Genomic DNA, 72089 nt, shown 5'->3' with positions numbered 1-72089 from the left:
TAGAGCATGCTGTGCGATCATGCTTTTAACATTTTTTCTTTCATAGGATGGGATGATGTACAATAAACTGTAATCATAACAAAAAATTATCATTCTATCAATGATACAGTACCTGTAGCCCCATCCCTAAGGCAAACAAGAACCAAGTGACCACTGCTGTTGACATACCAACTTGATGTTAGCCCTTCTCTTTCCAGGGGTAAGGTTTTCTGTTCTATTTGGTGGCTTACTTTACTTTGACACACATGAAAAACAAAGCTCAATTTATTTTCAATATTCTAACATGTACTAGTTTATGTTCTTCACCTCTTATATACAAAAAAGCTAACTTTCTCTTGAAAACAAGCAAATATTCATATTTCTTTTTTGTGCCAGTCAGAGTCATTACACATGGATATCAGGAAGTTTTCTAACATTTAAAAGAGCATCAAAGAACTTTCTCTTTAAGTCTTTAGACCACTTATTTATTGGGCAGTTGTTTCTTTGAGGATTTGTTCTTGGGGGGTTTAATTTTTTGGGGGTCTGGTCGTGGGGCCTGAACTCTGGGCCTGGGTGCTGTCCCTCAGCTCTTCAGCTCAAGGCTAGCACTCTAAAACTTGAGCACAGTGCCACTTCCGGCTTTTTTAATTTTGCTTATATGGTGCAGAGGAATCGAACCCAGGGCCTCAGGCATGCGAGGCAAGCGCTCTAGCACTGAGCCATCTTCCCAGAACGGGGGTTTAATTTTTTGAGTTCCAAGTATATTTTAGATATGAGACCCTTGTCCATTGTACGGCTAATGAAGATCTTCTCCCAATCCGTGGGCTTTCTATTGATCTTACTAGCTATGATCTTTGCCATGAAGAAGCTCTGCAACTTCATGTAATCCCATTTGTCCAACCTTTCTTTGAATTGTTGTGTTTCCAGGTCTCTATTCAGAAAATTTTGGCCTGAGCCAAGGAGACCTAGGGTTTCTCCTATTCCATACTGTAATGTTTTCATAGTGTCTGCTTTGACTTCGAGGTCTTTGATCCATTTGGAGTTGATTCTGGTACAGGGTGATATATAAGGATCTAGATTTAGTTTTCTACAATTAGTTAACCAATTTTGCCAGCACCATTTACTGAAGAAGCTGTCTTTCTTCCACTCTATTGTTTTAGCTCCCTTATGGAAGATTAGATGGCGATAGGTCTGTACAATCATTTCTGGGTTTTCAATTCTATTCCACTGGTCCTGAGGTCTATTCTTATGCCAATACCAAGCTGTTTTGATTACTATGAAGAAGAAAGAAGGATGACCAATAGACACATGAAGAAATGCTCAATATCCCTAGCCATAAAAGAAATGCAAATCAAAACAACATTCTGATACCACCTCACTCCAGTTAGAATGGCAAAAATCAAGAACTCTAACAACAACAGATGCTGGAGGGGATGTGGACAGTAGGGAACCTTACTTCATTGTTGGTGGGAATGTAAACTTGTTCAACCACTTTGGAAAGAAGTATGAAGGTTCCTCAAAAGACTCCACATAAAGCTCCCCTATGACCCAGCAATCTCCATCAGAAAGAATGACATTGCCCCATTTGTTAGGAAATGGAAAAATTGGAAAAAATTATATTAAGTGAAGTAAGCCAGGCCCAAAGAAACATAGGTCCCATGGTTTCCCTTATTTGCAATATCTAGTTTATGTATGAGTCAAGTGGAACAGGTTAGATAATGCGATGTTAGGAAAATGAACCCTTAGATACGTATTTTAATGTTTTTTCTTTCATGCATTTGTTTCTAATGCATTTATAAGATTATCTCTTTGTTGCTTTGTATGTCCCTACCCTACAGTATAACCCCTGCTTTCATTATATTTGATGTCAGTATAACATGTGGAGGAGAAGGGGAAAAACAAGTCGTTTAAGGATACAGGTAGACCTGTTGCAACAATGAGAAGTACAAGTTGTCATGTCGAAAACGATCTTTACAACGTTAGTGGGCCAGGAGGGGGGATGATTTGGTGGGGGGGATGGGGAAGGACGTTGGGAAGGGATGTGAAGGATAAACAAAGGAGGAGGCTGCAATGCTTGATAAGAAATATATGCATTATCCTGCCCATGTAAATGTAACCCCTATGTACAGTATGTTCACAAAAATAAAATAAAATTAGAAAACAAAAAAAATAAATAATATAAAATAAAAGAGCATCAAAAAATAGCTTTTCGGTGTCAATATAATCGTATTGTCCTTTTCCTTCATTTAAAAATCTTCATTAAGATATTCTTGTGTAAAATTTTTTAGCTGTGTCCTGATGTTTCACACTTCAAATCCTAGCTACTCAGGAAGCTGAGAATTTGGATGGTCAATGCTACCAGAAAAAGGAAAGTGTATTACAATCTTATTTCCAATGAATCACCAGAACACAGGAAGCATCAAAGTAATAGAATGTGGGACTTGAACAAAAATACCTTAGAGATATGGAAGAACCCTCAGGTTAAGCTCTTGTACAAAATCCTAACTGGTAAGTATCAGAAGACGCCAGTTTCAAAAAGGGAAATTTTAAAAGATATTATTGCTAATTGCTATTATACATCAGTAAATATTTCACAAAAAATTCACACATTTGAACTGTGGTTATGCATTGTTTTTGTCTATTTGTTGTCAAGAACAGTTCCACAAAGTATGAGTAATACATTCTACTCCTGGAAAGTTAAAAGGACTAACTGCCACTTCGTGTCTTAATTTGGCACCTATGTAAGAGTACGTCATTCTTTCTTGCTCTTCCTCACCAGTGGCTTTGTAAAAATCCCAGGGAGGTTAGCATTATATCAGAACTTGACTTCATTTTCCCCTCACATTAATTTGTTAAATATTTCATAGTAGTTTTACATCAAAAGTTGTTATATCACATTAAACCATGTAATATTCTTTTTTCTTTATTTTTATTCAGCAGATAATCTTGAACTGTGATCTTGGACACTGTTCCTGTGCTCTTCAACTGAAGGCAAGTGCTCTATCATTTGTGTTACAGTGCCACTTGTGTTTTTCTTCTGGTTTATTAGAGATAAGATTCTCCTGGACTTTCCTGCTAGGGCTTGCTTTGAACCTCATTTCTCAGATCTCAGTCTCCTGAGTAGTTAGGATTGCAGGACTGCGCTACAGGTGCCTGGCTCCATGTCATATTTTAAGGGACATTGTTTACATATTTTTTATATGTTACACAGTGTAAAGTATTTCCTAAGATACCTTTATCAACACATTTATATTTGCAAACAATTACTACATTTGTGGCTGGATGAATTTCATTAAGGAGAAAAGTATACTAAGCACCAGTCAGCCAGTTTCAGGGGCTGAAGTATAACAATCCAATGATCATTTTTCTAGGATTATTTTTAGGGAAAAGAAAATTTTTACTTCTCCAGAACAAACCGACTATGGAAATGAGGGTTTTGTAAAAGCACTTCTATGTAGGTATAAACAGTATGATCATAGTTCAGATGAGTTAGAGATTTAAAAACTCCAGCAGCACCTTTCTATTAAGGCCTAGCAGAATTCAGGTGAATTTTATGCTGAAAATCATAGCACTGAAATGAAATTTTCCCTTCCGTGTTTGGGCCAGAAGGGATCATTTCACTTGACATACGCTCCATTGCTGATGAAGGACTTGAGATCTTGAACGGGAACATTATTATGTCAGTAGAACAATATTTAAGGTGTCACACAGAGGAGACATGGGAATTACCACAGCAAATGAAATGTTTACTTGATGGAAGGGCTTCCTGGTGGCCTTTGTTCAGTCTACTTACGTTTAGGTACATAGCAGACACCTGAATGTGCCCACATCAGTTATCATTCTCCCATGTTAACCATTTACGAATTTTCCTTTTACTCTCAGTTCTAAACATTACTCATATTCAGAGCTTTTCTGAATATCAGTTGTTGTCTTCCTACAAATTCATTCTTTTGTCATATTCTGTAGGTTTGGTTGAAATGTCAGGACACTGCACACTGAATTGCAATATAGTTTTTAATCACAAAACTGTAGAACTGATCTCTAAATTTCTGGCCAATATTCCATTAACTCCCCAAATTTAAACCAATTTCTTTGCTAGGAAACTTAGCATTGTTTCCTAACAGTTATTAATAGCATGCAGATAAGTATCAAAGTATATTTTCAAAATTAACATTATCTATGCACAGAAACATTTTTATGTCTACACGATTTTCAGGAACTTCCTGAGAATTTTTCCTCATAATTCAACCTGTGATCCACAATGTGATCCACAATTTTGTGATCCAAAAAATTCACTCAACAAAATATACATTTTAAAATAAAATTTTATTAAAAATTGTTTATTAAATTATTTTGAATAGTTCTGTGAATTTGGCTGTTTATCCTCCATATGCTATGTACCAATTAATAGCACAGGATTGATTCCAGACATTACTAACATTTAAGTTCAAAATGTATATTTAATAAATATTGAGAAATCTTCATTTTTAAAAGAGGACTTCAAAGATTTAATAGTTATTCAGATGTTTTATATCCTGAGATAACATTTCTAATTTTTTCCATCAACATAGTTTTTAGACAAGGACCTAGAGGAGACATTGCAATCCCTGTGAATTGAGGAAAACAGGAAAGCATTTGAACATCTTTTGCAATGATCAGTTCTACCAAGCTTGTTGTGTCTGTGGAGAGAGAAATTCAGAAAGCAAGACATTTCCTAAAAGTCATGTGGAAAATAAAAGAAGTAGCTCACTAGAAAGAGTCATGAAAAATAATCAATCAGCATTGTTAAGAAGGACTCATAATCACTAATTTATGAAAAAAAACTTCACCATCATTAACCAAATAGTCATTGACTATTCTGAAAAAGCGAACACATTTCAAGAATAAACACCGTTTGAGAAACAACTGCCAAAAAATCTTGTTTAAACTAATTTGGAAAATGAGTGACATTTTACATTACCTGTACTATGCTTTGAATTGAGTTATTTATTCATGTAATTAATTTTCTGCCTGGATGGGTATAGTGATTGACTGGATGTCTTCTCATGTATGTACCCTGCGAAAGCATACACACTGTTCAAATGACATTCCATAGGATCTACATTTTATGCAGTTAATAGTAATTATACTCACATATTCCTCTTTAATTGTACATCAGGTGCACAGCTAACCTAAAAAGAACAACATTCTATGTGTGGCTATAAAATCACTAGCTCTGTTTCTTTTCAGATGAAGGTTGATTTACTCATGAAAATTTATTCAAACTTCTAAAAGTTGGTCAATTTGAGATAACACTGCATCTCCTGAATCTGAAACACTCTCCGTTTTCTCTTTGAATTTCCTAGAGAGAAAATCACCAAAGGCAGTTTGCTAGGGAAATATGATTTCCTAATTATAAATTTAGGCAAAACAGCTTAATATCACCTAAAGATGATTCAAATATTTTAAGCTCATTTTGAAAATAATTGTCATCTTAAATTATAATTACTTTAGGAGTGAAGTATAACCATAGTCTAGATATTTATGTTAAGAGAATGTGTGAAAATATAGTGGCCAAATGAATACTTTCCATTTTCCCCCCAAAGTATTGATTTGCTTTTTTGTTACAAACTGTGTTAATGTGTGTCAACACTTGCTATGTTCTTGTCAGTTTCTTCCTGTAATTTTCTCTTCTGCATGTTTCTGAAGTATTTGGTTTAATCTGGTGCAATCTTGTTTCAACTTATGCCTCTCAGTTGCAACAGCAAAATTTTTCTGACATTATTTAGGGAAATAGAGATATTCCCATGGTTGTAATAGGATTAACTCAAGCATAAATATCTAAATTATAGCACGTTGAAATAATATTTAAAATATGTTTCCTGCCTAAAATTCTCTCTTATCACTCAATTTTGAAATCCACTAAGTTCTCTAACATTCACAAGTTTTAAAAATATTGATGTTCCCTTTCAGTACAGGTCTGAAGATACAGATATGTGAAAACTAATTTTAAACAGGATTCAGTTTTTAGAAACTCCTCACATTGTGCTGTTGATTGCAATATTCACATTTGACATTCATATATTTATGACTGTTATTACTTTCCAAACTTTGCACAATTTTTAAGGGAAACAAAGTGATTCTCTGTTTAAACATAGGGTGGAATTATGCATGGCAAGCCTTTCATAAATATATTGAAAAATTTTAAATCATATCACTTCATAATTTTGTAAGTTGATATAATTCTGGAATCAATTCATCTTAGTTGTCTCATCACAGAATATCCAGTGCTTCACATTGTGATGTGCAAGAGGATTTTTGATTTTTTTTTCCAGTCATGGGGCCTGAACTCTGGGTCTGAGCACTGTCCTTCAAATCTTCAGCTCAAGACTAATTCTCTAGAACTTCAGCAACAAGACCACTTCTGATTTTTTTTGCTTATTTGGTACTGAGCAATCATACTCACGGCCTCATACATGCAGGCAAACACTCTACCACTGAGCCAACTTCTCAGCCCCAGAGTAGTGCTATTATCAGAATTTTGGATCTATAGCAACCTCTGTGAATATACGTGACAGTTATCCTGATAACAGAACGTATATTAAGGTCTTTTATACAGAAAATATATAAATATTGAGTTGTTACCAGTAAATAGTATTCTACAATTCAGGAATTACATTTTAGCACCAAATATATCTTTACAAAATTTTATATTTACAGAAATTTCAAATGGATTTGTATGCCTCAAACAAAGGAATGCCCACTGACTTTTGAACTAGAACTTTCAAGAAAACTTTTAGACAAGAATAGACTACTGCCGTAGTTTTTACAGAATCATTCTATTACAGGTGATCACTGAGTAAAATGGTTAACGTAGTGTGAGTTTTTAGACTGCAGTAGTTACTCATAATGCAGAAGGAGCTTCAAAGAGAGAAGACATGCTGAATATTTTAAGAATGTGACTTGTCAGAAACTCTATTGAACCCAGCAACATGTAATATATGTATTAAGTGTTGATATGGTGAGATTCATTAATTTTAGGAAAATTATAGTTATGACTGTTGGAAATTTACACCTCCACTCCCACAAACCACCAAAAATGTGGTATACAAATCTAAGCTGCTGAGAAGTTCATTTAGCCAAGTACAAATCCCACTTTTAACACTAATTCTAAGTTAGTTCATTTTCTTGTTAATGAATTACTACTTATAATTAAATTGACAAACTATACCTTCTTTTGTCGGGACATTGCCCTATAATACTAGGGTGGTGTTTCTATGGTTGTTATTATTTAGGTGTCTTTAAAATTTTTTTTTCTTTAGGACGGTTTCATTTCCAAACCACAACGTATGCTTCTAATTTCATGATACTTGTCTTCTTATTTCAACTCAGAATATATTTGACAAGAATTTTTCGGCAGTTAATTCTTTCTGAATATCAATAATATGAGGTAAACCTTATGATTTATTTCATTTCAATTGCTTTTGAATTTTCTGCCTCAATCAATCGAATTCCACCCTTGAGAACAGAAAAAAAGGTGATCATTCTTTAATAGAGTTTATTCAAGTTAGCACTGAGGGGATAATGCAGTCTAATATCAACTGTTATATTCTCTTAAATCCTGGTCATATTTTCCGTATCTTTAAGGAAAGGTTATTTTCCTTTGAGAACTCAAAAAGAACTCAAATCTCACAATGCAGAAATTGTCATATGTGATAAAGAATTACATGAATTTCAGTAATGTGTCTATTTCTTGTGGAGCATTTTTACCTCATTCTCTGTATTTCTTTTTTCTTCCAACTAACATTTTCCTCCCCCATCTCCAATACTCTTTCTCCATACCAATGTGTTCAAGTTCATTTCCAACAGAATGTCCTGGAGTATCATTATTTGAATGGGTCATATTCTGTTCTTGTTTCAGGATTTTTAAAATAAATTTCTTTTTTTTATTTTGAAAATACTGTATAGAGGGGTTACAATTACATGGGCAAGATAATGAGTATATTTCTTATCAAGCATTGTAGCCTGCTCCTTTGTTTCCCCTACCTATCCCTTCCCATCCTCCCCCTGCCCCCTCACCCAATCCTTCCTGCTCCCCCTCCCTCCACCCACGGGTACGAATGTTATAAAGTTCGGTTTCGACACAATGACTTGTACATCTCATTGTTACAATGGGTCCACCTGTATCACTATTTAAACATTTGTTTTTCCCCTTCCCCTCCACAAATTATACCGACATCAAATACAGTGAAAGCAGGGGTTATACTCTGGGGGAGGGACATACAAAACAACAAAGAAATAATCTTATAAATATGTTAGAAACAATCACATGAAAGAAAAAAAAACATTTGAGTTCATACCTTAGGGTTCATTTCTCTATCATCACCTAATCTGACTTTTTCTGCTCAGACATATACTAGATATTGAAAATAAGGGATACCATGGGACCTATGTTTCTTTGGGGCTGGCTTACTTCACTTAATATAATTTTATTTTTTCCTTCTCGCAAATTAGACCATTTTATATAGAAAATAGTTACAAAAATCAAAAACAAAGAAAAACATCTTCTGTCTATATCTTTTGTTACATTTCCCATAACATTTTATTTAGAAATGCATTAATTTTATCTATCTATGAATCTATCTATCTATCTATCTATCTGTATCACTTTTGAGCTTTTCTGCTCATCTTATAAAATGACCATATACATATGACAATTATTGCAAGTGACCTATTTGTGTTGATCATTTGGAAGGGACAATCCTAGTAAGTCTGAACACAAGGGACTCTAATGGGATTTTATAACTTCCTATAGCAATCACATCAAGAAGAGATAAAACAGGTCTTGAGAAATATTCAGTAGATATTGCTCAGGTATAGTGAGATAAAATTTCCTGCCCAGTTACAACTAACGTAAAATTTGGTTGACGCTTGCAAAATCAGACATTTCAACTTACTTTCATTAATTTGGCTGTACATTTTTCTATCCTTTTGGGATGATTAATATTAGAGACCTGGACTTGGTGTTCAAAAACTAAAGAGACACAAACAATATTTGACTAATGGATTGTAGTTTCATGTAAAGTGTGGACTATATAATTACTGGGCAGGAATTCAAATCCAGTGATCTATATTAAAAGTTGAATGTGTCATTTCAAATACACTTCGTTTTGCTTAATTTCAGAAGATAGTCATCAGGGCCAATACTTTGAGATTTCCAGTACTCTAGTAATAAATTCATAAAGAACGAATGGAATTTCATTATTGAATATTAACATAACATGCCAACAAACAAAATGCGTGAAATATGAAGAAGGAAGTTAGTCAAGGAAAACTTTCTTTCTATGTCTTTCATAAAACAAATGGAAAAATAAATATTAGATATCATTTGCTTGAGATCAATGCAATCTTGGTTTTTCAAAATATTTCTTCATGAGAATTTTAGAAAAAATGCTATTGATCATTTTTTCTTACTTGCCACTGAAAATAATTACAGCCTTCAAATATACAATTAGGGTAAACAATAAAAACTATATATACATATTTTGTCGGTCATGGGGCCTGAGCACGGTCCCTCAGCTCTTCAAATCAAGGGTAGCGCCCTACTACTTGAGCCACAGCGTGACTTGCAGCTTTTTCTGCTTATGTGGTGCTGAGGAATCGAACCTAGGACCTCATGCATGCAAGGTAAGCCCTCTACCACTGAGCCACCTTCCCAGCCCCAATAGAAACTATATTACCTGCACATTTTGAAAGTAATGATGTGCCAGAAGCACATGCTACTCAAGGTCATACCAATTTTAACAATTTTGCACATGAGTTGAAGCACTAATTACTACTTGTTTCCGACGTAAAGTATTTCATTTTTCATACAAACTGCTGTTATGCTTATATTTTTCTGAAATTATAATTTGTTTTCAAATAATACTGACCATGAATAAATAATACTGTAGAACTATTCCTGTTGTTAATTACAATGATTCTTCAAGGCATATTTTATGAAGTTCTACCTTATGATAGAAACAGGAACAGTATAGTTAGGGTATACATTATATATGTGAATACAGAGGATGATCACCACAAATGCTGGTTTTGAAAACAGGTGGTTTCTGGTAATGCGCATATATAATCATTAGTATTTTTCCTATTGAATAATATAAAATATTGGGTGCAATATTTGTAGAAAAATTTAACATGAGTACAATTCTTGAGCTTGATTCTGAACCAATACTTACTTGAAATCCTGGAAAAGAGAGTCTATGGGTTACCCTAAACAACTTCTATTACTACTGGACAGTGTAGAGACTGTAGAAAGACCAATGAGAAACGTATCACAATGCATATTAAATGGAAAAATATGAGAATATATACATAGTTTGAATATGTTTGCCCTTCCATACAGTGGCCAGCATAAATCAAGAAACATATCAATTTTTATAAATTTCCGCACATTTCCATAAGTGTTCATATCAGGAAAATTGAAGCCTCTTTGTGGTGAGCAAATATTTATCAATATTCACATTTTCTGATTCTGTGTTTGGCTATTGTCCACGTACAAAACAACCGGACAAAGTAATTAAAGCCAGTATAGTCATTGAAACTTGTATGAACTCTTCAATTGCAGAGGTACCATAATTTCCCTGTCATCAAATAATTCATAGATGTTTAACTCAGAAGACTTATTTGTAACAAACCATTTTGGAATAGTTTTTCAGATTGGTCTGTGACATTCCAACTCCAATATTACCATGAAGGAAAAGGTTCATTGAATCATTTTCTTTGTTACTTATCCTGTGTGCACCTGTTGCTGGATGATTGTTAGAACAAATTTCAAATATTCATGAATCCTTGAATGACATTCACTAGAATACAACTTCAGTGATTTTTGTGTTATTCATGAGACACTGTCCTATCAAATATTTTCCCAACATATACAATGTGCATGGATTATTAGTAATTGTAGCTATCAGTAAGCTACTTTAATGATGAAGCCTACTCCATCTATAAAATGTGCTTAGTTATTTCAAATGTAGTGTCTAAATTTATCTCTGTTACATCCATTGAAAATGGTGTTAACAAAAGTATCTTGTATGCAGTAGCTTACAATGCAGTAACTTACACAACAGAGATAGTGAAAATAGGACTGGCTAGAAGGAATTAGAATGAAGATCAAATTGAAGACTGGCCAATAACTGGAAGAAATTCATATACTGATCAAATAACTGAATTTTCATACAGTTGAAATGAATTCTATTTCATTGAAGAATATAAGAAGTTGGATGTTGTCCTAGACTTTGACTTGATTGTCAGAAACACATGTTGGGTTGTAAGTACCGAGAGCCTGATTATTACATGAACTTGATTTGTCCTATCACAAGAATGATGAACACATCCACAATAGACACAAAACCTCATTTTTACTCCTGAGAAGCCTTCTGAAGGGAATCGTGTCAATCTATTTCAGAGAAGGCTCCTGCGCTGCTTCATCAGATATCAAGCACTCTTATACCATCCCTTATCAGTTCCTAAGTGTCCATGTTTTTGTTTTTAGTCAGGAAGAGTCTGATTCTCCATTTAATGACAAATCATGGCTTTAGTTTTCTTCCTTTGTGGTTTTGTTAGAATTGTCTCAAACCAGGTCCTATTGTTCGAAACATAGCAATATTGAAATTCTTCAGTTCCTCAGGTTCACAAAAGAGCAATTCCAAACAGGGAGATTTGACAATCCACATTATCCATTCCTTATTATTTTAATAACAATTACTTATATTTGCAGTACTTTGTTCAAATACACTAGATATTTAACGAAGGAACTTGCCACCAAGTAATACATACTACCAATATTCTAAGTCTTTCTAGTCCCCAAGTTCCCTGAATATGACTCCAAAATATTGGGTAGGAGATTTTTAAATGAAATTGCTTGGTATTTGTGAAAATTGTGGCTAGCGAACCTACCTAATATTAGAAGAGTGGAAAATACAATGGACCATCTTCTATGTGTCTTTACACATATTGATTTCACTTTTTAGAAATTTGAATTTAATTATTTTTCATAATACATAATTTAATTTCATGTTTTCTGGATAAATCTGTCAACCAAGGCTTTAAGTGAAAATTCTACAAACCAATTTTATTCCAGGAATTTTGCATCCTATTATGTGTAACAAAAATGCTTAAGCCTATATGTACATACATAAACCCACATATTCACTTTATTTCTTTATAGAGTAAATGCTTTTGCTTTGTGTTGTAAACTAACGTTAACATCTCTATCTATCTATCTATCTATCTATCTATCTATCTATCTATCTATCTATCTATCTATCTATCTATCTATCTTTCTATCTATCTATCTATCTATCTACCTATCTATCTATCTATCTATCTATGTACCTATTTACATATATATACACATAACTATATATATATGAGAAAACCATTCTGGGATCTTGTTTTTTTCTTGCTCTGTTTATGTTACATTTGCAAGTAATTGCTTTGAGAAATCTTAGCCCACTTTAGTAGGACTTTACATGAATATGTATCTAAGGTATGAACTAAAAAGACATACAGAAATATGAAACACATGAAGTAAGGAAGAGGAATATCTTTAACATAAATTAAATACAATCTGAAAATGGCTTTTGAAACTACTTTTTAAATAAACATCTTGCTAATTGTCATTCCTGTATATAAAAATAAACACTGTCATTCTGAGACAAACTCTACCCCTACAACAATATGGTCAACGTTGTGTAAGAATGGAGTCAGAGAATGAACACGAAAGTTTTATGTATAAATTGCATTCAAACTTAACCCGAGTCACTTTGCTTTAGTAAATTGGCAAGAGTAAGACTTATTTTTTTTGTTTTAAATTTAATTTCATTTTATTTGTGAACATAATGTACAGAGGAGTTACAATTACATGGGCAGGATAATGCATACATTTCTTACCAAGCACTGCAGCCTCCTCCTGTGTTTACCCTTCATATCCCTTCCCAGCCTTCCCCCTACCCCCGAATCCCAATCCTTTTCCTTCCCCTTCCTTCCTCCCCCCCGGCACCGACGTTGTAAAGCTCGTTTTGGACATGACAACTTGTGCTTCTCATTGTTGCAACAGGTCCACCTGTATCCTTAAACAACTGGTTTTTCCCCATCTCCTCCACAAGTTATACTGACATCAAATATAGTGAAAGCAGGGGTTATACTGTGGGGGAGGGACATACAAAGCAACAAAGAGATAATCTTATAAATGCGTTAGAAACACATGCATGAAAGAAAAAAAACCTTAAAATACACATCTAAGGGATCATTTTCCTGACATCACATTATCTGACCTTTCCCACTTGACTCATACATATACTAGATATTACAAATAAGGGAAACCATGGGACTTATGTTTCTTAGGGCCTGGCTTACTGCACTTAATATGATTTTTCCAAGTTTTTCCATTTCCTAACAAATGGGGCAATGTCATTCTTTCTGATGGAGGCATAGAATTCCATTGTGTATATATACCACATTTTATTGATCCATTAATCTACTGAGGGGCATCTGGGTTTGTTCCGTATCTTAGCTATGGTAAATAATGCTGCAATAAACATAGTTGTGCTGGTAGCTTTAGTGTGGTCTTGTTTGTAAACATTTGGGTAAATGCCCAAAAGTGGGATTGCCGGGTCATAGGGGAGTTCTATGTGAAGTCTTTTGAGGAACCTCCATACTGCTTTCCAAAGTGGTTGAACAAGTTTACATTCCCACCAACAATGAAGTAAGGTTCCTTTCTGTCCACATCCCCTCCAGCATCTGTTGTTGTTAGAGTTCTTGATTTTTGCTGTTCTAACTGGAGTGAGGTGATATCTCAATGTTGTTTTTATTTGCATTTCTTTTATTGCTAAGGATGTTGAGCATTTCTTCATGTGTCTATTGGCCATCATTCATTCTTCTTTAGAGAAGTTTCTCTTTAAGTCTTTCACCCACTTATTAATTGGGCAGTTGTTTCTTTGAGGATTTGTTGTTGGGGGATTTAATTTTTTGAGTTCCAAGTATATTTTAGATAGGAGACCCTTGTCTGTTGTATGGTTAGTAAAGATCTTCTCCCAATCGGTGGGCTTTCTATTTATCTTGCCAGCTATGGCATTTGCCCTGCAGAAGCTCTGCAACTTTATGCAATCCCATTTGTCCAACCTTTCTTTGATTTGTTGTGTTTCCAGGTATCTATTCAGAAAATTTCGGCCTGAGCCAAGGAGACCTAGGGTTTCTCCTATTCCATCCTGTAATGTTTTCAGAGTGTCTGCTTTGAGTTCAAGTTCTTTGATCCATTTGGAGTTGATTCTGGTGCAGGGTGATATATAAGGATCTAGCTTAAGTTTTCTACATGTAGTTAACCAATTTTGCCAGCACCATTTAAGAGTAAGACTTTTTTTTGTGATGTATCATTATCATTGTTCAGCAGGCACCATTTAAAAAAATGAGAATTTTTCTAATGTTCAAATGATGCACCCTGCTTGTTTACTAAATATAGCATTTTCAAATTTTTCCAAGCTATCCGTAGGAAAACAAAGAAACGAAGATGGGAAGAAAATACTAAAACTAAAGTTTGATTTATTGTGGCTTATGAACAATAGAAAATATATTGCTGTCTAGACAGAACTACCAAATTGGTCTTGAATATGAGATCTGGGCATTTAACTTGTGGACTGCTCTTTGAATTGCAGTCCTCGGACTTTAATACATGGCTTGGGACCTGTACTCAGGTCGTGGGAGTAGACCTTGCTTCCTGGGTCTTGAACCAATGGCCTGGCCCTTGAACTGAGGATCGGCCTTGACAGTAGTGCCTGGGCCTTGAATTTAACTCCTGGAAGTTGAAATTAGAGCAGCAGACTTAATCTTGGCTTGGGCCTTAAAATCAGGGTCTAGGAATTGAACTGAAGCACTGGACCTTGAAAACAGTGCCTGGGACTTGAACTGGTGTTATGGGACTAGAATTCATTTTTGGGCTGGAAATTTTGTCCACAGCCTTGAACTTACAATTTGAACTTGAACACATGGCCTGGAATTTGAACTGGGTCCCGGGACCTTAAACTCTGAGCCTACAATTTTAATTTAGGACCATATTTTTACTCATGGTCTGGTATTTGAACTCTTGGCCTGCGATTTGAATTCCTGGCTTCATCTTAAACCATTGGTTTGGCATTTGAACTCCTGGCCTGGACCATAAACTCTTAGCTGGGTATTTAACTCAAAGTTTATGACTTGAACTCATACACTGCACTTTTGGCCTGGACATTGAATTTGAAACCTGGAATTAAACTCAGAGACTGGGCCTTGAACTCTCAGTGTGGCATTTGAAGTGAGAACATGGACCTTGACACTGACACCTGTGACTTGAACTCAAGGCTTGCACTTTGACCTCAAAACCCAGACCTCAAACTGGATGCTTGGGCCTTGAACTGTTTACATGGCACTTGAACCCATAGCTGGGCCTGAAACGGGGCTTGGGATCTAAACTCAAAACCTGGGCCTTGAACTCAAAGCCTGGGTCATGAACTCACCACCTGGGCCTAGAACTCAAAGCCTGGGGCATGAGCTCATGGGCTGGTAATTTAACTTGAAATCTGGGTCAGACGATTGAAATCAGGGCCTGTGCCTTGAACTTTTGGCCTTCAACGAAGTACAGAACCCGGAATTTTACTCTGGAGCCCTCGGGTCTGTAGGCTTAGGCTGGCCAGTTCAAGCATATGTGTCATCTCTACTAGGGGCACTTGGCACTGTGAATGCATATCCTGGGATCTTTCTGTTTGTCAGTGCTGGCGATCCTGCTACTGCACATGTGGCATTGTTACTGTTCATGTATATCCTAGTACTGTTGATGTGTATCCTGGAATCCTTGTGTCTATTCATACCAGCGAACCTGCTGAGGCACAAGGTACTCTGGGTTCACATGCCTGCTTTATAATAATGGGCTTTTTTGCTATGACACAATATCATCTGTCAAAATCTAAAGTAAAGAAATAGGATAAACCAATAAACTTTCTGATCTCCAAACACATAAATTTTCCTCACTCTAATGTACGTTTTGCATTCCTCTTTGAACTAGTGACTCTGTGATTCGTGACTAAGTATGATTTCACTGGCTCCAGTAAAAAATGTCATCACCCAAACTACTTCAAATCAGAATTACCTATGTTCTTCTCATTCTTGTTCTGTGTTTATATCTATTTTTCTTTTTATTTCTTTTTTTCTCATTCTCTTATAATCAATTTCAATCAGGGAAAAATAGATTATAGTGATATTTCAGACAAATATTTTTGTTCCCATTTTCATGGTTTCAGGATTCACTCATCTCATCAATTTTGAAAATTTGAATGGGAGTATGTTCAACTGGTAATTAATCAGTGTATTCACATTTGTGTGGGTATCATGTCTTCATATTAAATAAATGAATTTAGAGTGAATGTTAAACTACCTATATATATATAGTTTAACATATATATATATATATATATAACATATATATATATATATGTATTTAGTTTCACATTCCTGTATGAAATATGAAAACATTTAATATTTTGAAGATAGGAAAATAAAAAAAAAAGTTATTGTATCTCTGTGTGAGAGTATTTATGAGATTGCTTAAAGAATTGTAATTGCTAGAATGTATTTGTCCTTACATAGTCCCAGAATAGATTGTATTTTGAATTATGAAATGTTAAAATAAGAATTCTTTCTTACTGACATCGCAAGGAGCAAATACAGGAAAAAATGAATAGTAATTGTGCTTGTCAGGCATTCTTCATAAGCATTTATTCCATTTGGAATCCTGTGATTTGTGTTGCTTGCCATTATTGGCCCTCATCTTTAATAAGTGAGACACTGGATTCTAGATACATTGATTTTTTTCAAGTATTTCCTTTGTGGTAAGTACTGAAAGAAACAAGCTTATTCAACTTACTATCAAATTGTTTATACATAAGCTGTCAACATGGCAGGGCCTCATGTACTCTGTACGTGAAAATGTAGTAAGCATTTTAGAGAAATTGTATTTGATTGTTAGCTGTATGTCAAAACTATTACAATCTTTGAAGGATGACTTCACAAAAGTTTATAGAGCGAAGAAAGTGCTATGTGAGGAGACTAACACTATTGGAAAATCTCATCCATAAAAAGCATGACAAGTTTCAAATTCATGAAGATTATAGAGTTCTAAATCACAATTTTTTCAAAATGTACAGATCAATTCAGTATTTAAGCAATAGAATGTGCTTATTCTTGTGGTTATTGTGATTAGCGTCGTTCATGCAGAGGAGAATGTACAGGACATAGGAAATTATTTTTGTGGTCAAAAACCACACGAGCCAGGGCAGGTGATAATGCTGTTAATTCTAACATCGCAAGCGTTTTATACATGAGGCTTTCATTACAAATCAATAAAGTCAAGAATTTTTCTCAGCTTCATTTAGGGAATGAAGCCTCTCAAAATGGAATACTCCAGAGAATTATCGTTGAGGAAAATCATGGTTACTCGTAGACCTCCAGTATGCATGAAAGTGGGGAGCAAAGAAGGCAAAAATGCCATCAACACAGTGTGGATAAAGAGGAAAGAAGCCTGATACAGGACATTTAGAAATTTCTAGGAGGCTGACATCTGAGGATCAAGGTTCATGGCAGCCCATCAAGAGCCTCTATGAGGCTCTCATCACTAATTCATCACCTCAGAATTGGAAGTGGAATTGTTGCTCAATTGGTAGAGCATTAGCCTTGATGTGAAGAGCCCTGGGCTTGCACCCAAGCCCACAGTTCAAACCCAATGAAAACCTCCAACAAAAACCAGAGACAGAAATGGAATGCAATGTTTAACCATAATGCCCTGTACTCATGGGTATTTTCAAGAATCTTTGAATTATTTTAAATAGAATAAGGGTCATTTGGATTTTATTCACTCTCTATTTGGACCATCTTGAATTTTTCTCTTTGAAACTCAGTAATGTTTGATGGGCAGTGATATTTCTCTAATTTCCTCGGTTGTTAGAACATTGAATGTATTTCCATGGTAATATTAATCTGGTTCCCTTACACTAATATATCTTACTTATGAAAGCATAATTATTTTGGCTTTTAAAAGCAGATAGGAGAATCAATGATAATGTAGGATAGCAGGTTACTTGCTGATGTCTCTTAAGGTTTTAACCAATCCTTTCTTTGTCATTATCCACTTGTGAGATTTCTGTTCATGATTAGAAATTTTTGTTACCTATCCCTTTGTAGATGCAAATCTTTGTGTTTCTCTGTGTGGGTGTGGGTGTATGTGTACAAAATGAAATGGTGTCACAATTTTTCCCTACTCTGTTTCAACACCCATAAGGTGAAGCAGGGCACATTACTATGATTTTTGGAATTTAAAACTCAGGAAACTTGCCTGCCTTCAATGCTTGATTTTATTCAATCATGTTAAACTTTAATCACAGGTTGTCCCATATTTTTTATATTTCTTCTTGGTAATGAGGATTGAAACCATGATTGGACATTGTTTCAAGCCTTTACCTTGGGCTCAGTCCCACGAAAGTGTACCAAATGTTGGTGTGCCTCTGGCATAGAATTCTCCAAGTCATACATATTTGAGAAAATATTCTTAACAATGAAATGGTAATGCAAGTTAATGACAATCATTTCCATGTTCATATCAAAGTCCAATATTTCAATGTTAATACTGACAGGTGACATTCACATATTCTTTTGTCTGGAGAAGATGTTTACCTGATAATACTTCACAATGTGACTGCCACTTCACAATGGTACTTGTTTTCTGCACATATAAGAATGTAAAATGTGTTTATTTATTTGAGTGATGTCACATTGCTTGTAATTGTACCTGAAAGTATTTGCATTCTATTCCTTTATATTTTACATGCCTAACTTTATGCATGTACCTTTGGTAGTGTATATGTAAGGAAATAGTCTCTCTTTGTGTTTTGTTTTTATGCATTCCTTCTCAAATATTGAAATGCAGATCAAACTATCATGTTGATTTATGTTCATTGCAATAAAGTTATTGTATCCACTGTAGCTTTGCTTTCCTGAACAACCATTGAAGGATTCCTTCTAATTTTCCTGGATGCATAAGGTATTCATAAATATTTCATAAGAGACATATTTCAGAACCTGTGCCAATAAATAACTGAACCTGATTGAAAAATTTAGAGTAAGGTTTGAAGAAATGGCCCATAATAATTGAAGAAATAGATTGACTAGTGTCATATTTTCAAAGATTCAATGACATTTGAATGTGTTAGAAAAGAGTGTCTAAGTGTAATTTTGAGAAGTTGTGTATACACTGAAATCGTTTGAATGGAAATGAAAGTGAAAAGAAGCATGAATCTTTTTGAAAATAACTGTGATTATTAGTTTTTGCATTTCTTTCCAACCACTACTCAGTTTCCTTGTTGTTTATAGGCAGAATACAGAAATACATCTTTAGGTCTTTTTCACAGAAAGAAAAATAATATTGTTTTCTCTTACTACTTTGGAGGAATAATTCAGTAAACAAAACATGAGTTGAAACCATTTCTCATTGCTATACCTACATTTTAAATTTATAAATACATTGTGAAGCTCAATCAACAAAATAAATTTATTTTGATATCTAATACCTAAACTATCAAATTTTATTAGAGTACACATTGTTTTCCTTGAGTCCGGAATTAAACCCAGGTGTTTATGGCTATCTTTATTGCAATTCACCATGTCATTTCCCACATAGATTTGGTAAGGTGGAAGTATTGAAACTTCAGTTATTAAGTTGAAATGTACATGCTTCACTAGAGAGAACAAATTGTACTTAATTTTTCACTGTCCTCAAGTTTTCCTGTGACTATAAACTTCCATTTAATTTATTGTAATAATTGTAGAGTCCAATAAATCTTTAACAAAAGTGTAATGATATATTATCCCTTATACTAATCTTCTATCAATTCTATATAAAATTGCTATGAAAATTTCGATGGGATTTTTCAACGAAAATTCTGAAGTATGTTTTTATACAATATCCTCATTCATCGCAATTATTTCCATGGGTAATCAATCTCACCTGACAGACACTATGAGTGCTTTCCAAAGCCTGTGGCAAGGAAAAACTAAGTGCACAAAACTCATTTGGTGAAGATAGGATAGGTTTGTGCATAGATTTTGATATTTATAAGGCACGAGGATATGCGTCTTTAGTAATTTCACATTATATTTCTAAAATATTTCAAGAAGAATAGATTGTGAGTGTCGAGTACAACACAAGGCACTTTCATAAAACCATATTTGATGAATTTATCTTAATTTCAACTTGTTTGTAACTTGCCACACGTATATATGGCCCCCACATATTTATAGTTAATTTTGCACTGTCGTCTACAAAATTCCTGATGCAAAATGGAATCCTCTTTGATGTATATTTTAGGAAAATGCACTTGTCAAAAATTGTTGGGGGATTTCTATGAAATCAGTGGCGTTGAATTATTTAGAGATAGATGAGGCAGTTAAAAATTTGAGAATTTGGCTTATAAAATTGTTGGTGTTGAAATCAGAGAGTTTCTGATTATGGTCACATTTGTGTACCTATTTGTAATTTGAAATATATATTGGTTTTCTCTCGAAATAGAGAGCAGGAATGAATTCCGCATTAATTTGTGAAGGAAAGTTTGGAACCTGTAGACTCAGGGAAACCTCTGCCTTTTCTACTTCAGTAGAAATGTAAAAAGACCCAAACTATCAACATATGTCTGTATAAGAAATACAATATATATCCATGAGTAAACTTAAGAAAATTGAGAAGTGTATGTAACAACACCCTTCTTTTTAGTTAAATCTTATTGACAAGGTGATGTATAGAGTGATTATTATGTATGTAAGGAAATGAATTGTTTTCTTATCATATATTGACATATCCCTCATTTTTCTCACACTTATTTTGCCTCAAATCTCTCTTTCCCTGATTGTAAATGGCATTCCCAACATGTTGCCCTGTGAGGAATATTGTGAGGAATATTGGTTACTCTCTCCCAATATTTTATTGTTCCCCTTCCATGACCCATTTAGATTGATGTGCATACAACCATAGGCTACCAAGTTCAAATAGAGTTGCAGCAAGGAAGAAACCCTGTGGAGAATAAAGTTAAAAATACAAGAAAAAGAGAAAAATTTCTTTACAGTATTTTAAGAAAAATACCAAAAATAGAGTACCTCTTGTTTCCAAATTTTGGAGTTAATTTTGCTTAACCTAATCTTGTATGTTTATATATGCATAGCTGTTAAGCTATTGCAATCTTAGATTAGATTGAAACTGGATATATACCATGGTACCTAGAATGCAAGTGTCACTAGGAATAAAAAAAATAGGTACCTTCATTTGGCAAGTTCAAACTTAAGCAGGAAAAATGCTGAAAAATGAGTAAGCAATATTCTAAAATCAATTCTGGCAAAATTGGTTAAACACCTATAAAAATAATGTTACAACCTTATATATCACCCTCTGTTAGCATCAATTCCAAAAGAATCAAAGATCTGAAAGTAAAGGAAAATATTCTGAATGAAAGGAATATGAGAAATACTAGGCCTCCTTAGAAGAATTTGAAACTTTCTTAATATAGGTGCCTAAATGCATTAAGTAAAAAAAAAGTTAGACAAATGGTAATGCTTGAACCTGAATGGCTTCTTAATTACAAGGGCCTAGTTAAGCAGGTATATAGAAAGCCAAAAGACCGGGAGTAGTTCTTTACTAGCTACGAAGCAGAAAACCTTCTTACCTGAAATATTAAAATTCAAATAATTGTTTTCCCCAAAAACCTTCCAAACAAAAAAGCCTCCATATGATAAGAAGGGTAAATATTTAGAGAGAGATTTCATTGATGAGGAATTGGGATTGCACAAAAGACATATGTAAAAGGTTCAATAGCTCTGCCATTAAAATCAATGCAAATCATGTAACCATTGAGATTTCACTGAACCCCTTTAGAATGACAAAGACGTGTTCATTGAAACATTATTTACCATAGGGCAAAAAAGTAACCACCCCAGATGCCTGAGAATAGATTAATGGATCAAGAAAATGTTGTGTATATTCATAACTATTCCTAGGTTTCTATAATAAAGAATGACATAATCCCAATATTAAGGACATAGGAAGAATTGAAAACAATCACATGTATTGAAGGGGACAGAATAAAAGAAACATAGACTCCATGGTTTCACTTCTTTGCAAAAGTTGGTATAGGTCCAGTTTACTCTAAGAAGAACATCATATTAACTTAATAACTATATATAGATATAGATATAGATATATGACTTTAGAAGATTAGGCTAAGCAAAATGAACTCCAAGCAACAGAAACGTAGGGTAATCTTTGTTGCTGTTTTTTTATTTTATTTATTTTTTTGTGTGAACATATTGTACAGAGGGGTTACAATTACATGGGCAGGATAATGCATACATTTCTTATCAAGCATTGCAGCCTCCTCCTTTGTTTACCCTTCACAATCCTTCCCAGACTCCCCCCTCACCGCCCCACTCAATCCCCCCCCCCCGCACAAACATTGTAAAAATCGTTTTCGACATGACAACTTGTACTTCTAATTGTTGCAACAGGTCCACCTGTATCCTTAAACGACTTGTTTTTCCCCATCTCCTACACAAGTTATACTGACATCAAATATAGTGAAAGCAGGGGTTATACCGTGGGGGAGGGACATACAAAGCAACAAAGAAATAATCTTATAAATGCGTTAGAAACAAATGCATGAAAGAAAAAAAATTTAAATACATATCTAAGGGTTCATTTTCCTAACAACACATTATCTGACCTGTTCCGCTTGACTCATACATATACTAGATACTGCAAATAAGGGAAACCATGGGACCTATGTTTCTTTGGGCCTGGCTTACTTCACTTAATATAATTTTTTCCAAGTTTTTCTATTTCCTAACAAATGGGCAATGTCATTCTTTCTGATGGAGGCATAGAATTCCATTTTGTATATATATATATACTGAGGGGCATCTGGGTTGGTTCCATATCTTAGCTATGGTAAATAATGCTGCAATAAACATAGTTGTGCTGGTAGCTTTAGTGTGGTCTTGTTTGTAAACATTTGGGTAAATTCCCAAACGTGGGCATCACCTTGACAATACGATTCCGTTAAAAAGAGGAATATTGTTACATACACTCTTTTTAATTCTCATAAATTTCCACATAGATACATATATTGATTCGTTTATACTACATGTCCAGACATATGGAAATGCTTCTGTTCTCTTTACCTTCCTAAATGAATAGAATGGACATAGGATTCCCTAAGTCACCAGGTTTAAATCCAATATTGACAATGCTGAAATCATTTTTGTTCAAATATTTCTTTTTCTTACATACCTATTGATTACTTTATTTTTTTAATTGTGAAAATACCATACAGATGGGTTACAACTGCCTATCCAATTTGCCCCTCTTCCTCCCATGTCAATGTTTTAAAGTTCGTTTTTCTACATATCTTGTACATTTCATTGTTGCAATGGGTCTATATATTTCCCTATAAGAAAGGCCCAAAGAATATAGGTTTCCTTTATTTGCATAACTAGTGTATTTCTGAGACATGTAGAAACGGTCAGGTAAGTTGACATTAAGTGAAATGAACCCCAAGATAAGGACTTATATGTTTTTTTCTTCTATTTTTTCTAACATATTTACAAGATATTTCTTTGTTGCTTTGTATGTCCTTCCGCCACGTTATAACTCTTGTTTCTCTGTATTTGATGTTGGTATAATTTGGGGAAGGGTAGGGAAAAAACTAATTGTTCAAGTACTCATGTGAATTTACAAGCCAGGAAAAGTCCTGGTGAGGAAATATGCCCCAAATCAGAAACCCTAATATTTTCACACCTTCACATTTTCATAAATGTGATCAAGATTCTCACATGAGAAACTTCTTCTTCTGTATTGAAATACATTAACTCTATTGAATACATAGGAAAGCTACCCACTAATAAATATTTTTGACAAGATACAGCTTCCTAAAATATGCTTCAAAGGCTATTCCATTAAGCAATAGCAATGTTGTGGACCAGAAATGGCAAATCCTTCATAAAATTGTGGTGGTGGTTTGCATATATATGAGGGGCTTGTGATATAAAAGGTGAAAACCAAGTTTGATTCATCAGATATGGTTTCATTATCTAGTCTTCGATTAGATCCAAAGTGACAGATTAATCTTCTTGAAATATTTTAGCAATATATAGGAAAATTCTCAAATGGTGCCTCTATGGTTTTCTGATAAATGTCACATTAACTGTGACATTTATCTTCCTAAAGTGAACATTGTCACACAAAACTAATAAAAATTGGTGATAGATTAGGGACAACTGAAAGTATCCATTTTTTTCCTGCTACAGGCATTGTGAAGAATTCACTGCCTTTTCTTTGTACAACAGATGTTGATGGGAAATTTGCATGAGGATTCTTACATTTTTATTATGTTGTACAGCAATCATAAATGAAATGGAACATATTATTCACATGAAAATGTAACTATTTTGAGGGGTCCATGTACATTTAGAAGTTAGGACAAATTTCTTTCTTCAGGTTTCTTGTGCATGATAATTAATGGGCAATTGGCCCTGTCCTAGTTATCCCTGAGACACCAGCTTTTGACTCCCATGCCCTTGAATCCCACATTTTTTTTTGCTTGACTGTTCTCCAGTTAGGCACAATTGATTAGGTTGATTAGGTCAAGATTATTGACTCCCCATAACATCAGAAAAAAGCAGATACCTTTCTATCGCACTTGAAAATTCTCTGTAAGTTCTGTAACTTTCATTTCAGGACAAACCATCATATATCTTTTGCGTTCTGAGGAAAGACAGAATTCCAGATTCTTAATAGTACCAGGTTCCTTTGTACATTGATAAAAATCTGCTGTCATTAATTCATGAAAGACTCTTGATCGTACATACCACACTGATAAAAATTTAGGTATATATAGGAAAGGAACAATCTCACATTTTCTCCATCATATGAAACGCATTTGTAATATGGTTTTGAGACTATTTGAAGATAATTTTTATTATTGATTCTGAATTTTGTAATTTGGAAAAGCTCTCTATAAAATTCCATCGAGAAATGGCAACTTTTCATGAGGTAATAAGAATTTTGAAGCACTTCTGGCAAACAATATGCTTTAGAACTTTCAGTATTACACAGAAATGTGTTGAATGTTTCTCTTCCTGATTTTTTGTCTATCATGGGGTTTGTAATGTGGGAAAGAAGAAGACATGAATGACAGAAGAACCAAGGAGGGATGGAAGCGAAAGAGAAGGAAGAATGGAAGGAAGAGAGGGAAGAAGGAGGGAACGAAGAGAGGTAGGAAGCAAAGAAGGCAGGGAAGACCAGAAGGCAGAGTGGGCGGAGGGCCGTCAGGAAGGAAGAAGGTAATGAAAGGAGGGAGGACTAAAGGAAGGAAGGAAGGAGGAAGGGAAAGGAAGAAGAAGGTGTTAAGGGAGGGAGGCAAGTGGGAAGGAAGAAGGGAATGCAAAATGAGAGTGAGGAAGGAAAGAATAAAGAAAGGAAGGGAGGAAAAAGGGTAAAAAGAAGAGTAAGTTGGAACTAAGGAAGAAGGGAAATAAGGAAGGAGGGAGGAATTGTGATATCGGCAAACTGTGGAGGAAGCTCTTTGGTTCACAGCTTGGGTGTCTGAACTTACTTGTTTTCCTTCCTGCGTTTCGCTTTCTATGTGGATGTCCATTGAACTGGAATCTGACATTGTGTTTGTGTGTGTCCCGGGTGGGGGGTTTGGGTGGGGAATTTGAGGGCACCTATTGCCTGCGAAATGCTTGTAATCCGGCCCTATATATGTGGTGTGAAAGTTAAAAGCTAAAGGATCACATGTTTGACTCCTCGCTATTTTGCTTTGCCAGTTCACAGTCAGCCAATGCTTGATCCAGCCCTGGACTCTTTCTGGTCCGGAGGGTGGGCAGAAATAAATTCAGACAAATGACAAGGAGAGGGAAGGGAAAATAGAGGCTGCTAGTGATCAGCATTATTCAGTGATCTTCTCCACAGTGTGTTCAGGGCTTTGACTGCTTTACCACTAGTGCTCCACGTAGGGGTTGAGGGCAGGTGTGTGTGGGGAAAAGAGACAGGAGGCAGCTGCCCTCCCGCCTCTTCATCCTCCTGTTCCTCATTCTACTCCTTCACCTCCATCAAGCCCAATCAATCGCACTGGAATACCATCTGGGAAAGGCATAGCCTATGCTACAGTCAAATCGGTCAAAGGAGTCCAGTGACAGCAGGAAGCACTGCGCCAGGATTAGGATATTCTGGGTGAGAGCTGATGGAGACAGCTTGAGGGAGGAGTAGAGACGGTAAGAGATACATGGAAGTCACAGGAATGGAACAAGATTTAAGGCTTTAGGTCCCACCACAGGAAAGGTTCTGTTTGTGATGACCTCTGGTGCAGATCTGATCTCACTCAAAAAAAAAATTGGTTGTTTCACGGGTCCTGGCATTGAGTTATTTGGTTGATTGTTGGGTTGGCAGGTGGCTTGGTAGTTTGCTTACTTAGCCAGGACAACTCTTCTTTTCTCATATGAAAAAAAAAATGATACTCGGATCTCAAACTCCTGCATTGATTTCATACATGATGAACTAGTGCGAGGCATCATGAAATTTTTTTAATAAACTTTGGAAACATACATATACTCAGAATTTCTGCCTCTATTTATGCAAATAAATAGGAGATAGAAAAGAATATTTGAAAACATCCCAAATTGAGGGCCATTACAAGTGTCTTCTTTACAAAACACAATAGCAGAAACTGTCTCTCATATAACTCTAGAACTCACTGTAGCAGTTTTAAATTAGGAAAAATACAATTTTCTACTCACAATTGTATGAACCTTCAAATATTGTGAAGTTTTTGATTAAACTAAGAGCAATTTTGCAATCAACACCCTAGATTCAGAAAGAGATACAATGAATCTCTCCATGTTATGATTTTATAACCATGGCCTGAAATCTAAAGATTGAAGCTGAATCCAGGTCATAGGATAACAGAGTGGATGTCTTAACATATTAAGATTTAACTTTTAAGAATCAGGAATTTACATTTTTGTCACTAGGCAATGGTGAGTTAAAGGAAACCACCTCTAAAGTTAGTGTAATCGGGCAAACACATTTTAAATTAATTGTCCAACACAAAACATCTTGCTCTTGCTCGGCTTTAGAAATACACGTTTCACTTCAACTGTCATAGTTTCCATGAAATTCTGCAACGTTTTCAGAAGAAATAGAAAAATCTCTCCATGACATTACTTCCCACATACTCTATCATGTCATTCACATCATTTTCCAACATTTACCTTAAAACAGATACCCAAATGTATTCATAAACTGATCACTTTATGTGGTACCAATATTTTCTGAAACATTACCTCTCTACATTTCCCCAGATGGTATGGGAATCTGCACAGTGTAAGACTGTGATTTTTATTGTAGTAACACTGCAATAAACTCTCAGGACCAACAGATTTCTCTCAAAATGAAAAAAAAATGTATTGGAGAAAAAGCAATATATTGTGGAAAGTACAAACCTTTGTTGTTATTCCCTGTAACATCTGTAGTATATCTTTGGAATCCTTATTAGGAGAATGAGGATTCAAAATATGACGAAGTATTATGGAAATTGCTTTCTGATGTACTCTCACTTTCTGTAGATAGTTCTTACTTTTTTCTTTATAAAAATATTCATTCTAGTTAAACAATTATTGTTTTAGTCAATTGGCATTGTTACCCTGTGTTGACTTTTGAGAGTATACAATAATGGAGGACTCAAAGTTTACCTGCATTTTTACAATTCAATGAAGAAAAAGCCCAAAATTTACTTACTTTCTTGCATCTCAATCTGGCATATATAATTTCAAAGGTATAATTATCATCATGTCTAAAATTTCAGTGTCCATAAATAGGAATGTTATCTTCTTCTGTTGTTCTTGTTAATATAACTCTATGATTCAAAAAAAGAAGAAAACAAGGTGAACTCGACCAGGCAAATAATTTCTAAAAGTATGTGTATATTCTTTTTTTTATTTTTTTATTTGAGAACATACTGTACAGAGGGGTTACAATTACATGGGCAAGATAATGAGTACATTTCTTACCAAGCATTGCAGCTTCCTCCTTTGTTTACCCTTCACCTTCCTTCCCAGACTCCCCCTTCCCCCCACCCAATCATACCCCCATCCCCCCCCACACACCGACATTGTAAAGCTGGTTTTGACATGACATTTTGTACTTCTCATTGTTGCAACAGGTCCACCTGAATCCTTAAACGACTTGTTTGTCCCCATCTCCTCCACATGTTATACTGACATCAAATATAGTGAAAGTGGGGGTTACACTGTGGGGGAGGGACATACAAAGCAACAAAGAAATAATCTTATAAATGCGTTAGAAACACATGCATGAAAGAAACGAAAACATTAAAATACATATTTAAGGGTTCATTTTCCTAACATCACATTATCTGACCTTTTCCGCTTGACTCATACCTATACTAGATATTGCAAATAAGGGAAACCATGGGAACTACGTTTCTTTGGGCCTGACTTACTTCACTTAATATAATTTTTTCCAAACCTTTCCATTTCCTAACAAATGGGGAAATGTCATTCTTTCTGATGGAGGCATAGAATTCCATTATGTATATATACCACATTTTCTTGATCCATTCATCTACTGAGGGGCATCTGGGTTGGTTCCATATTGTATTGACAGGCAAGTAAATGTCAGCAAGTCTACTGGGAGAAAAATTCAAAGAGAAAAATCATGACTAAATATTTCAAAATCAGATGACACGAATGAAATTATTTCTTTAGTGAAACGTAAAGGAAATAGGTAGAACCTATTTAATTCTAAATCTTTTTGTACAATTGAACTGAAATACATTGATTTTCTATTTCATAGATTAGGATCACTTATAGTAAGCAATAGAAATACATAAATTTTGAATGCAACACAATCCATAATTTTCAGGTATTTGTTTTCTCCATCATAGGCAACCAGTAAAGGAAAATATGTCATGACAACTTTTAAGAGAATTTGGAATAGGTTTTCTAAATTATGGATGTCTGAATTAAACAAGTACATATACCCTTTTAAAATATTAAAAAAAACCCTATTAAAATATACACTCATCTGAAGGAGGTTTCACCATTCTTCTACATTTATTGATTCCTGCTAGGATTATAAGATCAGTAGGAAGAATTACTCAGACAAGTGCTTCTCAGAGAAGATATGTACCACAAAGCAAAGGAATCATTGTGAATCACGAGAATCAAAGTTTGATATTGGGACTGTTGTTTACTAAGTAGTAAATTTCAGTAGAATAGTAGTTAGTTGACCATGAAGGAGAGCCAGAAGACAATTAAACACAGTACCCACACAAATGTGATGGGAATAGAAGTAAATTTCAAGATCACCAGAATGGAATGTGCTATTTTCTGAAGTGTGGAGAAGTAAATTATTTTGATTTTTTATCCACTGAACAAAAGTTATCACTTGGAGAATTTTTTTTTATTTTTTGTGAACCTAATGTACAGAGGGGTTACAATTACATGGGCAAGATAATGAGTACATTTCTTATCGAGCATTGCAGCCTCCTCCTTTGTTTACCCTTCACATCCCTTCCCAACCTCCCCCCGCCTCCCCTCCAAATATCCCCCCCCCTGCACCAAAGTTGTGAAGTTCGTTTTTGACATGACAACTTATACATCTCATAGTTGCACCGGGCCCACCTGTAGCCTTAAAGGACTTGTTTTTCCCCATCTCCTCCACAAATTATACCGACATCAAATACAGTGAAAGCAGGGGTTATACTGTGGGGGAGGGACATACAAAGCTACAAAGAAATAATCTTATAAATGAGTTAGAATCAAATGCATGAAACTATTGGCCATCATTCTTTCTTCTTCAGAGAAGTTTCTCTTTATGTCTTTAGCCCGCTTATTTATTGAGCAGTTGATTCTTTGAGGATGTGTTGTTGGGGGATTTAATTTTTTGAGTTCCAAGTATATTTTAGATATGAGACCCTTGTCCGTTGTATGGCTAGTGAAGATATTCTCCCAATCCGTGGGCGTTCTATTGATCTTGCTAGCTATGTCCTTTGCCATGCAAAAGCTCTGCAACTTTATGCAATCCCATTTGTCCAACCTTTCTTTGATTTGTTGTGTTTCTGGGTCTCTATTCAGAAAATTTCGGCCTGAGCCAAGGAGACCTAGAGTTTCTCCTATTCCATCCTGTAATGTTTTCAGAGTGTCTGCTTTGACTCCGAGGTCTTTGATCCATTTGGAGTTGATTCTGGTGCAGGGTGATATATAAGGATCTAGTTTTATTTTTCTACAAGTAGTTAACCAATTTTGCCAGCACCATTTACTGAAGAGGCTGTCTTTCTTCCATTCTATTATTTTAGTTCCCTTATCAAAGATTAGTTGGCTATAGTTCTGTAGGTTCACTTCTCGGTTTCAAATCTATTCCATTGGTCCTGAGGTCTGTTCTTATGCCAGTACCAAACTGATTTGATTACTATGACTTTATAGTAGAGTTTGAAATTTGGTATTGATATTCCACCAGCAGTGTTCTTTCGGATGAGGAGCGCTTTTGATGTTCGGGGTCTTTTATTGGATGAATTTTTGGATTGCCTCTTCTATTTCCTTAAAGAATGAGGTTGGAATTTTGATAGGTATTGCATTGAATTTGTAGATAGCCTTGGGAAGTATTGCCATTTTCACGATGTTAATCTTGCCAATCCAGGAGCATTGGAGGTTTTGCCATTTTCTAAGTTCTGCTTTGATTTCCTTTTTCAAGATTTTAAAGTTTTCATCATAGAGGTCCTTCACTTCTTCAGTTAAGTTGATTCTTAGGTATTTTATTTTTTGTGGGGCTATTACAAATGGAGTTGCTTTCCTAATTTCAGCCACAGTTTTCTCATTGTTGGCATACAGAAAAGCCATTGATTTTGGGGGGTTAATTTTATAACCTGCTACTTTGCCAAAGTTTTGAATCAGCTTGAGTAATTTGGGAGTGGTGTCTATGGGATTCTTCAAATACAAGATCATGTCATCTGCAAAGAGGGAGAGTTTTATTTCTTCTTTCCCTATTTGGGTCCCCTTTATGTTTGCATCTTGTCTTATTGCTGTAGGTAGGCATTCTAATACTAGATTGAAGAGAATTGGAGAGTATGGGCATCCTTGTCTTGTTCCTGAGTTAAGAGGAAACGGCTTTAGTTTTTCACCATTGAGTATAATGCTGGCTGTAGGTTTGTCATATACAGCCCTTATTGTATTGAGGAGTGTTCTATGGATTCCTAATTTTTCCAACAAAAAAAGGGGTGTTGGATCTTGTCGAATGATTTTTCTGCATGTATTGAGATAACCTTGTGGTTCTTATCCTTGCTTGGAAAAACTTTTGTAAGTACATTTTGCATTGTCATTTGTAGAAAGAAAACAATCATTTAAGAGGAAAATGTCCCAGTGACATCCATATGGAAAATATGGAAGAAGGAAATGAGAGCAAGGAACTGTTACCTGTCTCCTAAAGTTAACTGGATTCACCAAACATGTTTACTTTCCCTTCCTCTGTATGATAGAAAACATCCCACTCTTAGCTTTTCTACAGCAATCGACAGTTCTGTGTAGAGTCTTCTATATGTGGGGCCACGATTACTGTGATATAGCCAATAAACCTCATTTCTTTTTAAACAACAGGAAATTCAATCCTACTTTCCTGTATGAAAATAGAAATGCTGCTGCCAGCCTGAAACCAAGAGAAAACTTCCCAATTTCTCTTATATGCATTGTTGGATTATAATCCTTTGGAAGAGAAATGCGTGAGCACTCAGTAGTCAAATCCTATGAATAGATTTCCCACACTTTTCATATGTGTGTTTGTGTCTGTGTGTCTGTGTGTGAGAGTTTGCATGTGTTTTGTGTGTTTTAAAGATACTGAAAAGAGAGGTGACAGTTATATGAACAAGATAATGAGTCCAGTTCCTATTGAGTATTGTTACCCTCCTTGATTTTTCCCTACCATGACTCCCTACATCCCCAACTCATCCCTCCCCAATGCAATGTGGTAAAGTTCATTTACAACATAGTGTTTTGTACAATTCATTGTTACAATGGGTCAACCTGTCTCCTTATTTAAGCATTTTGTTTTTTTTTCCTTTTCCTCCCGAATTAAAGTAGCTTATATGCAAGATTCATGACAGCAACATCAAATACATTGAGAACAGGGGTTATACCACGGGCGAGGAACATGTAAATTAACAAAAGCATTACATGGTACATTATAAATACCTTAGGAACAATAACAAGAAAGATAAAAGATATTTTGTGTCCCTATCTTGGGGTTCATTTCGCTTAACATCATCTTATATGGTCATATATACAAAGCTTTTGGCCTTTTCTTCTTCTCCTACACATGTACTACTTATTGCAAATAAGGAAAACTATGGGACCTATGTTTCTTTGGGACTGGCTTATTTCATTTAATAAATTTTTTTCCAAGTCTGTTTTCTCTAACAAATTGCGCAATACCATTCTTTCTGATGGAGGCATAGAATTCCATTATTAATTTATGTACCACATCTTTCCTGATCCATTCATCTACTGACGGCATCTGTATTGGTTCCATATCTTACCTACGGTAAATAATGCTGCAATAAACATAGTTGTGCTGCTGATCTCGATATGGCCTTGTTTGTGATCGTATTCAGAAATGACCAAAAGTGGAATTGTCGATCATTTGGGAGCTCTATGTAGAGTCTCTTCAGTAAACTCCATACTGCTTTCCAAAGTGGTTGAACAAATTTTCACTCCCACCAACAATACAGCAGGGTTCCCTTCTGGCCACATCTCTTCCAGCATCTGTTTTATTAGAGTTCTTGATTATATACACTTTAATGGGGTGAGATGGAATCTCAATGTTGTTTGGATCTGCATTACTTGTATTGCTATAAGGGTTGAAGTTTTCTTCATGTGTCTATTGGCCGTTCTTATTATCTCATGAGAGAATTTTCTCTTTAAGTGTTTAGCTCACTTATTTATTGGGCAGTGTTTTCTTTGAAGATTGGTTGGAGATTTAATTTTTTGCATTCCAAGTATATTTTAGATATGAGTCCTTTATCTGTTTTATGGGTAGTAAAGGTCTTCTCACAATCTTCTGGCTTTATATTGACCTTGCTAGCTATGTGCTTTGCCATAGAGAAGCCCCACAGATTCATGCCATCACATTTGTCCAATCTTTATTTGTTTTCTGTGTTTCTGGGTCTCTATTAATAAAATTTAGTCCTCTGTTAAGGAGACCTAGGGTTTCTCCTATTATTTCTGATAAGGTTTTCAGTGTATCTTCTTCGACTCTGAGGACTTTGAGCAATTCAGAGTTGATTCTAGTACAAGGTGATACAAAAGGGGCTAGCTTTAGTTTCCTATGGATGATTAGCCAATTTTGCCAGCACCATTAACTGAAGAAGCTGCCTTTCTTCCACTCTATTTTTAGATCCCGTATAAAGGATTAGATGGCTATAGGTCTGTGGATTCATTTCTGAGTTTTTAGTTTTATTCCATTGTTATTCAGGCTTATTCTTGTGCCAGTACCACAGTTTTCATTACTGACTTTGTAGTAGAGTTTGAAATTTGATATTATTATTTCTCCAGCACTGATCTTTCTGATTAGGATCTTTTTCGTATTTGGGTGTCTTATTGTTCCATAGGAATTTTGTGATAGCTTCTTCTACGCCATTAAAGAATGAGATTGAAATATTGGTAGTTATCTCACTGAATTTGTAGATAGCCTTTGGAAGTACTGCCACTTTAACGATACTGATCATTCCAATCAGGAGCATGGGAGGTTTTTCCACTTCCTACGTTTTGCTTTGATTTCCTTTTTCTGGTTTTTAAAGTTTTCATCATAGAGTTCCTTCATTTCTTTAGTTAAGAAATCACCCACATATTTTAATTTTTGTGGGGCTATTACAAAAGTGTTGTTTTCCTGGTTTCAGTTCTGCTCTTTTCATTGTTGGCATACTGAAAATCCATTTTTTGAAGGTTAATTGTATAACCTGCTACATTGCCAAATATTTGAATTAGCTTGTGTAATTTGGGAGTAGAGTACATGGGATTCTTTAAATACAAGATCATGACATTTGCAGAGAGAGAGTTTTACTTCAACTTTTCCTTTTTGGATCCTCTTTATGTTTGCATTGAATTGCCAAAACATGCATGAAGATATATACAACATCTCTGGCCAAATAGAAATGTCAAGAACTCCAGTGTATACCCAATGATTTCTTCTTAGCAACAGCATGAGTTTTTATAAATAAAAGAAATAGCAAAGAAATATGGGATTGTTTTAAGGGTTTAAGACACCTCGGTAGAGTGAGAAATCTAGATTGTCATGATAACTCTGAATTTTGGTAAGATATTTGTTTAAACCAACATTCCAATGCAGTTATTTGTATATAACGTGTGATACTTATTCTACCCTCACAGTGATTTTTTTAGTAAGTACAAATGCATTTGTTCAATTTGATGCATATGTTCAATTTTATATAATTGATATTGATACAGTTTCTAATAAGGATACAGTCTATTGGACTCTCTGTTGATATATTTTGTTATCCTTGAATGTGACTATGAAATATTGAAATACCTCATAGGTAAAAATGTTCAATTTATCTAATAACCAGGGTTCGATATTGGATTGGTCATGTAGCAAATGCATCTTGCTTAAACTACAAGATTGTTAATAACAAAAAATGGAATTCCTTGCATTAACATCAAATTAGTCTGCAAATTTCAAATCATTTCCATCAAAAAATAATGTAAGTTAAACTCCAATGAGATTGCTACTTACTCCAGTTTTAGTGAGACATATTAAGAAAAGAAAACGTATCAGAGCTGGAAATAATAGTAGCCTGTTGTATGAATGTGAAAAATGTTCAAACACCTTGGAAAGCTATATGTGATTTCTTCATATTTTAAAAAGAGAGCTCCTCTTTATCCAGAAATCCATTCACCTGCATTTACCCAAAAGTTCACATTTAAGTAAACAATTAAAGATAGCAATATGAGTATGATCATTTTAGCATTACTTATCAGCGCCAGGATATGAAATCAACAATGTTGGATAAACACATTTTGGCATACTACCTATAACCACATCACGAAAGGTTCACATCTTTAATTTTGAATAAAACTCTATGAGATTAAATGCAATTCTATTAAGCAAGTTGTTAATACTGTAGTTTTTCAGCTTTTTTTAAATAATGCAAGCCCTTGCATGGCAATCCAAATTTATTGAACTACTGATGCTAAGCTATACAAAATTGCACCACTTTAATTAAGGCTTTTTAGTTTACATTTGGCCACCTCATAGTAGTTGTAACATTAGGTTGGTCAATTTAAACACTGTGGCTCCCTGTTGGATAGACACACAATCTTTACACCCAAACGTTAATGCATACAAAGCAACAAGGCATTGTTAAATAAAACAGCAATAGTTACTGCAAATTAGACCAATTACACATGATTAAAATTACTTCCCACATTCACATCCACAGTACTCTTCCACCATTTAACATCTCAACCAAAACGTTACACATGGGAAACAATCACTAATAGGCAAAAATACTAAACCTGTATATTTGGCATTGCAAATACACTTATGCATGAGCAAGCAAGGGGTTCACAGTGAGAATCTACAGCTGCAGAAGCCTGAAAATGATTTACAAAAATTGTTAAATAATTGTTTGAAAATATACACTTCTTGTTGTAGACCCCCACTGTACACACAACTATAAACATTGTTCCTTATGTAAACAAAAAAGAAAAAACATCGTAAGATTTGAAAGGTCTGGACATTTCCTTCCCGACAGATATTAAAGGCATCGTCTTTATCTAAGACATTATACTGAAAGGACTATCGTATTTTAAAGACAAGATCACTGTCTCACAGGTTTTTGAAAAATTAAAAAAAAACTATATAGCTGTGTTATTCAAAGCGCTTATTTTGTACAATACAATGATAATGACCTTCAATTTTTTTAAAAAAATTACAATAAGCTACAATTATTAAAGAAGCGAAGTTATATGGAGTAGTCTATATAGGAGCTCTTTGGACTTTCTTTTATTATGCTAAAATAGTGGTGCTTTTAGGATTTACATTATTGTACTCTTCAATACAAAGAATGGGGATGTGTTAAAGTATACAGTACACCATTTTCATACATGTACAACATTGGTGGATGAAGAATGTCTCTTAGCAGTAATACTGGATGTAGCCTCTGGTTTTACCAGCTGCATACTGTAGGACTATTATATAAGTAAAAATCTGTCATGATACTGGAAAGTGATTAGAATGTGCAAATTGATATAGTAGCTTTCATCTGCCTCTTAAAGGTACCACCACAGGAAAGTCCATTTAAGATGTTGGTAGGTTTAACAAAGTTGGAATGCTGGCACTGTTGAATTGGGCAACAGTTCTTCAAACCTGGCTCAGAGCTACAATGCATTTAATATATTAAAGCAGCTGACATGATGACTTTTTGGGAGCCTTTCCAGGTACTGGAGTTTTTCTGTTAATTTAAGAATGCACAGTTGTTCCATTGTCTTGCTAGATTTTGACCTTGTTCCTTTCCTACAACCTTTTCATCTTCCAAGTCACACTTATTACCAACCAGTATCATTGGAACATCATCAGTGTCTTTAACTCGAAGAATCTGCTCTCTTAGATCTTGTAAGTCATTAAATGTGGACTGTGCTGTGATGGAATAAACTAAAGCAAAGCCTTGTCCATTTTTCATGTATAAATCCCTCATTGCGGTAAACTGTTCCGTTCCTGCAGTATCCAAAATTTCAAGCATACACTGCTGAGCATCTACTTCAACTTGCTTTCTATAAGAATCTTCTATTGTAGATCATATTTTTCAACAAAAATTCCTTGAACAAACTGTACAGTCAGAGCAGATTTTCCACCTCCTGAGCCAAGAACACCCAGCTTATACTCACGCATGATGCAAACTTGTCCAAACCTAGTACCTCTCACGCTGTCACCCGGATCCTCGCGGCCAACGTCGCCCTGTGCTCCCCCTGGGTCTCGGCTCCCGGCGCCATGGCAGTCCTGCCACTGCCCAGTTTTTCAGCTTTTTCCTCCTTAAAAAATCTATTCTTACTGGTCGCTGTTTTATTAACCTTGTAAACTCAGGTACTCAGGAGGCTGAGATCTGAGGATCATGGAAGAAGTCTAGACCGTTATCTCCAATAATCCACTTGAAAACCAGTTAGTTCAGTATCTCAATCAATAGACTCTCCTTGAGCTGAGGGTGTAGGGACAGCTCCCAATAACTCAAACCCCACAAATCAATATATATATATATATATATATATATACTAATTTACTTATATATAGCATAAATATAATATATATAGTCAGTTATATATATTCTGCAAGTCAACATATAAAAATAATTATATCAATATTCACATATTTCAATAAGATTTGACTACCTAATTTTTGATGAGAACATGATAGTCATAGACACACACACACGCACACACACATACACATACAAACACACAAACACAGAGTTAATACCCCGAAAATAAACAGTAAAGAATGAATGATGATGTGGCTTGTCACTAAACCAAGTAGCTTAACCAGGACAGAATCCAACTTTGAAGAGTTTTTTATTCACTCACTCACATTTTCCTGTGCCTTGAATTATTTACCCAAAACTCATTCAACTATAAATAAACAGTGTTATTGTAGATGAAAATTTAAAAAAAAGACAAAACACCACACATGTTAATTTCATTTGAGGTGCTGGAAAATTTAGGTATAATACAATTGGGCATTCACTTTATTCCAAAACCAGTGTATTTTGATGCCAAATTTATAACTTTTCCCTTAGAAAGTACTTGGATTTAGGTCGTGGCCTAAATTTAGAATATTTCCTTGGAAAATTTGTCATTGCAGATTAGAATTACAAACAATATTTCCCTTCTCTCACATTTTGTATATTAGAATATTAATGTACACAATAGTTTGGTTTGAAAATTAATATAACTGCTACACTGCATCTTTCAGCGTGGGAAATATACATTCATTGAAAATTTCAATGAGTTATCAAATATCCTAATGCTTTTTTTAAATTTAATTTTATTTTATTTGTGAACATACTGTACAGAGGAGTTACAATTACATGGGCAGGATAATGCGTACATTTCTTACCAAGCATTGCAGCCTCCTCCTTTGTTTACCCTTCACATCCCTACCCAGAATCCCCCCTCCCCCCAATCCCAATACATGTCCTTCCCCCCCCTTACGCCCCCCCCCGCAAAAACGTTGTAAAGCTCATTTTGGACATGACAACTTGTACTTCTCATTGTTGCAACAGGTCCACATGTATCCTTGAACAACTGGTTTTTCCCCATCTCCTCCAAAGTTATACTGACATCAAATATAGTGAAAGCAGGGGATATACTGTGGGGGAGGGACATACAAAGCAACAAAGAGATAAACTTATAAATGCATTAAAAACACATGCATGAAAGAAAAAAAAACCTTAAAATACACATCTAAGGGTTCATTGTCCTGACATCACATTATCTGACCTTTTCCGCTTGACTCATACATATACTAGATATTAAAAATAAGGGAAACCATGGGAACTATATTTTTTGGGCCTGGCTTACTTCATTTAATATAATTTTTTCCAAGATTTTCCATTTCCTAACAAATGGGGCAATGTCATTCTTTCTGAAGGAGGCATAGAATTCCATTATGTATATATACCACATTTTCTTGATCCATTCATCTACTGAGGGGCGTCAGGGTTGGTTCCATATCTTAGCTATGGTAAATAATGCTGCAATAAACATGGTTCTGCTGGTAGCTTTAGTGTGGTCTTGTTTGTAAACATTTGGGTAAATGCCCAAAAGTGGGATTGCTGGGTCATAGGGGAGTTTTATGTGAAGTCTTTTGAGGAACCTCCATAATGCTTTCCAAAGTGGTTGAACAAGTTTACATTCCCACCAACAATGAAGTAAGGTTCCTATCTGTCCACATCCCCTCCAGCATCTGTTGTTGTTAGAGTTCTTGATTTTTGCCGTTCTAACTGGAGTGAGGTGATATCTCAATGTTGTTTTGATTTGCATTTCTTTTATGGCTAGGGATGTTGAACATTTCTTCATGTGGCAATTGGCCATCCTTCTGTCTTCTTCAGAGAAGTTTCCCTTTAAGTCTTTCGCCCACTTACTTATTGGGCAATTGTTTCTTTGAGGATTTGTTCTTGGGGGTTTAATTTGTTGAGTTCCAAGTATATTTTAGATATGAGATCCTTGTCCATTGTATGGCTCGTAAAGATCTTCTCCCAATCGGTGGGCTTTCTATTGATCTTGCTAGCTATGTCATTTGCCCTGCAGAAGCTCTGCAACTTTATGCAATCCCATTTGTCCAACCTTTCTCTATTCAGAAAATTTCGGCCTGAGCCAAGGAGACCTAGGGTTTCTCCTATTCCATTCTGTATTGATTTCAATATTCTCTACTTTGAGTTCAAGGTCTTTCATCCATTTGGAGTTGATTCTGGTGCAGGGTGATATATAAGGATCTAGCTTTAGTTTTCTACATGTAGTTAACCAATTTTGCCAGCACCATTTACTGAAGAGGCTGTCTTTCTTCCTTTCTAGTTTTTTTTTTAGCTCCCTTCCTGAAGATTAGATGTCTATAGGTCTGTAGGTTCATTTCTCGGTTTTCAATTCTATTCCATTGGTCCTGAGGTCTGTTCCTGTGGCAGTACCAAGCTGTTTTGATTACTATGGATTTATAGTAGAGTTTGAACTTTGGTATTGATATTCCTCCAGCACTGTTCTTTCTGTTGAGAAGCTATTCGGGGTCTTTTATTGTTCCATATGAATTTTTGGATTGCCTCATTATTTCCTTGAAGAATGAGGTTGGAATTTTGATAGGTATTGCATTGAATTTGTAGAAAGCCTTGGGAAGTATTGTTATTTTCAGGATGTTAATCTTTCCAATCCAGGAGCATGGGAGGTGTTGCCATTTTCTAAGTTCTGCTTTGATTTCCTTTTTCAAGTTATTAAATTTTTCATCATAGATGTCCTTCACTTCTTTGGTTAAGTTAATTCCTAGGTATTTTATTTCTTGTGGGGCTATTAGAAATGGAGTTACTTTCCTAATTTCAGCCACACTTTTCTCATTGTTGGTATAAAGAAAAGACATTGACTTTGGGGGGTTAATTTTATAACCTGCTACTTTGCCAAAGTTTGAATCAACTTAAGTAATTTGGGGTACGCTCTATGGGATTCTATAAGAGAAGTTGATGTCATCTGCAGAGGGAGATTTTTATTTCTTCTTTCCCTATTTGGATCCCCTTTATGTCTGCATCTTGTCTTATTGCTGTAGCTAGGCATTCTAATACTAGATTGAAGAGAAGTGGAGAGAGTGGGCATCCTTGTCTTGTTCCTGAGTTAAGAGGAAATGGCTTTAGTTTTTCACCATTGAGTATAATACTGGCTGTAGGTTTGTCATATACAGCCTTTATTGTATTGAGGAATGTTCCATGGATTCCTAATTTTTCCAAAACCTTCCTCATGAAGGGGTTTTGGATTTTGTCGAATGCTTTTTTCTGCATCTATTGAGATAACCATATGGTTCTTATCGTTGCTCCTGTTGATGTGATGAATAATATTAATTGATTTGCATATATTGAACCAGCTTTGCATCCCTGAAATGAATCCTCTTTGATCATGGTGTATGAGCTTTTGCATGAATTGTTAAAGTCGATTGGCCAAAATTTTGTTGAGAAGTTTTGCATCAATATTCATCAAAGAAATGGGTCTATAGTTCTCTTTCTTTGAAGAGTCCCTGCCTGGTTTTGGGATGAGGGTTATGATGGCTTCATTGAATGTGTTCGGTAATGAAATTTCTCTTTCAATTTCAGTGAAGAGTTAAAGGAATTTTTGAAGGGGTAGGGGAATAACAAAGCACTGAAAACACTTGAAAAAGGATATAGGATAACCCATTGCAACAATGATACCAAAAGGAGAGTATATTGGAGAAGAATTTCACCACTTCGAATTCAAGAACGGGTGTGTGGGAAGAGTGTGAGAGTTGGGGGAGGGAGGGACTGTGAGACAACCATAAAGGAAGTGGTAACAATGATTAATAGTAAAGTATACATTGTTATTCATGTATTTGTAATACCTGTGTACAGGATCTTTACAAGAAAATAAAATTTACAAAAAGAAAATATGCTTAAGAACCAGTCCCATTAGCTAAAGGAAGGTTTTCAGTACATTATTTATTCATGTGCAATACAGTTGAAAAATAGTTTCAGAAACAAAGATGTACATGACAGCAATTTCATGAACAGTGGAAGACTTTATGGAAATAGCAAGTAGTAATATATTAACCCAGTTCTAAAACTGATTCCTAAATATTTTATGGAAGCTATGCTACCATAATTTTTGGGTAGAATATGATTATGGCACACCAATATTTTGAAATTATGTAGGTAATAGACTTCTTAACATTTCCCCTAAATACATATTAAAAGAATGTTATTTATCTTTGACTCAAGGTAGAAAAAAATAACCACAACAGTTCTTAAGAGACGATCTTTGAAAAATAATTATTAAATTGATTTGAAGCAAAATGATATATTTATGTTGTGGGTCATTCTCTGAAAAAGATATAAAGGTAGAGAGCTTTCCTTGACTCCTTTCTTCTTAATAGTTCATGCCTTTTGTTTGTTGGCATATTTTGTTAATATTACAGAAGCAATATACATCCCATCTTCAAGGAAATACTTTGTGGAAATCACAACATATTTACCCTGATGTCTATCACTGGAAATTAAGCATAGCGAAGTCATTGGGAAGGAGTATTTGAACTTTCAATCTCGACGTTTATGTTTGATTTCATGCCTTTATTACATTGTTGCATTCATCACCTCATACTACAATCAATCAAACGAACAATATTTGTTTTCTGTTAGTCAAATGATTTTGATCTGAACAGATTTAAACAAAATTCAGGTCTTCAATTTTTAATCATCCCAAAATACAGGAAAGAAATGATATCAAAATACCTGAAAATATGTTACATGAGCGATCTTGCAATCTTCAATCACATTACATGATGGTTGTATTTGGGCAGGTAATAATATTATGTAAGGTAACTATGCCTGAGCAGTATCTCCTGAATGTGTTTCTCTAGGCAAGTTTTTACTGTTAGTAGTTTGAATAGTATAGTTAATTTCAAAATCCTCTTCATGTCTTCTGTGTTCAGACTTATTTGTTTTGTTCCTTCCAAAGGATCACCATAAAACTGAGTGGTTCTTCCAAATGTCTGATTATTTTGTGTGTGGTAGAGGTAGCTTTATCACATACAACAATGTTGCACTCTGAATTATTTGCTCTCTTTAAGTTCTTAATAGTGTTTACTGAAAAAATACTGAAAATATGAGAATGATGTAAGAGTCCATTTATACAATATTCTTCTCGATGTTAGATTTTACTAGTTCCTCAACGCTAAAATGTACACACTGTGATAAAGAGCTGTCAACTTTTTTTCTGTTCTCAAATATGGAATTTCATTGAGTTATGCAGAAAAGTGAAAAGCAATTAAACTGAAATCAAATCTTAATGTTGCCCTCATGTACATTGATACCCAGAATGACTCAATCACTTTCCGAAAATATTGTCAAATACATTCTGATTTGAAATGAGAAGACAAACTTTAGGAAATAATAAGCATACAGGCGATTTGAAATTGAAAGCACCCTAAGGCAAAAAGGAAAAACACAAGCCCCAAACCAAAACTAAAATCAAAATTAGATACTTTTCTTCTATTATATTACAATGTCCAGCCAAGAGAAAGTAGAGTTTATCAACACTAATATTGGTGGTAATTCAGTCAAGGGACAAGAAAATGAAAGCAAGTAAGTTAGAGATATATAGTTGAAAGTGGGATTCGTACTTAAGTAAACAAACTTATCAGCAATTTTGCTTTTACAACATTTCTCTGAGGGAGTGGGGATGCGTGTTGGATGGGACAACTTTCCAAGATCTGAAACAGGCTGTGGAATATTTTCTAAAATTTGTGATTTCAGAAATTTCACCAGGAAGTATAATTTTATGTACTTCTAGGTCCAACAGGGAAAAAATCACAATCTTAAAATACTCAGCATGTATTGTTTTTTAAAATTTTATTGTAAAACTGCTATGCAGAGGGATTGCAGTTACAAGAATAAGGCAATGAGAAAAGTACTTTTTGGTCAATTTTACACTTTCACTTGTTGATGGCCCACTATCTCTTCCCACCTCAACTTCTTCACTCCTCTGCATACCACTTCTGAAGTTGTAATGTTCATTTCTTACATACTGTTACATTGTGGTTATACTACTTGCAATGTGTCATCCTGTTCCTTATTTCAGGGATTTATTACATCCCTTCCTTTCCCCAGATCATACAAATATATATACAAGTGCATGGTACTATAATTGAGTACAGTGTCAACAGGGGATGTGCCATAGGAAACAACAATAAAATAAAATCACAGAGTATATTTAAAACAATGACTATAAAGAGAGATCTCTTGTCTTCATATTTTGGAATTCATTTCACTAAGCATTATTTTATATGATCATATGTACATCACTTTTGAGCTTTGCAGCTCATCTAACAAGATTATCTTATATGTCTATTATTATTGCAAATAACTGAAACCATGAGACCTAAATTTCTTTGGGACTGGGTTGCACAACTTAATATGATTTTTCCAAGTCTCTCCATTTCCTAACCAGAGGGACAGTGCCATTCTTTCTGTTGGAAATATAGAATTGCTATCTCAATACATATGTACATACAAATGTTTATATTTGCCATATTTTTTGATCCACTCATCTAACTCATTTATTGAGGATGATTGAGTTTGGTTTATATTTTAGTTATTGTGAATAATGCTGCAATAAATATAAATGTGCTGGTAGATTTATGAAGGCCCTCTTAGTGATCATGTAGTTAAATGTCCAAAAGTAGGATTGCTGAATCATTGGCGAGCTCTATGCATAATCTTTTGAGGAACCTGTATGCTGCTTTTCTGAATGTTTGAACAAGTTTACTCTCCAACTAACAGTGCGGTAAGGTTCCTTTGGAACCACATCCCAGCCCAAGCATTTGTAATTATTAGTCTATTTATTATAGCCTTCTAATTGGGAAAAGGTGGAATCTTAATATTGTTTTGATTTAATTTCCTTTATGGCCAGAGAAGTTCAGTATTTCTTCAAGTGTCTATTGACTATTCTCATTTCCTCATCAGAGAAGTAATTTCTTTTTGGCATTACATAAATTATGAAGACCAGTTGTGTGACTCCCTGAAAATAAGAATTGTACCCATTCAGAGAATTGTTCAGATTTAGTGGATAAGAAATAGAAAAATTTCTGATCTTAGTCATCATCTATTTATATATTAAAATTACTTTTGCAAGGGAGAAATGTTTCAAATCAAGAGTATCTTTTGGACTGGAGCAGTTTTTTCCAAGAAATATGACAAAACAATATTTATATTTTTTCTGTGGAAAAGAACTTAGCACACATTCTGTAACCTGGAAATAACTAACAAGATTAATCATAGGGGTTGCTATGGTACCAGAATTTGTAAATATCACGTGACTACACTAAAACTTTTCTGACAGATTGTCATTTTGCAGTCTAGTCATACAATTTAAAATATTCTGATTAATAAGAAAAGATTATCACCTCATGTATAATTTTTTGCAATTATTTAGTCACAGTTCAATCCAAATTATTGCTTGTGTTTAGGAAGGAAGAAGTTTGGTTTTTTGTTATTGTATATTTTCTTTTTCATTTCAAATAAGTAAATGAGTTCCAAATGAAAACTGTATTTCTGTTGCCTGTTGTGACAATACTTGATTGGGTCCCCAAATTTTGGGCCATCTATATTCTCAACCACAATTTCTAGGAGAGATACAGATACTCATTTTTGGTGCAAGATGAGATTTGAGTTCAGGACCTACGATAGCATATTTTACTTTGAGCAAGATATAAGAAAATATATTGAAGACACTAATAATCTATTTCCATAAAATAGTTAAGGAATTAGAAAAAAATTACAGCAATGGTTGTGAAGCCTCAAGGAGAAAATAATTATGCCACTTTTTGTCGTTTTGTTCAGTTCAGTTTAATTGCCATAATTCATGTAACAGGATGGATAGGATTTTAAAGATTTGCACTTACAAGGAAGAAAGGATTGAGCAAATTATTTGGTGTATAAACATGACCAAAAAAGGTGTCACATTGAAGAGAGATTCATGCATGATAGAATGCAAAACTGAAGGAGCTCTATTTACTAAACTCAGTCATTCTAAAAGAAAGGACAATGCCATGTTACCAAGAAATATTGAATATACCATCAAAGAGATAATACATACAGCATAGTAAAAGTCAAAAAGGTCGATATTATTGTAGCACTTGTACTACAAATGAAGCTAACCTGTAACTTCCTCATTAGACTTTGGTTCCATGGAAATTAGTATATGCTTATTGGTTTGAGTCCATGGGACACATTCGTAAATATTTTGAGCAGACAGCCAAATTGACAGAAAGATCGGCTTCATTCTATGCAACCAATGTCTCATACAGAAAAAATATTTGAGCATTTAATATTCTGATGACTGAACTTTGTAGAATATTTCTAGATTATGGATAACAGCATTAAATAATTGAAAATTATCTCAAAATTATCAATAACCCACTGGGCCCAGTAGACCTATGATGATTCTTTTATCATTTTCATGTCATTTACCGAAAATATACCATGGTTTTGCAACTTGATTAACAGCTAATAAATATGACTTATCAACTCCTGTTGAAAGATTTAAAATAAAAATATGAGGAAAGTGAGGAAATATTGATGCTCGTATTGCAAGATTTCATCTTCAGTTGCATAGGTAGAAAATATCTTGACAAGTATGTAGTTTCTTGGAGTTATACTAAATACAGTAAAGTTTATAGGACAATTAATTTGTCAAAAGCCAAACCACTGAATTTTAGAGAAATGAAGGACAATGTATGTTATGTAAACCTAAGAGAGAAATGAAGAAAATAAACTACTACATGCTACCAGATTGAAAATAAAGTGAACCTATCATATATGTGACAATATAAACTAGTCTCACCAAGGAGAGCAAACAACTTACCCTCTGAAGAAAGAAGCCTAACATCAAGTAGGTATGTCAACCGGTGTTGTTCCATGCTTCCACTGTGCCATTGGGATGGGTAGCTACTTATTCTATTATTTATATAAGCATAATTTCTCTTTTTTAATTGTGAAAATACCTTACAGAGGGGTTACAATTACATGGGCAAGGTAATGAGTACATTTTTTATTAAGCATTGTTGCCTCCTCCTTTCATTCCCCTTCCCATCCATTCCAATCCCCCCCATAACCATAATTTGTCAAGATTACTCAGTTTATTGAACACAACCCTACATTATGGGATGTGAATGGCTCCCAGAAAGAACAAATTTCAAAAGCGAAGATACCACAGCATGCCCAAGCTTTTCCCTTTTAGACTACCTGAGAATTGTTCTGTGGTTCAGTAGAATTGAAATCTGGGTGGAATTCTTACCCTTATTAATTCACATATAAAAATATCCTACTGCTTATATTTATTTGCCCTTACCTACCCATCATCTTGGTTTGATTGGTACACTCATTTCGTTTTCACTTTTCATTCTTTTTGACACCAGTGTTCATATGAATAGAAATCATAAATTTGGACATTATATATTAGGTTTCAATCAAGGTGATTCTAGGGCAATAGAAGAACCTTCCTCAAATGACCTCTTAAAATTCACGACTGCCTATTGAAGACATGTATTCATATGAAGAAGCCTTTACCACTATCATGTCATTTATCCAAATCTTAAAATACCAGCAGGCATTACTTCAGAGTTTCTTAAGGAGGATTTGAAGGATGAGTATGGAGATAGTGAGAGATAGTAAAACTTGTGAAATAGTAAGTTTTATCCAGCCGCCGTGAATAAAAGTAAATGCTTACAGTAATTATCTTCAAAACAGAATATTATTTGAGAAATATTTTACTGTGTACATAGGAAACTGTTTCTAACCTTATAAAAAGAGACAAATGATATCAAATTTTTAGAGGTAAATCTGTTCTTTTACTGCAATCGTTCTAAAAGAAAATCAATGGCTTCGAAATCAATCTTACTTCCATGAAGGAATCCAGTTCAATCCAAAAGAAAAATTTCCTACATGATTTTTGCTCTAGACCTTTCGGGAAATTTTCATTTCCCTTCCTAACTGATACCTGGGTTTGCTTTCAGTTGGAAGCAACATGAATATTGGAAGGAAAACTTCCATGCAATGTTGGAAGGAAAACTTCCATGCAAATCTTCTCTTTGGAAATTATACAAAATTACTTCAATGTTGTTTAAATACTTCAGCATGGTTTAAAATTTACTACTCGGTATTATATTGTCAAAGTAAGAAGAGCCAAATGCTGGTGGCTCTTGTCAGTAATCCTAGCTACTCAAGAGGCTGAATTCTGACGATTGTGATTCAAAGCCAGCCTGAGCAGGATAGTGCATGGGAGTCTTATGTCCAAAAGACCCCCAAAACCAAATAACTGAAAGTGGCCCTATGACTTAACTGGCAGAGCTCAGGCTTTAACCTATAGAGGAAAAGGTCAACCTCCAAACCCAGAATACAAACGCCATGACAGGCATGCTATGAATAAAAATAGTAAAAACAGAGCATTCACAATATTTCTCTGTAACATTGAAAGTCTTCAAACCTTGTTTTAGGCATAAATGCTTCAAAATACTCACTGCATTATGATGAGAAGCCATTTCTTGAAGGCATTATATAGTTATGCCAAATTCGAGTTCAAAATCAATCAATTCAAAATTTTCCTTCAGAATTTCAAAGCCATATCACAAAATTGTTTCCATATAAAGGAGAATGTATGAGATCAATGTCCTTAGCTTACACATACCTAGTTTCTTACTAGTTTGCTATATATTATCAAGAGTCTTCCATGAATGACTTACTGACCACAAATATTTACTACAGCACAAAGAAATCTTTGTGAATATTGAGATTCCCAGATGGACCATGAAAATCTCTCTTTTCTGAAAATACTAAGTACCCATTAATTAACATGCCCAGGTTGTTAGATAAAAAAAGAAAACTATGGAAAGGGCTATTTCGAAGTGTAAGTGGACCCATTGAAAAAGGTACTTTTGCCTGGGAATAATATCTTTCTTTTCTTTTCTTATTTCTACAGAACAAAATAAAATATGAGAAAAACATAGAGATATTTAATCCCTCATACAACTTTCCTATCAACTTCTGTGTTCCAAACAGAAGGATAGGTAGGAAAGTTTTACGGATTTTGTAAATCAAATAATTTTGTAACGAATTTTTCAAGCTAGAAGATGCTAATATATCTCAATATTTCTCATGTGTTATCTAATCTGCAGAAGGGTTTTGTGACTTTTTCACAAGGCCTGTGGCATGGCAAAAATAGATTCTTTCATGTATACATATAATATCAGCTAATATTTATTAGTTTGGGAGGTAAATGTACACATTAGGAAGATACTATACTTTTGTACAGAGAATCTTCCACTTATAAGGCAAGAATACATGCATCATTTCAGAATTTCCCATTATTTTTCTGAAATGTTCAAAGAAGATTAGGCTGTAATTTTCGACTATAATTCAGGACACTTTTATGAAACCAAATGTAATGAATCTAATGTTGTTTTCAACTTGTGTGTAATTTGGAACACATATTTAAGACACGAACTCGCATTGTATAGCTGATTTTACATTGCTTGTCTGAAACATTCCTACTCCTAAATAAAATAGCTTTGACAGGATATTTTACAAAGATATACTTTGCAAAAACTACATTAGAGGTTTGGATTCCTATTTAATCAGTAGAATTGAAGTATTTGACCACAGATGAGGAAGTTTCACAAGTGAGAATCTTGCTCATATTTATGATATGTGTGAAAAGCAGAGGGTTTCTAATTATGGATATATTTGGTCACCAAGAGTTCTGCTATTTCATAATGTCAATCGTTGTCAGGAATTCGACATAAGTATCTGAAAAAAATTATTTCAACTTTGATTTATAAATGATGGCTTGGACCCTGGAGACTGAGGAAAAACTGTGTCTTTCGATTGATGTAGGGGTGTAAAGAAAAGAGAACTATATCCACATGTCAGTATATGTACTACAAACCCATTAACATAAGTATCAATGTGAAAAACATAACAATTGCAGAGTGTATTTATGAATAGTTTTCTTATTCACTGAATTTATTGTCAAGGTGATGCATAGAGGGATTTGTTACATATGTAAGGCCGTGAGTGATTACTTTTCTGGTCATATATTCTTACCCACTCCTCATTTCCTCATATTTTTTCTTCTGCATCAAATGTCCATCCCCTCCCTCAAGGTATAAAATTTATTACAAGATGATATTTTGTGAGGATTGCAGTTGCATTGGTTGAATCTTGGTCCTTTGTCTGAGATTTTTGTTATTCTCTTCCTTAACTTAGATTAATGTGCATATAATATACCGGGTAAAAAATTCGAATAGAGTGACAACCCTGGATAAGCCATGGTAAAATAAAGGAAAAACACAAGAAAGAGCTTCATATAGTATACTTTAAAAAGAAGCAAGAAGGAAATACCTATTGTTTCTATATCTTCGAGTTCTTTTTGCTTAGCCTAATCTTCCCTTTGTGTGTGTGTGTGTGTGTGTGTGTGTGTGTGTGTGTGTGTGTGTGTGTGTGTGTGTATTGTGATCCTTTTCAACGTCTAAAGAGAATTTATAGCAAGTTTAACAAATAAGGGAAACCATGGAACCTATTTGTTTGGGTCTGAGCCACTTTATTTCACATGATTTTTTCCAAGTCTTTTCATTTCCTTACCAAATAAATGATGTCATTTTTCCCTATGGAAATGTATAAATCCATTGTGCATTTATCCCGTATTTTCTTCATCTATTAATCTACTCTCAAGTATCTGGGTGTTTCCATATCTTCCTGTGGTAAATAATGTTGCAATGAACATTACTTTGCATTCTAATCGGGTGTGGTGGAATTTCAATGTTGACTTGATATGCATTGATTTTATTGTCAGATGAGTATTTCTTCACAGGTACTTTGGACCTTCTCTATTCCACATCAGTGAAGTCTCTTTAAATATCTAGCCTTCTTATAGGGTGGTATATTGTTTGGAATTGGGGGAAGTGATTTACCTTTTTAAATTTTCATTGTATGTCAGCTCTATGACCCTTGTCTGTTTCATGTTTAGTGAAAATATTTTTCCAGTCTGTTGGCTTTCTATTTACCTTCTTAGCTATGTTCTTCATCATGCATAAGCTCTTCAGATTCACAAAACCCCATTTCCAAGCTTTATTTCACTTGATGCATTCATACATCTGTAATAAGAAAGTATCATCCTGTTGCAAGGAACCCTAATATTTCTCCTATTCTTTCCACTAATAATCTCAGCGAACCTTCCTTGACCCCTGAGACCTTGATTTATTTGGAATTGATTCTGGGACATGGTGATATATAATTTTCTATCTTATTTTTTGCTGGTGTTTAACCAGTTTTGCTAGCACTGTTAATTGAATATTGCTTCTTTACATTTCTGCATTTTTTCTGCTTATTTTCAGCTGATCTAGGGATGTCATATAATTTTTCGTCTAGATGTGTCACTTAAAATGTAGGTTCCATGTTTTTCCTTATTTTAATAATGGTATATATCCAGTTTCACCCTGGAAGAAGATTGCAATAGCTTAAGGTTTGCAATAGTTTAATAACTATTGATATATGTGCATAGAAGATTAGGCTAAGCAAAATCATCTCCAAGATATAGAAAGAAAAGGATTATCAATGTTGGATGTTTTCCTTACAATACTAAGCTGTTTGTTGTTTTCTTGCTTTTTTCCTTTATTTTTCTATGGTATCTCCGTTTAGGTCAATGTATTTCATGTTGTTAGACTGTGGATTGTATACACATTAATCTGAATTTTGGCAGGGAACAGGAACAACAAAATCTTGACACAGAGGACATTGAGTGAACCAATGCCTAACATTCCTCACAAGACAACATTTAGGAAATGAAATTGATGTCCGAGCAGGGATTCGAGGCAGAAAAATGAGGAATAGTATAACTTGTGATAAAAAAATCAATTCAATGAGTTATATACATAATGATAATGACTTAGTACATCAACTTAAAAATAAGATTAAACTAAAAAGGAGAGTATTCATACTTTCTTTAACCTTTGTTTTATAAGTTTACACATGGTTATGTAGGTAGATTGATTTGTACACCTTATACAGGCATGTGGAGATAGCTCTGTTTTCCTTACATCCCTACATGATTAGAAAAGAGTGTTTTCATGAATCTACTTGTTCCCAAACGTCCTTCAAGAGTTAATATTGATTTCAATCCTTCAGGAAATCCAAAAATATTTGTAATTACAAACTAGGATGTACCTGCTGCACTAATTTGTCCATAATCAGAAACTCTCCCATTTTAACGCTATTAATAAATATGAGTAAAATTCTCATATCCTTAACTTCCTCATCTGGACCCAAACAATTCAAATCAATTGATTGCTTAGGAATTCTACCAATAATTTTGGATATGTTGGATTTATCTAAAATATGCTTCAAAGTTTCTTCCAATTTGCATTAGGATTATTGTGGATCACAGTACCAAATCAACTATAAATATGTGGGGGCATTTATATGTGGGACAAATTGAACACAACAATAAAAAAAAGATAGAATCATTGAATATATTTTCCTGAAATTGTCTTATGTTACACTTGACGATTACTGTCCACTCTTCTTTCAATTTTATAGAGTATATATTGAGACATTATTAAACGATACATATCCTCTAGCCTTATAAATATGAGATTCTCAGCAGAAAACTATGCTATCTTCACAAAGTGCAGGTTTTCCAAAAACAGATTTGATGACATTTTGTGTCTACACACAAAACCTGCTTTTTCCCTGCCAGCAGTGTAGCAAATAAGTCACAGTGTCTTTCGACACATGAGGTTACACTTGAAATATTTTGAGATGGGTGAGAAACTTGCTTAGTATGAAATATATTTCAGAATCCTTAGTTGAAAACAAACTGTCAAAATTAGCATGGCCATTCTTTATCGAACAAATAAGTTGATGGCAAATTGGTTAGCAATCAAATATCATTGCACTTTTGTTACAAATTTATTAGGCTCTACAAGTATAAGAAGAAATGAAATGGAAGATGATATTCGCAGGAATACTATCATAATGAAATATGTAGTGTGATTTGTTCTCTATAGGGATACATATGCAGCTTTTGATTTGATGATTGAGGTTTCTGTACCTCAAACTTACTACATGTATATGGAAAAAGACCTGGTGAATTCCAATAAGACATAAAACATGAGTTTATTTCTGGATTCAAAGAAAACTATGTATAACCTAATAAAAATTAAATAGGTTCATTTGGCGATAGAAATAAAAATGAATTCATTCGTTTGAGCCAGTGTCACAATGTATTTATTAATGTAAAATATAATTAAAATAATGACAAATGCTTTGAACTCATGTTGTGTCACCTGAATTGTTCCTGTAAAGAAATAAGAGAAAACATTATAATATATACTTTTTGTGAAAAAGAGCTATAACTATAGATCTGAATTCTGCCTATGATCACAAGAAAGTTTACTAGTTGTCCAAGAGATCAGGAAAAATTAATAATAGCTATTTCAAGTTATTTTGAAGAAATTTCATTCCTGCTTCAAATTCTCCTCCACTGAACCTTGCTGATTGTCTTCACACTGTCTCACAAATTATGCTTGGTCACTCTCTCACCACATTAAATGCATTAAACATTTGAAATGTTACCCTAGTCACTCTATTAATTTAAGGATAATGGCCCAATCCTTCAAACTTTATTTCTTTCACAATATTCATGGATATATAGGTATCCAGTAAAATAAAGAGCTATTTTTCACGTGGTTATTTAGAAAGAAAAAACTATAACGGATTTACACATGTTATTCTTATGAACTTAGAACAACATAGTTTTGATCTCCATTTCAGTTTGTGAAAGGATGCATGAAAGCAAGGCACAACAATTGATTATGTCACAAGAGGTATCCTACTAAAGGACACATGCATAATGTAATGCATGAAAAAATCTTGAAGGGTAAAAGGTACAATTAAGAGAAATGTGCCATGGCCCTTTATGTACATAAACTCCAACAAACAGATTATCCATTCTTAATTGTGAACAAAACAAATGCCATAATGAAGTGAGAATTACATTATAAAATGATATCTAATCAATATCTTTAGCGATCAGGAAATAAATTAACATTTAAGAAACATGCACCTCACTCTCACTATAAACATTGAAATTTTGGATTTTGATAGCAATATTGAAAAGATTCCCATTAACTTGTAGCATTTCTTTGTTAATACTACTTTCACAAATATATATGCCTTGGAGAATTCTATTCAAGTGGTACACCAAAATTGGGAATACAAGCTGGGATAAAACCCAGTGTAAGAGGCTTGGATGTGAATGGCACCATCATGGTATCCATCCTCCTGAACAAGGAAGAAATCTTAGAAATAAAATCCGGAACAACCTGTGATAAAAAAAAATTATGAAAATTTACTGAAATGAAGAATTTAAGGAAGGCAAAAAATCACCTCATTTTTAAATTGAAATACATAGTAATGTGCCCTGATGCACTGTATGGATGTTGAAACAGAGTAGGGAAAAATTGTAACGTAATTTCTGTTTGTTCACACAAACACACAAATAATTATTTCCTCTACAAATGGACCGATAACAGAAAAATATGATTAGATATACAAAACTGCTCACATACATATACTGATAACGATAGGGGTTGCAAAATCTTAGCCAACTATAAGAGACAAAACAGGAAATAATTGAATGGTCTCCTAAATTGTCACAAATTATTTAATCAATTCACAAGTTTCTAGTACCATCCTCTTCTTAGAAGCAAGAATACTATGATTCTATAAGTAAGACATATTAGCAAAAGGGAACAGGAGTAGTATTCCCATGGGGTCATATTAAGTGATTTAACAACTGTTGGAATTAGGGAAATATCACATATCACATTACTCTGTAGATTTCAAAGAGAAAATGCAAGATGTTCCATATAGGGAGTGAATAACATTTTAAAGGCTCTTATGTGGGCAGAATTAATTGAGAACCTTTTTCTAAATTAAGTATACTAGTGAGTATTGAGCATTGTTGACGAACATTACATTACTTTAGTGTCTGTTTTTCCAGTTGTTTTGGTCATTGGCCTAAATCTCTGAGGTATGTGCAGTCCCTGAATTCTTCAGCTCAGAGTTTTCCTCTACCACTCGGCCAACATGGTCACTCTCAAATCTGATGTTGTTAATTGGCCATGAAGGACTCATAGAGACTCCTGCCGGGATTTCTTGAAACCTGATCCTCACATCTCAGCCACCTGAGTTGGTAGGATTGCAGGTTTTTAAGCCACAAGCATTAGGATTTTTTTCTGTTTTTCCTTGGTGTGTGGATAGATTTTTGTGTTTGTTTATTTAGGACTTTCAGCCACACCGGAGTTCTATGTAGTATCTATGATTTTTCTCAAGGAAAAGACTCTATAGTATTGAATTTTGAGGGAATTCCTTCAGGAATTGAATTTCAGAAAAGAAACTTTAGTTTATGAATTTGAAAGGAGATCCTCACATATTACATGCCTGAGATACTTGGATTACCATCAAGATCATCTGGCCTGGCTCACGAGGTTTCCAAACTCAAAAATCATTTCCCATGTCCTGTTCATTTTCTTCTGCATGGAGGTTGAGAAACTCCCAAACCATAAGGATAAACATATAATATAGTTTGCATTTTGTATTGATCTTTACAATTTGAAAGCAGTATGAGTTTCAGTCCTCCCTATAATCTTCATGAATGGGAAAATTAGTCATAGGATGGAAAGGTGAAATTCCCATTCCCATTAGTCCTCGTCAGTAAGCACATGCTTCACTATATAAATGGCAAATTCATCATTCACATATCATTGAAATACTTTTGAAATGAAACAGAATTGAATTCAATTTTTCTAGTATGTATATTACCTTTTCTGTGATAATATACATGAAACCGAAACGCAGCGACAGGCTTACATAAGTACAACATAGTCTGATGTAGAATAAGCTTGTGGTTTTCAGCATTGATCTGAAAAGAAAATACTTGGACATATTAATGAATTTAGAATGTGTTATCTTACTCATTAGAGGATGAGGGTATTGACAAGCAACTCAAATTTCCTGATTACAAATGGAAAAATACAAGAAATTCCAAGAAGTCCAATTTGCTGTTCATTGTTGCTGTATTTGCCATCTTACTATTTCAATAAGAGAGACTTGTTGTTTGGGCATTCATTAATTCAAAAGTATAGTTGATTTTGTGAGCCTAGATGGACAAGTTCATTATAGTAATTATAATCATTTGAATAATGTCCTACGTACTCTACTTCAGATGGAGTAACATTTGCAGTTATATATCTTCTTTTGATTTTCCTATCTTCATCATATTAAATCCATTTCATATTTTATTCAGATATGTGTAATTTGAAATCTATGTATATATATCTAGTGAAAATAAACTCTAAATGCATTTCATTAATAAGAGATCTTCAAGGATTTATTTCATTAAAACTTTTGTTTTTGTCGGTAGTGGGGATTGAATTCTGGGCTTGTGCACTGTCCCTATTCACTTCAACTCAAGGCAAGCACTGTATCACTTGATCCATAGCATCATTTCCGGTTTTCTAGTGGGTAAATGGAGGTCAGAATCTCACAGATATTCCTGCCCAAGCTGACTTTGAACTGTGATCCTCAGTCTTCAGAGTCCTGAGTAGGTAGGATTACAAGCATGAGCCAACAATGCCTGGCTGTTTCAAATAATTTTCTAAAAATGCTATGAGATAATTCAGTCAACTAGTTATATATGCAATATTTCATTAATCACTTTGAGAATGATGATACACATCGCAAGTGTATGTATTGATCAATTACCAGGAGAAGATTCTTCAATTCACATTTTAAAATTTATGAGATGAGTGAACCTGCAATGATGAAATGGGCATAAACCTTTTTATCCAAAATAACAGTGTCGTATATTTCATCCCAGGATTGAAATTGAGAATAAGAGAATGAGAAGAAGATTCAGATAAGATAATTCTGATTTGGGTGATGAAGTTTTCATTTGTCCTAGTGAGGCACACCAATCACAGTGTTACTAGATCGAAAGTAATCCCATACTTCCTTTGTAGTGAGCAAGATATATGGGTATGTATAACAGAAAGTTGGTTGTTCATTTATCGTATTTCTTTACTTTCAATTTTGAAAGATAATAGCATGTCATTGGAAAAGAGAATTTTCTTTACCTGTTACCAGAGGATTTGATTGTGCCCCAAACAAATCTTGGGATAAGTTGTCCCAACGATTTTGACAAAGGGAGAAATACATGCTTGGTTGAGGTGCTATATTAGAGTGGCACTGGTAATCTCTGTTATATTTGGAGATGATAAATCCATTACAATTCTGCTTTCTTATATTTCAAACTAGAAATGATCCATAATTTACCTGCTTGCTTACTTCTCAATCTAGCATGTCTAAATCAGAGGCTGGAAATGTAGATCAGTAGAAGTGTGATTAAGTAGCTTGCATGAGGCTCTGAGTTCTATTCCTCAGCAACCCATTTAAAAAAGTCGGAAGCGGCACTATGGCTCAAGTAGTTCAGCACTCGCTATGAGGTGTCAAGCAGAGGGAGAGCAGCCAGTCCCAGATTTGAGGACCGAAAATCATATACCACCACCATTACAACAACAACAAAATCAGTGTTATCAGCATGTCTAAAATTTTTAACTTCATCAGGACAAATCCTATGTTCTTCCAAGTACTCCTGTCAATATGAAATAAGGTAAACTAGACCAGTTGAAATAATTTCCCAAAACAAAGAAGGAAAGCTGTGTACTTCCGTTCATTGTGACTGGCAGGTCAATGTCAGCATTCCTGTTTGGAGAAAAAATTTCTTAGATAAAAGATGATTAAATCTTTCAAACTTAGACATCTTAAATGTTGTGATTTCTTCAGTGAAAGGAAAAACAACCATGTAGAACATATTAATCTCTAAATTTTGTTTGTACCTAGACACAGTGAATTAAAATACATTGACTTCTCTAATTCACCAGTTAGGGTAACTTATAGAAACTTACAGAAGCATTTTGGGTGTATGGAGACTTCAATATTGACATTGGATTTATGTAATATTCAGTGGAAGTTGCTTCATTGAAATATCTCATGCATATGAACCAAGTATGGGATATCACATTAATAAGGAGATATCACATTAATAAGGATAGGGTAAAGAGGTAAGGTCAAATTTCCCTTACTGGTATTACTGAGGAGTTGAAGCACACAATAATGCTCTGGGAAGAACAAGAGGATATGTTTTGAGATAATTTTAACAAGACCAACATGGGAGTGAAGAATTAAAAGGCCATGGAAAAGCTGACAACATCTCAGTGTTACAAAGAACTTGGACACTTAGGTATTGATAAAAAGAGAGGATGCTATGGGAGTGTTTGATGTCTCAGGAAGTTAATCAGACACACCAAAGCAGAGCTGGAACCCTGTCTGAAGTATATAGAAATGAAGGCTATCAGAGGGCTTCTCAGAAGCAATGATCAGGTTTTGTAAGTGTCTTGTGTAGGAGTGATCATCATTTATTTGATCGCGCAAATAGAGCTACTGTAACAATCATGATCTTAAGACTTTCTGCCTAACTTTTACTTCTCTCAATTTAGTCAAACTGGAGGACAGTATCCAACTACCTATATTTACTAAAATTCAGTACATTTGGTCTCTAGATGGGATTCTCCCTGGTACTGAACTACATGCAACTACATCCTTATCCTCATCCTTTCTGATAAGCCACTGGTGTTTCCTATTTCTTGCATTGTTTTCCAATATTCTATGACTTTTGTTAACAACATTTTTCAGTGCAACTAATAGAGATAAATATGGATACCAGGTTTGAAAGAATTAAGCATATGTCCAGATAAAGAATACTTCGATTGCTTTTCTTCATAGTTGCTGCCTAATGATAACGACAACTATAAATAGTGCACATTGTTTGTATTGGGAAATTAGAACTTGATATGACAGTGTGAGTCATAAAGAAATATAAAAAATCACTGAAGTTGTATTCTAGACAATGACTTTCAAAGATTTATGAACATCTACAATTTCTGCTAAGAAAATTCGAGCAAATTGTGCACTCAGGCCTATTGACAGGTTAAATGACTTAATTAACCTTTGTTTTCATGGAAATGATAGAGTGAAAATGAGAGGGAACTAGCTGAATATGTCTGAAAATGGATTCTCACCAATCACAGTTTTCTGAAGTAAATATTGGCATTAGAAAATTTATGATCTCTCACATATATTAAAATGGAGAGAAATCAACACATATAAATAGCTCCACGCAACATCTGTAGCAGTCCTTCAGAGTATATTAAAGTCCTCGCTGTTTATCAGGTTGATAAATCGTATCAACTCCTAGTTATTTAAATTGCCAGTTGCCGGGCAACCACATCTTTGTCAACTGTCACTCACACTGAAGTTCCTCTGTAATAGTCCCTTAAAAACATAGTAAAAAAAGATCTTGAGACACTTATTTTGAGCACAAGAAATGTACTTCATTTCATCTTTGAGCTTAAAGAGTCTGGTAGTAGATTGATACTGGCTAAATAATCCTTTTAGTTAGTTGAAGAAGGGGCAGTGTAGCAGAAAGATATTGATGTGGATGAGAAAAGCTGTGGGAGCTCGTTCCAGTCAGATTGTCTCTCAGAATCTAGCCCATAGTAAAAGCATGTTTGATCAAAAGCTCACAAAAGAAAATATACCCTCTAGATTCACAGACAATCCTCAATAAAACTGATGTCAAGTTATTTTTATAATTTCTCTCATTACTGAATAAAAACCACAATTAACTACTGCTTGCATATGAAAAAAAAAGAAAATTTATGATCTCTCAAAATTTATTAGTACATTTATTTCTCAGCAATTATACTGATTTTCAGTTTCTTGTCCATTAGTTTGTTCCTGAAAACCAGCCTAGCACTGTAAGAAAATGTTATCCATAATTGTTCTACTCACCACATCCAAAGTTTTGTTTTCCAGACATGAAACTTATGGAAAAATTTAGAAATTGAAACCAAAATATGTTCCTTTATTTGTGTTGGTGGCTGTCTGGAAGGACAGAAATAATCTCTTTATATTGTCACATATTTGCATTTTAATATGTCATGTGATTGGTTTCTCCTTTCATTGATTCCTTAAGGCTCCTATAAATTCTACATACTCCAGCAGGTATAGAAAATGCTTAGATCTACTACTAGTCTCTTTGTGTCTAGGATTTCATGTAAGTATAAATGTTGACTTAATCTCAAGAATTGTAATTATGTTCTAAAGTTTCTGCAAAATTACACCCAATATTTTATAGAATTCAGCAGGAAAAGTACCACTGTCTTAATATGCACAGCATCATAAACAACTTGATTTCAAAATGACCATATCTGCTGATCACATTCTGAATTTACAGGTCTAACTTATATTCTAATTATGGTTTCTAACATTCTTTCACAAGTTAGATCTTCTTAAATTTTACTTATCAACCAGTATAATAGCAGCCTGAATGTTTACAGTGTATTATTCCTTCATGTGCAGTACAGGCTAGAAATGAATTGCATTTTCAAAAAAGATAACACTGTATGGGAAAAAAACAAGTATTAATGATTTTCCTCAATTGTAAAATCGATTAATTGGAAATCAATTGAGAAGTGCTTATGACACATCAGTACTTTCAAAATTTCAGGTAATAGAGTTCTTAGCATTTATCCTAATTCTATATTAGAAGATTGTAATTTGTCTTTGACACAGGGTAGAATGAAAGATCAAAAACATAATTCTAAAATTATCATGAAGAGAAGGTCCAGGAAGATGGCGGAGGAGAAGCTGGAGGCTAAAGAAGCTCTCACATAGAAAGCAGTTTTAGAGTTCCAGTGAACAGTCCTAAGCCAGAGAATAACACCAAGTGTGCCATCCACAGGACAGAGAGTTAGGCCAGAGAGGGAAAATCCAGGCAAGGAGTCAGATCTGAGCACTTGCCAACAATCACGCTGCAGCGGCAGCAGTGGCAGTAGCGGCCATACCCACAACCTGAATCACTGAGAGTCTGGGACAAAGAAGCCAGTCTCAGCAAACGAGCAGATTCTACTCAACACTAGCAAGAACTGACAAGGAGCAGACATCTTCATCCTGCAGTTCACAGACCAGAGACGACCCAGGAACCAAGACTCGGCATGAATAGAAGCCTCACATCCTCACTCCTTCTCAGGGAGCAGAGGAAGGAAGGCCACACCGCCCCCCCAGAACCTGAGATCTCCATCTTGGATACTGACAAAGCTCGGTAGAGCTGCTAGCTCCAACTCAGGCCTTGGAAGAAAACTAGAGTCATTTAGGAGGTCACAAGAACCTGACCTGACCTGCCAGACTCAGGTCCACCCAGGAAAAAGTCACCCAGCTCAGGCACCAGCCCCAGGAGTGGCTTTCTTCACTGGGTAATCAGAGCCAGAGTCTGCCCCTCCCTTTAACAGCCTTGACAATCAATTGAAATTCAGTAAACAGAAACCACGAGAATGGCTCCAGGCTGGGCTCTGTGATTTTCTCACAAACTAGCTCCCTGGAAAAGCTACTGTTTGCTGAAAGGCCTCAACTCTACCCAGAACCTAGCCTCATCACTGGATCTCCAAATTTGAGGAAAAAGCCATCTTCCTCTTTTATGAGACTCAAAGCAGATTCCCTCCCATTTAACTCACCTGGGAGGAGGATCACAAAATGCTGGGTAAAGCAAAGCATTTTTCTGCCTGTTCAAACAAACTGACTTAAGAAACCAACCAAGCCACAGGAAAATCAAACACCACAAGCAGACCAGAGACTCCAACAAGCAGCTGGTTACAGACACAAGGGAGATACAGGATTATTCCCACCCCTCCCAAAAAAATCAAAGAACATTTTTTTGGTTAACTACTTGTAGAAAACTAAAGATAGATTCTTATATATAATCCTGCACCAGAATCAACTCCAAATGGATCAAAGACCTAGAAGTCAAAGCAGACACTGTGAAAACATTACAGGATGGAATAGGAGAAACTCTAGGTCTCCTTGGCTCAGGCTGAAATTTTCTTAATAGAGACCCAGAAACACCACAATATCACAGAAAGGTTGCACAAATGGGATTGTGTGAATTTGAAGAGCTTCTGCATGGCAAAGGACATAGCTAGCAAGATCAGTAGAAAGCCTACGGATTGGGAGAAGATCTTCACTAGCCATAAAACGGACAAGGGTCTCATATCTAAAATATACTTGGAACTCAAAAAATTAAATCCCCCAACAACAAATCCTCAAAGAAACAACTGTCCAATAAATAAGTGGGCTAAAGACTTAAAGAGAATCTTCTCTGAAGAAGAAAGAAGGATGGCCAATGAAGAAATGGTCAACCTCCATAGCCATAAAAGAAATGCAAGTCAAAACAACATTAAGATACCACCTCAATCTAGTTAGAATGGCAAAAATCAAGAACTCTAATAACAACAGTTGCTGGAGGGGATGTGGAAAGAAGGGAACCTTACTTCATTGTTGGTGTGAGTGTAAACTTGTTCAACCACTTTGGAAACTATTATGGAGGTTCCTCAAAAGACTCCAAATAGAGCTCCCCTATTACCCAGCAATCCCATTTTTGGGCATTTACCCAAATGTTTACAAACAAGACCACACTAAAGCTACCAGCAGGACTATGTTTATTGCAGCATTATTTACTATAGGTAAGGTATGGAACCAACCCAGATACCCCTCAGTAGATGAATGGGTCAAGGAAATATATATACACAATGGAATTCTATGCCTCCATCAGAAAGAATGACATTGTCCCATTTGTTAGGAAATGGAAACATTTTGAAAAAATTATATTAAAGGAAGTAAGCCAAGTCCAAAGAAACTTAGGTCCCATGGTTTCCCATATTTGCAATATCTAGTATATGTATGAGTCAAGCAGAAAAGTTCAGATAAAGGTGATATTATGAAAATGAACCCTAATATATGTATTTAAATTTTCTTTTCTTTCATGCATTTGTTTCTAACGCATTTATAAGATTATTTCTTTGTTGCTTTGTATACCCCTGACCCACAAAATAACTCCTGCTTTCACTGTATTTGGCTTCCGTATAATTTGTGGAGGGGAACGGGAAAAACAAGTCGTTTAAGGATACAGTTTGACCCGTTGCAACAATGAGAAGTACAAGTTGTCATGTCGAAAATGAACTTTAAAAGTTTGGTGGGGGGGGGTGAGGATGGGGTCCGGGCTGGCGGGGGGGGGGGGGTCTGGGAAGGAAGGGGAAGGGGAAACAAAGGAGAAGGCTACAATGCTTGATAAGAAATGTACTCATTTTCTTGCCCATGCAATTGTAACACTTCTGTACAGTATTTTCACAATAAATATAAATAAATTTTTAAAAAGAAAGAAAATTATCATGAAGAAGCATTTTTAAAAACCTATCATTACACTGATCTTAAACTGATGTCAAATATTCATGGTTCCCATTGCTGCGTGAAAGAAATAGAAAGTTAGAGAACTTTATGCCCTTTCTTCATATTTCGTGTAATTTTGTTGTTGGCAATGACCATTCATTCTTCATCCTTTCGTTACTATGTGTGGAAATCTCAAAATATTGTTCATGGTAACTCTCATCTGAAAATAAGCATAACAAAGAATATTTGAGGGGAGCGTTTCAACTATTAATAAATGTCTTTTGATTCAAATTTATGCCTGTTTTTACACTGTAGAATTCATTTTCTCTTAAACTACTATCAATCATTCAAACAATATTTGTGTCCTTTTAATCAATTGGTTTTGAATCAAACATATTTAAATGAAATTTCATGTCTTCAATATTATTCATCCTACATACAGGAAAGAAATGATATTAAATACATTAAAATGTGTCAAAATGAATGATCTTACAATCTTCAAGAAAATTGCATGACGGGTGTATTTGGACAGGTAGTAATTTTATATGCACTAACTATGACTAAGAAGGACCTACTGAATATGTTACTTGAGGCAAGTTTTAACCCTTCAAGTGTAACTCACATAGTAAGTTATAAACGCATGTTCCTGTCTCCTCTGTTAAGAGTTATGTGATTGCTCCTTTCTAATAAATGATCAATAAAAACTGACCATTGTGTACAACTGTCTGGTAACACTGTATATGGTACAGATAGTTTTATCATATAATAATTCTTCCATTGAAATTTTTTTGCTGCCTTAAGTACTCAAATGAGAATATACTGAAAATTTGAGCAGGATATAAGAGTCGATATATGGACTATGTCATTGGACATTAGCAAGTGATACTTCCTAATGCTAAATCAAACACACTGTGCTAAAGAATTATCATCTTTATGCTTGAGTGAAGTCTAGAATTGCATTGATTCACATGGAAAAGTGAAGAGCAATTAAACTGAAATAAAATTTTAATGTTTATCTCATGTTAATTGATATCTACAATGACTTATTAGTGCCAGAAAAAAAATACATTCTGGTTTGAAAAGAGAGGAAAAAAATCATGAAATTAGAGGTCTGGAGGAAGATGGTGGATGATCAGCTGGGAATTAACAAGCTCTCACATTGAAAGCAGGTTTAGGTTTCTAGTGAAAAGTCCAAGTATAGAGAGTCACACCATGTGTGCCATCATAGTACACAGACTTTGTCAAGAGCTAAAATATCCAAGTTCTCATATCCAGATTTTAGTACTTGCAGTGTGGTGTTGGTGGTAGCACCTACCACTGCCAACATATCAACACAGAGAGCCCAGGAAAAAGGCGCCAGAAGTGGTCTAGGAGTGGATTCTACACACTGGCATAAAGAACCAACAAGAAGTGAAAAATCTTCATCCTACTGACCACAGACAGTAGCTGGTTGAGGACAACTCTGAAACCAAGAGAAAGATGTGTTTACCCCCACAACTTAGTAACTCCTCATGGAGCAATGGTGGGAAAATAGACCTGCACTCATCAATGGAGAAGATCTCAATCTTTGATACTGACAAAGACCTGACCGGAGCAGACAGCACATAACTCGGGTCTTGGAAGAAGACAGTAGCAGCCATTCAAAAGGTCAAGGTAACTTCATTTACATGGCTCAGCTTGCCCCAAGCAGAGGGAGAATAGCCCATGCAAAAGTGACTTTCTTTACTGGGTAAACCAAGTCAGAGGCTCCCACTCTGCCCTGCAGCATAGGCAACAGACTTGGTGGCTGAAGGCATAAAAGAAAGGTAATGGAAAATAAGGAAAGAAAAATCCTGGGAATGGCTCCAACCTGGGCTGTGTGAGTGTCTCAGGAACTAGACCTTTAGGGAATAGCTGCTGATTGTTGAAAGGTCTCAACCCTACCCACAACTTAGCCTCACCAGAGCAACTCCAAGATAGAGGAAACAGACATTTCCCTCTATTGTGATGATCAAAACAGATTTACCTCCCATTGAACTACTATTGAAGGAAGGTCATAAAGTCTCTGAGAAGCCAGAGATTCTTTCTGTATGCTCAAACTGATTTAAGAAACCAGTCAAGCCACGAGGCGTTCAAACAGAAAAGAAAAACAGAGACTCCACTGAGACTGGTTACAAACATACGGTACACACATTTTACCCCCCCCACATTGAAAAAATCCAGTAATTCTTTTCTACCTAATTTTTTAAAAATTAGTATTGTTATCTTTTTTTCTTTTCATCATTTTTATTTTAAATATGTGTTCTTAAAATTATATTTATACTTTTCTCTTTTGGTCTTTTTGTGTTTTTTACAGCACTTAGTTGCTTTTGTATTCATCCACAGGTATATATGCAACTTCTATTATTAGGCCTTATTCTTCATTGTGTTCATCCTTAATTCAGATATCAATCACTCAATTCACAAACTCTCTGCCTTAACTTCTTTTATTGTTCCATAACTACTTTATACTTATATAATTTTTAGCTGTTTCATTTTTAAATTTTGTATTTTCATTTCCTTTTTTCTTTCTTTTCTCTTTTCCTTATATCCTTTCTGCTCTATGAATCCCTCACTCCTTTTCACTAGCACATTCCTCTAATCTTACATTCTCACCACAATTCTCCCTACAACTATTAATTTCTGATCTGTTGACTCCTTCTTTGACATTTTTAGATCATTTATGCATGGTTGTGTTTTATTGAACTAGATTGTATATGTTGAACTAGATTGTATCTTTATTCATATTGACTGCACCAAAAAAATAATCTGGACAACTACAGATATATGGTTAATACTTGCCTTAAAATAGTGTACAAGCTCCAAATTGATTTTTTTCATACCCAACGGTGAAGAACGAGTCAGAGGAAAGCAAGAAAAGTGTCCTCCAGGAAACTCAACTCTCCCCATGATAATCAGCAACAGAACTGTTAATGAGTAATCCAGACGAGAGTTCCCAAAATGCTCTACAAACATTACTGATAAACATGCTGAAAGAAAAGATTGAAAGCTTGGAAAGGGTTTAAGCATAATGACCATAACCAAAAAGTATTACAGGAATTATGGTACCGTGATGAGTCTAGCTAAATATTAACAAAAGAATTTTGTAAGCATTAGGAAGTTAATCCAAGATAAATACAGGAATTGCATGAGCAGGATAAGAATAAGCAAAGATTAATAGAGGCATTCATGGAATCCCCAAAAAGAAGGCAAGGGAAATCCATAAAGGCCACAAAGGGAATACTGAATGAAGTCCAACAGCAGGAAAGGGAGTCCAATGAAACTATAAGAACTGAACTAAGGAATTGGTGAATGAACACTAAATATCAAATCAAGGAATAAAAGAGCTTAAAAAATGCTCCAGTGAAGAATCTGAAGTGAGAGAATCTGAACATTTAGAAGGAAAGAAAATTTAAAAAAAAAAGGAAAAGAAAAAAGCCTTGAAAATAGGATAGCTAATACAAAAGACCAAATTTCTGGGATTGAAAGGGCCTAGACATTACAAAGAACAGACAAGTGATAGATCTATTTTATATTGAGCAGACAGCACCAAAGGCCTTATTTATGGCTTATGGGTATAAAGAAAGGGTTATAGACAAAAGTTAAAGGTCTAGAAAGTTTATTTATCAGGACTCTAACAGTGAACTTCCCAAATTGGCTAAAAGATAGGGCCATTCTACTACAAGAAACTTTTAGAACCATGAATAGACTGGTCCAGAACAGGACATCCTGCTATCACATTTTAATCTGCACAGGATCAAATAAGACCCAGGAAAGGATCCTTAAATCTGTTATAGAATAAAGATCAATCAGTATAAAGGGAAAACAATCAGAAGAACTTGAGATTTCTAGCCAGAGTAAATTAAAGCAAGCAGAGTCTGGAATGATATATGAAATGTCAAACAAACCAATAACTAGGAACCAGGAGCACTATATCCAGCTAAGTCTCCTTCAAAGGAAAGGTCAAATAAACTATCTTCCACAGCAAATAAACATTCACACAATATATTTCTACCAATCTAGCCCTACAAAATATACTTGAAATCTCCCACATCTAGAAATCCAATGAGAACATGATAAAGGCAGTGAAATAGCTCTGAAAGAGAGAATCTAAGAATAAGATGATCCAAGTTGGCATAAGTCACAAGACAATGAATAACATGGCTGGAACTACCAAAAACCTCTCAGTTCTAATTCTCAATATTAGTGGACTGAACTCTCCAAGTAAGTAACATAGATTGTCTAGTTAGATCAAAAATCAAGATGTTTCTATCTGCTGCCTTCAAGAGACGCTCACTTTCCACAGAAACAAACGTATTCAGAAATTAAATGACTGGCATAAACAAGCCAGAGTTGCAATCCTAAATAACAGATAAAATATATTTCAAATTAAAATAAGCAAGAAGTGACAAAGAAGGTTGTTACATATTAATTAATGAATCAATACTTCAATTCTTAATATCTGTTCATCAAAAAAGAGAGCACCCACGTTCATCTGAGAAACACTACTTTCCTTAAATCTCATATAGATCCAAAGATATTAATTCCTGTAGAATTTAACACATCACAATCCCTACTGGATAGATTATCCCAGCAAAACTCAACTGAGAAATCTCATATCTACACAACTGCATATATCAAATAGAGAATACACATCTATCACGTATTTCACCCAGCAGCACCTGAAAACACATTATTCTCAGCAGCACATGGAAGATGCTCAATAATAGCCCACATTTTAGGTCACAAAGCAAAGGCAATAGTCAGAAGCAAGTTTATGGCTGTGAGATTCTACATCAACAAATTGGAGAGATCTGAAACCAACAATTTAATGAGGCACTTGAAGCTTTTTGAAAAAGAGCAACAAGCTAAGTCCCAGTCCACTAGATGGAAAGAAATTATTAAAAGTAAATAGAATTAAATGTATTCGAGTCCAAAAATACCACAGAAAGATTCAAGAAAAAGAGTTGGTTCTTTGAAAAATTAACAAAATTGACAGATCCTTAACAAATCTTATCAGAAACAGAAGAGAACACAGACATATAAACAAATTCAGAGATGAAAATGGAAACACCAACACAGAAATAACCAAGATTCAGAACATTTTAAGGAAATACTTCTTATAACTTTATGCTAGTAAGTTTGAGAATCTGGAAGAAATGAACACATTTGTACCTAATATCGACCTGCCCCCACTAAAGAAGTTGATTTAAACCAACGAAATCAAATCATAACAAGCATTGAAATAGAAACTGCAATAACAGTCCTCTCACCCAAGGAAAGCACTGGACCAGATGAATTTACAAGGCCTTCAAAATAGAACTCACATGAATACAGCAACTGTTCAGTGAAAGTGGAAGTGAAAGTTCAGTACCAAACTCTATGAAACCATCATAACCCTCATCTCCAAACCAGGCATGAACTCATCAAAGAGAGAGAAATATAGCAAAATTACTTTGATGACTATCGATGACAAATTCATCAAGGCCAATTGGCTTCTACAGCTCACCAAAGAATGATACACCACCATCAACAGGATTAATTTCAGGGATCCAAATCTGGTTCAATATATGCAAATTAATTAATGTAATATATCACATCAACAAGAGAAAAGATAAGAACCACAGGATTAGGTCAGTGGATGCAGAGAAAGCATTTGACACCATCCAACACTTCTTTATGATGAAAGTTCTGGAAAAACTAGTAATTCATTGAACATTCCTCAATATAAAAAAGCCTGTGTATCATTAACCTACAGTGAGGATTATACTTAATAACGAAAAGATACTCATTTCCTGTACACTCAGAAATGAGACAAGGATATCCACCACTTCTCTTTAATTACAGGGCATAGAAAGATGCAAATATGAAAGGGATCTATACAGGGAAAAATGAGGAAAAACTCTCATTCTTTCCAGATGACATGATCTTGTATTTAAAGAATTCTATGGTATGTACTCAAAAATTACTTGAACTGATCAGAAATTTTGGCAAAGTAGCAATATCAATATCAATAGCTTTTCTATATGCCAACAATAAGAAGAGTCCAGCTGAAATCAGGAAAAAAAGAAAAACTCCTTTTGTAATAAACCCTTAAAAATAAAATTTCTAGATGTTGAGTTAAATGAAGACGTGAAGGTCCTCTACAATGAAAACTTTAAAAACCTGAAAAAGACAATTAAAGCAGAAGTAAGGAAGTGAAAAAAACCTCCCATGACCCAGAATTACGAAGGCTAATGTGAAATGACAATACTTTCAAAGGCTACCTACAACTTAAATGCAATGCTGGTCAGTGTTCCAACTTCACTTCATTCTTCAAAGAAATAGAAGAAGCAACCCAATAATTCATATGTAATAATAAAAGACAATAAATAAAAGTAAGTAAATAAATAAATAAATGCAAAAAACACTCCTTAGAAGGAACAACAGTGCTGGAGGAATAACAACACCAAATTTCATACTTTACTACAATGCCGTAGTAATGAAAACAGTTTGGTACTGGCACAAGAACCAACCTGGGGACCAATACAATAAACCTAAAGACCCATAAATGAACTCACAGATCTATAACGAGCTAAGTTTCCATAAGAGAGAAAAAAATAGAATGGAAGGAAGACAATCTTCTATAAATGGTGCTGACAATGTTGATTAATCACCTGTAGAAAACTAAAGCTAGATGCCCATATATCACGCTGCAATAGAAAAAACTGTAAATAGTCAAAGACCTCTAAATCAAAGCAAACACTGAAAACATTGGAGTAAGAACTCGGAGAAACTATAGGGCTCTTTGGCATGGGCTGAAATTTTTTAAATAAAAACTCAGAAATTCAAAAGATCAAAGAATGTTTGGACATGAAACTACAGAGCTTCTGCATGGCCAAGGACATAGAAAGAGCAACAGAAAGCTCACTAACTAGAAGATTTTCACTAGCTATACAATGGACAGTGGTCTCAAAGCCAGGCGCCGGTAACTCAGCCTTTAATCCTAGCTACTCAGGAGGCTGTGATTTTTAGGATCACAGTTTAAAGCCAGCCTGGACAGGAAAGTATGTATGACTCTTTTCTTGAAAACCAGTAAAAAAAAAAAAAGTAGCTTAAATAGCCCACCTTGAACTGAAGAGCGCAGAGATAGAGTCCAAGCCCAGAGATTCAGCCTCATGACCAACCAATAAATAAATACATAAATAAATGAAATATATTAGAATTCATAAATTAAAACCCCAACAGAAGATCCTCAAAGAAACAACTGCCCAAAAATACGTAGAGTACTGTCAGAAAAAGAAGCATCTCCTAAGCAGAAATAAGAATAGTCAATAGACACAGGAATAAATGCTCAACTTCTCTAACTATAAAAAAATACAAATCATGACATTAAGATACCACCTCATCGTAGATAGAATTTCTATATCAAGACATCTATGGAACCTTTCTCAATACAATAAAGGCTGTAATGACAAACCGACAGCCAGCATTACACTCAATGGTGAAAAACTAAAGTCATTCCCTCTAAACTCAGCAAAGACACAAGGATGCCCACTCTCTCCACTGCTCTTCCGCTGCCTAGCTACAGAAAGAACACAAGATGTAAACATAAAGGGGATACAAACAAAGATGAAATAAAATTTTCCCTCTTTGCAGATGACATGAGCAGGTATTTAAACAATCCCATGGACTCCGCTCCCAAATTACTCAAGGCAATTCAAATCTTTGCAAAGTATCAGGTATTTACAATTTTGGTGGGGGGGCAGGGAGGATTAGGGGATAGCGGAAGGATGGGAAGGGATGGGAAGGGGGAGGATACAATTCTTGATAAGAAATGTGCTCATTATCTTGCCCGTGTAATTGTAACCCAATAAATAATACATAAATAAATAAACAAATAAATAAATAAATAAAAATTTTAAAAAAAATCAATGGCTTTTCTGTATGCCAACAATGAGAAAAGTGTGGCTGAAATTAGGACTTAAAGACTTAAAGACAAACTTTTCTGAAGAGAAAGGAAGGATGGCCAATAGACACATGAAGAAATGCTCAAACTCTCTAGCTACAAAAGAAATGCAAATCAAAACAATATTGAGATACCACCTCACACCAGTTAGAATGGCTATAATCAAGAACTCTAATAACAACAGACACTGGAGGGGATGTGGAAAAAAGTGAACCTTACTGCATTGTTGGTGGGAGTGTAAACTTGTTCAACCACTTTAGATAGCTGTATGGAAGTTTCTCAAAAGACTCCACATAGAGCTCCTCTATGACCCAGCAATCCCACTTTTGGGTATTTATCCAAATGATCACAAACAAGACCATACTAAAGCTACCAGCACAACTATATTTATTGCAGCATTATTTACCATAGCTGAGATATGGAACCAACCCAGATGCCCCTGAGTAGATGCGTGGGTCAAGAAAATGTGGTATATATACACAATGGAATTCTATGCTCCCATCAGAAAGAATGACATTGCCCCATTTGTTAGGAAATGGAAAGACTTAGAAAAAATGATATTTAGTGAAGTAAGCCAGGTCCAAAGAAACATACGTCCCATGGTTTCCCTTATTTCAATAACCTCTATATGTCTGTGTCAAGAAGAAAATTTCAGATAAGTTGATGTTAGAGGAATGAACCTCAAGATAAGTATTCAAATGTACTTTTTTGTTTTTTTCTTTCCTTTCATGCAATTGTTTCTACCATAATTATACGATGATTTCTATTCTGCTTTGTATGTCCCTCCCCCACGGTATAACCCAGTCTCTCACTGTGTTTGACGTCGGTATCATATTTGGAGGGGAAGGGAAAAAACAAATCGTTTAACTAGGGATACAGGTGGACCCATTGCAACAATGAGAGTTACAAGTAGTTATGTCAAAAAACGAACTTTACAACTTTAGTGAGGGGGCAGAGAGGATCAGGTGGGGAATGGGGGGAGTATGGGAAGGGGAACCTAAAAGGAGGCAACTATGATTGATAAGAAATGTGCTCCTTATCTTGCCCATGTAATTGTAACTCCTCTGTAAGGTATTCTCACAATAATAAAAAAAAAAGAAATCTAATAACATCAGATTCTGGAGGGGACGTGGCCAAAATGGAAACCTACTTCATTATTGTTTTGAGTAAGCTTGTACAACCACTTTGGAAAACATTATTGAGGTTCCTCAAAAGATTACACAGTGTGTTCCCCTGTGACCCTGAACTCCCACTTTTGCGCATTTAACCAAATGAGCACAAACAAGGATATACTAAAGCTAACAAAATGATGA

The 72089-nt window shown here is 34.8% G+C and overlaps 1 pseudogene; it reads right to left on the bottom strand.

The window, feature by feature from the left end:
• Window positions 1-36559: 36559 nt before the first annotated feature.
• Window positions 36560-37051, bottom strand: LOC138829955 (ras-related protein Rap-1b-like; annotated as a pseudogene).
• Between the last annotated feature and the right edge of the window lie 35038 nt (window positions 37052-72089).

The sequence above is a fragment of the Dipodomys merriami genome, unplaced genomic scaffold, assembly GCF_024711535.1.
Source record: "Dipodomys merriami isolate MVZ:Mamm:240054 unplaced genomic scaffold, mDipMer1.0.p SCAF_18, whole genome shotgun sequence".
NCBI lineage: Eukaryota > Metazoa > Chordata > Mammalia > Rodentia > Heteromyidae > Dipodomys > Dipodomys merriami.
The sequence above is the reverse complement of the archived record's forward strand: the minus strand, read 5'-3'. Positions and strand labels throughout refer to the sequence as shown.